This window comes from Nicrophorus vespilloides, unplaced genomic scaffold, assembly GCF_001412225.1.
Source record: "Nicrophorus vespilloides isolate i.1.1-1 unplaced genomic scaffold, Nicve_v1.0, whole genome shotgun sequence".
NCBI lineage: Eukaryota > Metazoa > Arthropoda > Insecta > Coleoptera > Silphidae > Nicrophorus > Nicrophorus vespilloides.
The window spans coordinates 45,152-116,542 of record NW_017098319.1 but is presented as its reverse complement, the minus strand read 5'-3'; the positions used below and the strand labels follow the sequence as shown (position 1 = coordinate 116,542).

At 31.1% G+C, this 71,391-nt stretch overlaps 8 protein-coding genes across 22 annotated transcripts; 6 read left to right on the top strand and 2 right to left on the bottom strand.

Annotated features, from left to right (window-relative positions):
• Nucleotides 1-14,020: 14,020 nt before the first annotated feature.
• On the top strand, nt 14,021-21,162 carry LOC108562164 (nucleoporin NSP1-like). 10 transcript variants are annotated; one of them, XM_017920392.1, is made up of 19 exons: nt 14,027-14,220; nt 16,419-16,540; nt 17,200-17,505; nt 17,676-17,768; nt 17,879-17,983; nt 18,043-18,135; nt 18,190-18,294; nt 18,359-18,463; nt 18,709-18,813; nt 18,870-18,974; nt 19,032-19,136; nt 19,219-19,323; nt 19,387-19,491; nt 19,547-19,651; nt 19,717-19,821; nt 19,881-19,985; nt 20,134-20,226; nt 20,338-20,582; nt 20,847-21,162. In XM_017920392.1, exons 2-19 carry the CDS (start codon nt 16,426-16,428, stop codon nt 20,913-20,915), a joined length of 2,169 nt encoding a protein of 722 aa, XP_017775881.1. In that variant the 5' UTR covers nt 14,027-14,220; nt 16,419-16,425; the 3' UTR covers nt 20,916-21,162. The 10 variants fall into 10 exon arrangements, with proteins under 10 accessions (XP_017775889.1, XP_017775881.1, XP_017775882.1 ...); XM_017920393.1 differs by lacking the exon at nt 17,676-17,768; XM_017920395.1 differs by lacking the exon at nt 18,359-18,463.
• Nucleotides 21,163-22,990: 1,828 nt separating this feature from the next.
• On the bottom strand, nt 22,991-29,951 carry LOC108562174. 2 transcript variants are annotated; one of them, XM_017920427.1, is made up of 4 exons: nt 29,021-29,949; nt 24,198-24,577; nt 24,029-24,149; nt 22,991-23,974 (listed from the first exon to the last, which is right to left on the bottom strand). In XM_017920427.1, the coding sequence occupies exons 1-4, from the start codon at nt 29,062-29,064 to the stop codon at nt 23,350-23,352; spliced, it is 1,170 nt and encodes a 389-aa protein (XP_017775916.1). In that variant the 5' UTR covers nt 29,065-29,949; the 3' UTR covers nt 22,991-23,349. The 2 variants fall into 2 exon arrangements, with proteins under 2 accessions (XP_017775916.1, XP_017775915.1); XM_017920426.1 differs by having other exon boundaries at nt 24,029-24,577; nt 29,021-29,951.
• A 1,058-nt stretch (nt 29,952-31,009) lies between these two features.
• Nucleotides 31,010-35,972, top strand: LOC108562173 (gamma-tubulin complex component 2-like). 2 transcript variants are annotated; one of them, XM_017920423.1, is made up of 13 exons: nt 31,010-31,871; nt 31,935-32,099; nt 32,150-32,291; nt 32,350-32,832; nt 32,888-33,016; nt 33,067-33,243; nt 33,316-33,490; nt 33,546-33,947; nt 34,001-34,347; nt 34,410-34,553; nt 34,633-34,704; nt 35,396-35,568; nt 35,806-35,972. In XM_017920423.1, the coding sequence occupies exons 1-13, from the start codon at nt 31,819-31,821 to the stop codon at nt 35,882-35,884; spliced, it is 2,541 nt and encodes an 846-aa protein (XP_017775912.1). In that variant the 5' UTR covers nt 31,010-31,818; the 3' UTR covers nt 35,885-35,972. The 2 variants fall into 2 exon arrangements, with proteins under 2 accessions (XP_017775912.1, XP_017775913.1); XM_017920424.1 differs by lacking the exon at nt 34,633-34,704.
• Nucleotides 35,973-36,295: 323 nt separating this feature from the next.
• Nucleotides 36,296-39,224, top strand: LOC108562157 (probable tyrosyl-DNA phosphodiesterase). Its single transcript, XM_017920382.1, has 10 exons — nt 36,296-36,422; nt 36,477-36,521; nt 36,595-36,708; nt 36,767-37,069; nt 37,122-37,224; nt 37,276-37,401; nt 37,456-37,551; nt 37,609-37,779; nt 37,842-38,020; nt 38,080-39,224. The coding sequence occupies exons 2-10, from the start codon at nt 36,494-36,496 to the stop codon at nt 38,628-38,630; spliced, it is 1,671 nt and encodes a 556-aa protein (XP_017775871.1). The 5' UTR covers nt 36,296-36,422; nt 36,477-36,493; the 3' UTR covers nt 38,631-39,224.
• Nucleotides 39,225-42,496: 3,272 nt separating this feature from the next.
• LOC108562158 (protein THEM6-like) lies at nt 42,497-43,976 on the top strand. The gene is made up of 3 exons (XM_017920383.1): nt 42,497-42,904; nt 42,965-43,179; nt 43,281-43,976. Exons 1-3 carry the CDS (start codon nt 42,748-42,750, stop codon nt 43,533-43,535), a joined length of 627 nt encoding a protein of 208 aa, XP_017775872.1. The 5' UTR covers nt 42,497-42,747; the 3' UTR covers nt 43,536-43,976.
• Nucleotides 43,977-44,520: 544 nt separating this feature from the next.
• Nucleotides 44,521-45,614, top strand: LOC108562161 (protein THEM6-like). The gene is made up of 3 exons (XM_017920387.1): nt 44,521-44,788; nt 44,853-45,067; nt 45,150-45,614. Exons 1-3 carry the CDS (start codon nt 44,608-44,610, stop codon nt 45,381-45,383), a joined length of 630 nt encoding a protein of 209 aa, XP_017775876.1. The 5' UTR covers nt 44,521-44,607; the 3' UTR covers nt 45,384-45,614.
• Nucleotides 45,615-48,682: 3,068 nt separating this feature from the next.
• LOC108562177 (tetraspanin-9) lies at nt 48,683-57,241 on the top strand. The gene is made up of 6 exons (XM_017920433.1): nt 48,683-48,914; nt 55,067-55,174; nt 56,083-56,274; nt 56,331-56,516; nt 56,573-56,821; nt 56,889-57,241. The coding sequence occupies exons 2-6, from the start codon at nt 55,112-55,114 to the stop codon at nt 56,976-56,978; spliced, it is 780 nt and encodes a 259-aa protein (XP_017775922.1). The 5' UTR covers nt 48,683-48,914; nt 55,067-55,111; the 3' UTR covers nt 56,979-57,241.
• A 305-nt stretch (nt 57,242-57,546) lies between these two features.
• On the bottom strand, nt 57,547-67,572 carry LOC108562175. Of its 4 annotated transcripts, XM_017920431.1 has the most exons (5): nt 67,393-67,433; nt 66,969-67,104; nt 59,657-59,828; nt 59,336-59,587; nt 57,547-57,728 (listed from the first exon to the last, which is right to left on the bottom strand). In XM_017920431.1, the coding sequence occupies exons 3-5, from the start codon at nt 59,816-59,818 to the stop codon at nt 57,645-57,647; spliced, it is 498 nt and encodes a 165-aa protein (XP_017775920.1). In that variant the 5' UTR covers nt 59,819-59,828; nt 66,969-67,104; nt 67,393-67,433; the 3' UTR covers nt 57,547-57,644. The 4 variants fall into 4 exon arrangements, with proteins under 4 accessions (XP_017775920.1, XP_017775917.1, XP_017775918.1 ...); XM_017920428.1 differs by lacking the exon at nt 66,969-67,104 and having other exon boundaries at nt 67,393-67,572; XM_017920429.1 differs by lacking the exons at nt 66,969-67,104; nt 67,393-67,433 and adding an exon at nt 63,830-64,149.
• Nucleotides 67,573-71,391: the final 3,819 nt, after the last annotated feature.

Sequence of the window (71,391 nt, the reverse complement as noted above, 5' to 3'; positions counted from 1 at the left end):
ATTAGAAAAGTAACATATTAAAAAAATTAAAATTAAAACGTATCATAAAAATGAAACAAAATAGATTAGTCCAGTTTCAAACATTCCGGGATATTAGATGAACCGATTACTTGCACTATGCGAGGTATTGCTGATTTGAAGTCTATACGAACTGAAATATAATCGATTTAATAAGACAATAATAACATTTATTGTAACAAATCATACTAAAACAAACAAATATAATATAAGAAGAAAATGGAAAACAAATTGATGTGCTATTATGCAATTATTTTATACTAATTAACAACTAATTTTATGTTTGAGCAATTTTCAGATTTGAAAATGAGATCATGGTAACTGTTATCTAATTTCATGTAATATTTACACTTGGGAAAGCGACCTTACCTAATAATAATATAATGACTATAGAAATAATATAGAAATTCGAAAGTATATATAAATCAATTTGTTAATTACTACAATGATTTACATCTAGACTCATTAAAATTCTGTAATTTTCTTTCAAATTTTCGTTTAAATTATTATACAATTATAATAGATTTTTTTATTGTCACCTGATTTACATCCTTCATTTAAAATAAAAATTGATTGGTTTATCTTTGTACTGATTGTGGATTGTCTCAAAATGGCGCTTGATAGGATGTCGTCTTGTAAGTTACCTTCAGTAGTGTGTTGATGCTCTGGGATTCCACTATTTCATTTGACTGTGAATCCTTTCCCTTTCCCAAGTAAAATATATTCTTATAAAGATATCTTGGACACATAATAAAATAATCAACAAATATGTTTTTTCAGTTCCATCAATTCATTTTTAATATTTATTAGAGTCTCCAAAAAATCGCTATTTTCCTTAGATTTATTCCTTCTAATTATAATCATTTTTCTTGCTGATCTCACTATGGAATTATCGATCAGCACGTCATTGCCTCTGCATCTACATCTCTCGTACCATCTGATTCGAAATTTTGTTGTACATGTACATATATATTTTTTTATTTGATTAGGGTAAACCTCTAACTGATTATCCTGCTGCATGCATTTACAACATTTACAACATTTACAGACATACCGTAGACAAATGCGGATTTTCACAAAATATTTATTCATCCATGCTATTGCATACAATATATCTTCAGCATATGCTAAGTACTCTGTGCGGGCGATCAATTTAAATAATTTAGCCTCGTTTCTAATTTCTTGGGTGTCGCTTACAGCTAAACCGTTCACCAAATTAAACAAAATAATAACAATGCAAAACACAAAAGCAGTAAATACCACATTAATTATGATATTTCGTTCATTTAATTTTAAATTACCAGAGTCCAGTTCTCCTGAAAACATTGAAGTTTTGAATAATGCTGCCCAGAAACTTTTAAACTCGGAATTTTCATCTGTACTAAAAACAATATAGAAGCAAAATGCGAATGATGAAGTAGAAAGAAAATATTTTGAAAAAACTGCAAGAAACTCTGCGTAGCATAACAATATTTGTAGACAGTAACCTGAAATTTCCCAGTAGGAATAGTAGATCGAAAGTGGCTAATATTGTAATTATACCAATCAATTGTTTCTTTGTTTCTTCAGTGGATTCATTGGTAACAAGTAAAAAAATGACAGCGCCAATTAATAGCATTTCAATGTAATTTTCAAAATTTTTGTAATATTTTTTGAAGGCCACAATCAATTGGAAAACTTCTCTCCCGAAGAGTAATGTAGTCATTATTGCAAGAAAAAACTGCGTGCCATTGTATACATACAGAATAAAAGATAAGCAAAAGAGCAAGTAGAAAAACAGGTTTATAAAAAAGATGTACCTTATTCGTTGCCATTTCATGTGCAGAAAACTCGCAATCAACGGATGAAGAAGCAAGTTTCTTAAATCAGATGATTGGCTCATATAAAAAGTCACGTCTGTCTCCTTGGAAAAAATATGCGGAGAAACTTTGGAGGGTTGGCTAATGTTCAAATTCACATTTGTCTCGTTGTAATTTCTATGGGTACCACTATTGTTTCCATTATCTGAGTCAATTGCAGGGTTTTGGATATTCTCTAAATCTACGTGTGCCTCTTCGGAAATGCAATGAGAACCACTATTATTTTCCGTTTCTTCAATATGTGGATTTAAGTGTGTCTTATCGGAATTTTCGCTCTTTCCCGTTGTTGGCAATAGACAGCTGTAGTCAAACACTATTATAACATTTGTATTCACGCTTGTAACGTCTGATTTCGTGGTGATGCAAGAATCGAAGTGGTCCTTCAAAGTCTCAAAGTCTATCTCCTTAACTACAAGATCATTGTACTTGTCACGGTTCGCCAACGAAGCACCTTTTTGAAGGAGCAGCTTTGTAACTTCCGAAGATCCGTATCGAGAACTGTAATGCAATGGGTAACACCCATTGGTGTCCTTAATGTTAACGTTGAATTCCTTTGCATTTTCCATGTAATATTTCAAACAAATATTGCGATCAATTCCTTCTGTCGGAATCGGATCCAAGTCTATATACTTTAAAATTTCAGAAAGAATGTTGTCTGGGATTATTATTTCCGATTTCTGAATTAGTAATTTGAATATTTTGTGGTATCCCCTACTTCCAGCTATTGTAATAATTGGTTTTTCTTGTATCTCGATATTCGGATCACATTGTTTTCCTAGGAGATATTCAACAACTTTCGGCAAATTTTTGTCTACTGCCAAATCCAGAAAATTTGTTTGGCTGTTGTTTAATTTGTTGTACTCTGTTATAAAAGTATCTTCATCTCTGTCTATTATCAATTGTTTCAATCGTTGTACGTTTAAATTCCTCATGTTAAAGCTTAATGTTCCAGATGCTGGCCTAAATTGATTGAACAATTAAACTGTTATTAAAAATAATTGATTGACAGATAAACAAATACAAACTTAAATTTCCGTAATTGACTGCTGCATGGATTATCAATGTCAGCTAAATCTAAGGAAGCAATTTGCAATATTTGTATTTGTATTTTGAAAGTTTGTATATTGATGTGTGTGTATATGTTAATAAACTGTTGTACTTCACTGTTTCGAAAAATTCCCTGTGAGAACCTAACTTGATCTAAAACAAAATACAATTTTATAATTATGTTGAACTTTTTATATAATATTTTAAACATATTCAATATTCATCTAATCGACCTGATGAAGCGACTGCAAAGAAGAAACTATTTTGTAATAAATCTTAATATATATATGTTATTTTCGATAAATTATTCATAGTTTTAATTTGATAAAGCGCAGATTACGTGTACTTCAAAATGTTTAGCATATGGACCTCCAGCCAATACCATTGACATTAACGGCGTTAAGGATATCAGCAGAAACACATACAAAGGAATTGTGGAATTGCAGAGCATCCATATGAAGTTAACCTACAAAACCACAGCTAACCAATAAAATAAGAAGAAAAAATGATGGCAAAACTTTCATAAGGGAAGATAACACAAAAAACAAAAATAGATTGTAAAAATAAATACTATATGACATAATAAAAAAATAGTGAATTTAAATAAGGATGTTTCTTTATACTTAAGGCTTATTTAAAAAAAAATCCCAAGTATAAAAATTACAATTTTTGAGTTATTTATTTTTTACAACAACAACTAGATTTTTTTTGTAGTAATTCAAATGAAAATATTCCATATTTAAAATTTGGTATACTGTTGCTCTGGTCTGGTCAATAATATATTTGTAAATACTTTTGGAGAGATATAGACCCGTGGTGGCATATCTATGACACACGTGTCAGTTATGACACGGCGAAACATTTTCAGTGAAACGCCAAAAAAATATTATTTCATGATCTTTGAATCCAAGCAATACGTCATCAAGTTAAACAACATGATCCCAAAAGGTTTGTCATGACTGATATAAATTGAACTCTGCACAGACCATCTTAATTTACAAATTTTGGATACAAGTTCTTCTAAGAATAGCTGCGTCTATTTTATATTTGGATCAACAGAATTCCGATAAACTTCCAATACTTTATTGACACCTCTCAATGGTATTTTTTGGGTTTGGTTAAATTAATTGCAAAATTAAAACCAGTTTTAAATGATCATGTATATCAGCGGTCGGGGAACTTTTTTAACCATTACCCCAAAATATTATTGCGTAAGTCGATATTACCCTCCCCCCCATTCTGAATAGAAAACAATCAATGTAAATTTTAAATAAACATTGTTTATTGAATTAATTTACATTTACATATTTATAAAAAAGAGTTACATGAAAATAGTAACAAATAGTAATAGACAAACAAAATAAAATTCTTAAATTGGAACAAACAAAAATTAATTGAAAACTTTCCCCCTTCAGGTTTTGGAAAAATGATGTTGCTTCATGTTTGATATAATTACTTTAAAATTGGGACTTTTTGATGTAAGAGCAATTTGAATACAGTCTTCGGCGTTTAATCGATTTCTGTTTTTCGTTTTTATGTTCATTAGAGTGGAAAAGCCTTGTTCACAAAGGTAGGTTGTTGCAAATGGCAGCAATTTTTTTACAGCCTCCTGATGTGCAATTTTGAAAGCCTTTGACAACCAAAAAGACGACAGATTTGCTTTGGTCTCAAATTGAATACAGTATTTGATGGAAGTTCAAGAATTGCTCTGCCAAACCTGAGGTTCTTCTGGTATGTTAGTAATTTCACATTTAAAAGGATCTACAACCCAATTCACAGTTTGTACATCAAGATCTGAAAAGTAGTCAGAGAACTGCTTTCTCAGTTTGGTAAGATGAAATTAGAAAAATTTCCCTATTACCCAAAACATTTTCATTTTTACCCCATTTTGGGTAATTTACCCCGGTTCCCCGACCGCTGATGTATATAGAGGAGACAATTATTTATCCCGCTCAATTCAAATATACTTAATAAGTGCATTGTCAATATTGTCAGCATAGTTTTACTTTGTCAAATATCTGGGAATATATGTCGAATGTCAGAAGACTTTTATGAAAAAGGTTGGAATTATCTGTGGATAGAAAATTACTTATATACAAAGTAATACTGAAACAATAGCAACACTTAGTAGTCAACTACAAATGTTCTGGATATTAGCCTACTCGACAACAGTGAAACAATAAATAGGCTGAAGCGTTGCAAACCACTAGACTTAGTATATAAATGTTCAAAATCATCATAATGGCAACTATCCAATGGGATACATGGAACAAATTGTAAATAAAATTAATAGAACATTAAAAAAAATACAGTAAATAAAATCAATAGCCTTTTGTATGTGGCATAAATGCATTAAAATATATTTATTATTATTTCTTTAGCTATAAAAGATAAAATATTTGCGTGTGATTAACAACTGTCCTACAAATCTTTGAAATGTGTTTTATCCAAAGAAAGATATCATTCGCGAGCAAACCTATAATAATATATTATTAAAATTCTTACAATTAGACCATATTTTATTATCAAAATATGAATAATTGCTATAAAACGCTCACCTTATATACGAATTTGTAAAGATGTTCATTTATTTCACAACTGCTTATCTTTACTTACTAAGTACTAATCATGAAATTATTATCGTAATTTTATATGTTTGCATAATCTGATCTGCGCATGTGTTAAACTCATATTTCAGAATTAAAGGGAAAGCGAAATTGTTTAAAATTGTTCTTGAAAAAAACTACAAATGTTTGCTTTATAAATCATACATTTAGATATTAGAATATTTGAGCAGCGGGAACTTGTTTTTTTTAATTAGCTCTTGCATATCAAAATGTTGTGGTTCTTAAATAATAATTAAATTGTTTTAAAAGGTTTGGCTCTTCAACCTCTGAACGAGCTAACCTAATTGATGAAGTGAAGTTATATACAATTTTGTTCTATTAATTAATTCAAGTAACGTGCAGACATTCCTCTTACGTAATTTTTTTCACCTAAAGCAACTTCTCCGAAAACAGTTGTTTATTATCAACGAACAAAAAGACGAAATTTGATGAGTAATTCCAAAATGTCAGTGATAAACATAGAAATTTCGAAGAAACAGACATAAAATATGGATGAGTCAATCCTCTGAATTAAAAAAAAAACATGCTTCTGACTTTCTACATGAAATGGCAATTAGTTTCATCTTTTGGACCGTTTTCTAACTTGCTTGCTACTCTTTCATTTTGCATGAGTACAATGCCACAAAGTTTTTTTTTTGCGAGTATTACTTACCTTTAAAAAAAATTGCAAATAATCAAAGCATATTCGTACATATATGTATAATAGCAATAATATTTTGCTCCTTTGCTGCAGTCATCCGGTATTCCTAGGCGTGGTATTGCGAGTGAGATTTGTTATTATTTTTTAAAGCCACTGCTTCTTAAGGTGTATCCCAGTTCAGTCGTTGATAATTATGTCAAGGTATTTGGTCTTGTTAATTGATATATTAAAACTTATGTCTTTCTTGTTTTTTTTTGTGAATAATCATATAGTTTTTTTTAATCACGGATCACTAAACTCCAAATATTGAATCTCGCGGACCACTAAACTAAAAAAATTAATCCCGCGGACCACTACAAGGACGTTTTTTTAAAATAAGATTCTAAATATGTGTTGAACCTTTTTTAAAAATGCAACTTTATTTTTTTATATTTTTTTTTTGACTTTTAATCATTCACAATCTGCCACAATTTTGGCAACGAGTTGAACAGTTTTTGGACAAGCGTTGCAGGATCTCGATGTTGGAATTGCTGGCTGTTCCCCAAAGCTGGATGTCGTACGTCCACTCCGGCTTCAGCACTGTCTTGTAAATTAATAGTTTATTATCGAGGGATAGTGGAAATCTTTTGCCCATTAGAAAGTACAATTTCGCGAACTTGATGCCCAGTTGCTTCCTCTTGGTTGTGATTTGCTTCTTCCATGTGAGTCGGCGATCCAAGAACAAGCCCAAGTATTTGGCATCGTCGGCCTGCGGGATGATTTTGTTGTTCAGTGTGACCGGGGGACAGGTTCCCTTTTTTAGGTTGAAAGTGACATGGCTGGATTTGGTTTCGTTGACTTTGATCCGCCACTTCCTGAGCCACCCCTGGTACGCGTCGAGATGGCTCTGGAGTCCACGCACAGCAATAACTGGATCCCCGTTGGACGACAAGATCGCGACGGGTAGCTATAGTGGTTTCCTGGGATGTCGGCAGGTCGTATGTAAATAAGTTATACAACACCGGTCCCAAGATGCTTCCCTGCGGCACGCCCGATTCGATTGGATTTAGCTGTGTTACCTCAACCTCCATCTTCACTTGGAAGAATCTATCACATAAAAAGGACTTTAAAATGTTGTAATAGGTATGAGGCAGCGTGCTCTTGATTTTGTAGAGCAAACCCGCATGCCACACTTTGTCGAAGGCCTGTGTGATGTCGAGGAACACAGCCGAGCAGTACTGTTTTTCCTCCATGGATCGTCTTATGTCGTTCGTCACTCGATGGATCTGCTCGATGGTGGAGTGATGTCGGAATCCGAACTGGTGGTCCGGAATCACACCCTCCTCGGACAAGAATCGACGGAGCAATAACCTCTCGAAAACCTTGGAAATCCCTGGCAGCAGGCTGATGGGTCGGTAGGACGTGACCTCCTCTGGATCTGGAGGGAAAATAACCCGTTCTCAGCAGGGAATTGAAGATGGTCGTCAGCAGCACTATGGCCTTTCTGTGTAGCTCCTTCATTACCCTTCCCGTTATCAGATAGTTCCTCGAGATGCCCTTGGTCACGCAGATGTCGCGTGCCCTGAGTCTCTAGCATCCTCTTGATGGCCATGTAGTTCGCGGAGGTCCTCGGGAGAATTTAAATAACCTCTCGTCCATGGAAAGTCAATTTGATCCGCGGACCGGTACCATTTGATCTGCGGACCGGTACATATTTATGCTCGGGGCCTCAAAATCCAAAAGACGGCACTGATCTTTACTATATAATTTTTGAAAATAAGTCCGCTAAATTACGATTAAAGCTATATAAAACCATTTATATAACACTGAATCTCCACATTAAACAATAGCAGACAACATTCTACAATGTTTTTATTTTCCGTCCATTGAATACCACATGTTTTTTCAAAAGTGATCACGATCGATTTTTCCACTTAAAAAATGATTGCCTTCGATTTTTCGCTATCGACTACTATGATTGCAATTGACTACTATTATAGATTTACATTTAGACTCACTAGGATTATGATTTTTTTTATAAAACTTCCTTAATATATAATTAAAACACTATATCATGATTTTAGGAATATTAATTGTAGTTACTCTCATGTATAGACTACATAACTAACATCCCTTATATCAAAGGATCTGAATCCAATACCCGCGGTATTTTTTTTTTAATTTGTATTAATTAATGAGAATTAGAGAAATTTGAATTCATTTGAAAATAGTATTTTTTTATAGATTCTATCAATGGATAAACAAACGGACTGTTCATGTTTCCTTCTATTCGATCAACTTCATTAAGTCACGCGTGTTTTTATGTTACAACGTTTTCCACTTACTTTTACATTTATTTTATCAGGCGATCAAGAATTACGGCAATAAAAAAATGTTATTCCTTGATACAACGCCGCAACTGGTATACAAGAAATATAAACAGTGCTTACGATCAGTTAATTATCATAAGAAGTTATTTACTTTTGTTTAGATATCATATCAATTATTATAGATAATATATATACGAGGGGTCTAATAAATGTTTGATAAGTAGACGTAAATTCATTTCTTTCTGAAAAAAAAAACAAAAGTTGTTTACAAATTTGTTAAAGTCTTACAATATTTCATGTCAAATTTCAACAGTATCGGTAAGAATGGATACGAGGAAACACAATACTAATGATTTAAGGTCGGTGAAAAATCCACCACCAACACAGCAATAAATTTGTTTTGACGTTCTCTGCGGATTTCGACGTCAACTTAAGCAAATTATACACGTATTCCAAAATGCATATATTGCCCAAAATATTCGACCGACGATATAAATGTATCTCTGGTGAAGACAAAAATTGATAAATATTCAAGAATGACCTGTGATGAACTGGGCTTGAATGCCATGGCTGTGTCGCGAATATTAAGTCATCACTTGAGCAACACGATGAAATCCGTTCGATGGGCATAACTTTGTTTTACCCAATATTTCTTGGAAAAAAATTGAAAATGGCTAGTCTAGCACCTTTAGAAAAATCGTAACGGGTGATGAATCTTGGTTCTGTGAGTACAACCAGGAAACCAAGCTGCAGTCAACGGTATGGAGCGCAGAAGGTGCAAAGGTTAAATATATACAACAAAAGTGATGAAGTCGATTTACTTTACCAGGACAAATGTCGTAGCTGCTATCTACATAACATAACTACCAAATTATTGTTGTTGATTGCATTGTCATGCGGTGAATCGATTATAAGTAAAATTTGTTTTGTAATTAATTATATAAATAAAAGTGTCTACAGATGAGTGGTATGACTGTAATAATTATTGTTTGCGTAATGGACACGATGGAAATTTGTTTGTTCATTGTGCGAAAGCGGATTATTTGGCGATTTGTCCTTCCCATCACCGTATATAGATAACAAATGAGGACTGCAGCAGGTCAATAGAATGACTCAGATATGGCCCCACGCAGAACCACTCTGCCCACTTCATATAGGTGACACACAAAGCAGAAACGGTACCTTAGTATCTTTTTGTATTTGTTTCCAAACATAATTATTATTACATTTCTAACACAAAATAAAAATCATTAGTTGTTCATTAGCTATTTAAATCAAATCAATTTTCCTCTCCACGCAATTCTTAGGAACTTTTATTAAACGATACTTTTTTTATCCTCTTATGCCAAGCTCATGTTAAGATAAATTAAATATCTATTGTATTTCTATTTATTAGATATAAATAATAACAAATTTTAATTTTATGTGACTAATTTCAATAAAGTTGTCGTAGGTTCTAGGCACAAGAATATTGTTAGCAAGAAAAAACGAAATCAAAATTACATCTATAATCAAGTAAAACTGTAAACTTAAATATAAAATACAAACCCTGAAAAATAACTCAAAATAAGTATAATATAATGGATTATTGTTGACTATACATTTTGAAATACCATATTAGACAAAATACTGAAGTTCTCAAACTTTTTGTACACTAGAGCGCAGTCTAATTTATAGTAATAAACTAATATTCTTCTAAAGTAATTGCCGATTTTAAATTTAGATTGTAGTAGTGTTTCTTCATGACTTCTATCAATATTACAATTATGTAGTTCAGGCATTTGTCAGCTGTGAACTTTAGCTTTCTTACAAACCAAATTGAGTGTATTTTTTGTGTTGAAAGCGTTCATTTTCGTCATTTTTTGCTTTATTATTTCTGAAAAGGAAAGAACAAAACACAAGCTGCTAAAAAGTGATGGTGATGAAGCTCTAAAAGAAAGATAGTGCCGGAATTAGTGCCGATAAATTTCGTTCTGGTGATTTTTAACTCAAAGATGAACTGCGATCTGGTAGGTCAAATGAACTTGATGATGGTCAAATCAAATTCAGATCGTCATATTCCTGTCCGAGAGATTACAGACAGAATGCCAATTGGACAGATTAAACTTTGCAATTCAAGAAAAATGGCCAGAGTTGGTGAATCGTAAAGGTGTTGTATTCCACAATGACAACTTATTTATTGGGCCGCATAAGCATAGCACATACAATAAAATAATTAAAATATAAAATATAAAAGTCTAAAAAATAGATAAAAAATATAACAGAACATAATAAGATAAAATAGAGTAGAAAAAAATAAAATACCACATAATAATTACATCCCTTGTGATGTAATGCTGGCGGTTCATTGGCACCTGTATTCCACGTCGTGATCGAGTTACTCAAGGCGTTTGGATTCCCGACCAAACGCATACCACTATTCGGCGCCTTCCTCTGCAATTTCGATGATATTTTCAACTCTCTGCGGCCATGGTAAACCTTGTAGAGTCATTCGCCTCTCTGTGCTGCTTCTTCAGGTGGTGTGCAAAAGGCAACAGAACCAGCAATGGTCCTGTGTCCTCTTCTTCGCCACAGGCACAATCCGATGTCTCTGTTTGTCTGAATCACTTTCGGTATTGTCCACAATGACAACGCTAGGCTACACTTCGCCGTATAGCTCTGACATAGCGCCATCGGATTCCATTTGTGCAGAGCCTTACAAAACCTTCAATGATAACGCTGTAAAATTACATCTAGTTCAGTTTTTTGGTGATAAAGACCAGAAGTTCCATGAGCGTGGAATAATGAAGTTGAAATTTAAAATCGCGGTTGACAATAAATGGATAATCTGGATAGTTAAAATTATGATGATTTGATTTTTTAATTTGTTGGCTGTAGTCTTGTATATTAACTTCAATAGTATATTGATGCTCTGCGATTTCACTATTTCCTTTGACTGTGAATTTGGTGCTATCCATAACACTGTCATTATCCATCGACTTGGCTCAAGGTCCATATGCTGAACCTCATTCATTTGACTGTCCATCTGTGATGAACGATGGCCCTATTGCTGCAAGCACCGAGAGGGATCACAACGGGCCTGGCTTGACCAGGATTCGAACCGGCGCCCACGAAATCGTGGGTAGGGCGACTTAACCATTTGGGTATTAGTCGCCTTATTTGATCAAAATGGAAAATATTTTACTGAATTAAGTTTAAAAATTATATAAAAAAAATATGTTCCATTTGCCCATCATTAAATATACAAATAAGGAATATAATTGTAACATAAAAAGGTGTTAAGGTATTATAATTTAACTAAGTTTTCCTGATTTTTGATCCATGTATGTACATATTAATATTTAATCATATTCTTATACTATCCATTCTAACTCAAGGTAAGTAAACGCGATTTTAACGTCCCCGGATGAATCACGATTTTGAGGGTCAAAATAGGTAAACATTAATAAAATTTATATTAAAAACCAAACGGTCATTATCATACGTGGTTATTTTTGTACATTCCTATGATGTTTTGCGATGACTTCAACTATAACATTACTTGATATGAGTATGTATAATAATTATTAAAAATTCATACACAAAACGAATATAATAATAAGTAAATAATGTGATAGTAAAATTAAATTTAAAATAATTGTAGAGCAAGAAGTATACATCAAGTCACTGACATTTAAGTTAGATGAGTATGCAACTAATTTTAACTTATTTATATAATATAAATGAAAACGTAAATATTTACTAAAAATAATGCATAAAATAGTATAAAAAAATTGTAAACTGTGTTTCCAGGTTGGTATTTCAAATAAGAAAACACAGAACCAAATATTTGCATATTCATTTATGAATACTTGGAATTTTAACAAGAAAATTGTCATACGAGTTTTCTAATATTTGTGTGAAAGTTTGCCAAATCAATAGATTGTAAAAGTTCTTTTTGCACTATATTTTACCGATAGATAAAAAAAAGATTCAATTATAATATTAATTAATTAATATCGCTTTTACAGTATGTTGATCTAAGTAAGCCCAGACTTTTCTCTTCATATAGTTATGAACAAAAAAAAACTTGTTTTTAATACGTACATCGAAATCTTTAATATAAAAATAAGTGGAAAATTGCAGTGAACTAATGCTTGGAGTAAATGTTTTAGGTTTAACATTAAATAAAAGTACTTAAATAAAAATTGATGGAAAATAAATTAAAATTAAAAATTACACAAACATAAAATTCCTTTAAATTTATTGCTATATTATCAGTGACAAGAATCATAACTTCATATTCAATTTTATTGGAAGAATAATATTATATTAATTTTAGTTAACAAAAACTGAGTTTTCTTTTATTGCCTAAAATTTTACTAGTAGAAAATAATTTAAAAAAGATTTCGTTAAAATATTACTAAAGTAATGAATGTAATCAATCAATTTAATAATAATAATACTAATTTTATTGAATCCAATTTTGACCAAAAGGCATTGAAGTAAAGTCTTGCTAAGGTTTTATTATTAAAATTGTAGATTGCAGTAAGCAAGTGTAAAATAAATTATTTTCATCAACTTATTGTTAACACTATATGCATTACAATATGCATTGGACGTGACTGGACAATATTGTTTATAAACATTCGTAGAATATTTGCAATTCATATCAATGACTATTGATAAGGAAAATAACATATTTACATACATTGGAACCTCGCTTAACGAGCATAATTCGTTCCAGAATTTTCGGATTTTTACTGGTATAATGAAATAATCGTATAGTGAAACAAATTTCACCATATAAACTAATGTAAAATACGATAATGCGTTCCCTGATGGAAAAAAAAAGTATAACTTGGTCTTGCTTATTAATATCTCTGGTTATTTTTATTCTTTCGCTTTTTATTCGGATTTTATTACATTTTTCATACAAAAAAAGACAAATAACATATAAAAATACAAGTAATATGTGAACACAAGTTTTGAAAATGATGTAGGAGACGCACAATCCTAGACTTCTCATTTTCTCGTCACTCATGCGAAACGTCGCTCATTAAGAGAGTCAGTTTTACAATTTATTTTGTTCGTTAAATAAGGTTCCACTGTATATTTATTAAATAATATAATTAAAATAACTGGGCAGAAAAACCTATGGTATTTGTAAAAGTTCTCTTTTTTATGATTATTATTAAGAACAATTTTATCTGATAGATAATTTTTACATTTGTTTAAATAAATTTTTGTCATTAAATAAATTTAAATATTTAAATCACTGTTAATTATAATGCTATATTTAAAAGAAGAAAAGTGTTAGTTTACCTGTATGGAGTGTATAATGTTATATAAAACCATCTGTTCGAGATAAAAGCATAATGTGTTTGGAACGGTAACTGAAATTACAAAAGTAGGTGTCTTGTGGTGGGTAAATACCTCCAAAGATGGTCATCGAAATATGCGCTCGTTGTCCCCAACTCCTGGACCAAAGACAGATCAGAGATGGCGAGAGAGAGGGGCCTCTGGTAATTTTTCGAATAGCATTAAAACAGAAATCCGACGATCAATTTTATTCGCGACACGGAAGGTTACTAAGCAGTCTCTCTCACAATATACCGAATCGGATAATTAAAACTCACCTCGACACTAAACTCCAACATATAATAAGTGAAACAAATAGTTTAGGATTAGTATAAAGTTGTTATTTTCTCTGCTCTCGACTACTCAAAATATATCTGAAGGTAAGAAAATTAACTTATAACCAAAACAGTAAATAATTGATATAACAGCTAAAAATAGAATCGGCGACAAGAGAATGAAAACAAACCAAGTCACACAGGCGTCTATGAATATTTATCTAAACCGATCACATTCTTTTATAAACTGGATTTCTGTTCTTTTTAATGCAAATATTTTCTACGATCAAAATCAAATAGAATCAGTTGGGTTTCTGTGATTACATCTGCTGTATTTGTTGCATGTAGTTTAAGCACTTTAAAATGTAAATCATCCCGGGTTACAGTTCAATGTCGTAGTGGAATAATGTAAACAATAAATCCATAATAACATATGAACTAAAAAAAACTATTATATAATACAGCAATAGTTCGGCTTTCATTAGTGCGAATTCCCTATAGTACGGTTTCAAAATTTCAAAACAAACTAATATATAAATTCTAAAAAAATAGTATACAAAATTATTTTTTATACATAAATGATCCATTTTTTTTTTCATTTATACAATCTGGATTCTTTTTGTGATGTTTATTTAAATTTTTCAATTAGTCCGGTTTAAAGTGCGAAATATTGGCTGGAATACGAGGAATTGCTTTACAATTAAATTTCACATACAATAAAATATATATTAGGCAGAAAAATCACTAAATAATTATAATAAATCTCACAGTTAGTCAATAGGTAAAGTTAATATGAACCACGATAATCTTAGGTATAATAATAATATGAAATAATTATTAATTTATATGAATATGAATATTTAAAGCTTGAAGACATATTTGAACTAATTAATTTAAATCTTATAATTAGTTATGTTTAAGTAATTTAAAATGTATTTAAGACTAATATACAAAATATTTTTCTTAATTAGTATAACTTATCATTAAAAGACGTTGTGATATAATTTAATTATTACATTTTTGTAATCTAACCTAACATTTATTGAAACATTTAAAAGTAAATAAAAAATAGTAATTTCAAACACCAATCTAAAGTAACAAAAATGATATAATTCTCATAGATGCAATATATTATGTTGATTTTTATATTTTGTCCACATGTTCAATATAAATCAATAATTATAACTGTCTTTTTTTTATAATTTATCGAAAACAGTTATACAATTTTCAAATTATTTAGTATCAACAAATTTATTTGATTTCAAATGATGTTTACATAAACAGTGGAACCTCGCATAACGTACAAAATAAATTGTAAGAAAAATGACTACAAAATGGAACGCATCATCGTGTATTTCATTAGTTTATATGGGGAAATTTTTTTGACTATACGGGGTTCCACTGTGCTTAATAAATTATTTCAATTATAACAAAAACAAGTTTGTTGGTATTGTTTTTAAAAATCTTTATAAATCCACTTCTTGCTAATAGGAATTGTTTATATGGTGAAAGAGAAAGAATAAATAATGATGACCAAATGATGGAAGTATTTTGTTTCGCTAATTATAGCATTGCGAAATCTCCCGTTTTTTTTTGTTACTCATATATTTATCTCTTTTTTATTTTTCGTTGGCTGCTTTCGAACAAATTGCTCACCTTGTATGCAAATTGAAACCAAAAGGTCGTGATATCCGTAGTAAATCCAGACACACACGCATTATTCTCCATGTCCTTGTGATGCCATAACAGATGTTCCACAAAATCGAGCGCTAACGAAATTTTCAAAACGAAAACCGTATGTTCATTTTCCACTAGAAACCATCCAATTGCATAGTTTTTCTTTAAAAAATTTACCAAGATACGGACTCGTCTGCATGAAAAGAAAACACATGTGGCTTTCGATTTCTGCAAAAAAAAAACATGCATCATTGATCGCCTTATTTGGAAAACCGTTTCATTATGGATTCGAAGCATTTCCAACGAACAAAATACAAAAAAAAACGAAGCAAAGTGAACGCCTTTCTAATAAGCCGTTTCGCTTATTACCATTGCAAAATTATATGGAACTAAACATTTTCATGATATACATATTATAATGAAGACAATTTGGTCGATGATGTAACAGTCTCTCTCAATGAAATTAGTTTCGACTATAAATTTCGATTTTCCCCCCGGGGATTGCGAAACTTCCCGTGCCTGGCATTTCCTAGCCCCAACGATCCACTTGCTCCCCTTCGTGCTATAAATATATCAGTTGAATTCCTCTGCTTTGAAAGTCACGACTTATTCTGAACGTGTTACAGTGAAAAAATGGGAGGATTTCAAGTGCAACAAAGACCATGGACACCTACGAAGAGACGAGGTCCAATTGCTGCTGAATTCAAAGGACCAGGACCAGCATCCGTTTCTCTACCATCGTACATTGGTAATTCTGAACAAAACGTTTAAGCACGTTTAAGCCCACGCTCGCAATTAACACAATTGGTTAATTACATTAAATTGTGCACCATTGTTACATCAACATTATATTTAGAGCTCGTAAGAAATGATATAATTTTCAATAAAAATCTTAATATTTTATTGATGTACGTCTATATATAAAATTATTGATCATATTCTCATATATTGTACGATTTCTCTTTAATTTTTTTTTTCCTATAAGAAAACGCTTTCACAAATCTGTCAGTGATTAATAAAATTGCATCTACTACTTGCATTTTTTTCAATTACTTAATCAATTAAAATAAGTAATATAAACTTTTAGTAATTTTTAAAACTGTAATGGTAATTACTTTATATATTGTAATATTCTTATATATATTCTTGAATACAATGCAAACCCATAGCATTATACATGGTTGATGTAACTTGAAAGTATCGATTAAAATAAAATATGTACTTAAATTTTTCAAGATTTTATTTGGAATTGCATAAAATTGTCAATAAAACTTAAACAGTTAATAAAATTTACGTTCGTAAATGTTGAATATCATTAAGACGTAAAACTTCTTTTTTTTAATGTGAGATAAATATTGAAAATGATGAAATGAGTGCAAACAAGCGATAACACTTGAGATTTTATAGGTAAGAGGTCAACTGAATCAAAAAGTGGAAGAGCTCCTGCGTTCAGTTTTGGTGGAAGACACAATGGAAAGATTGATAGTATTGGTCCGGGTCCAGGACAATACAATGTAACAGGACTAAGTTCTAAAGGAAAGGACACACCTCCGGCCCTTAGTCTTCATGGAAGGCCAAAAGATGCTAAAGTCGATAATCTGCCAGCTCCAGGTGATTACGATCCTGACAAGGCTGTGAAAGTGATCCACGACAACGCGCCGAAGTTCACATTCGGCTTGAAGACGAATACGGATAAACCAATGGACACGCCAGGTTCGATGCGAAATTAACTCATGTTTTCTGGGCACTACAAATAATTGATTTGATTTTTTTTATTCGCTTACGATATTTAGTCTTAGATGCTAATAGGTTTAAAACATATTAATGTATTGACGTAGACTGTAATTTATTAATCTTGTTTAACTTTTGTTTGATGAACACAGCACCTAACAAATATAACATCCGCGCGAAAAGCCGTATGCCTCGATACACGTTTGGGCTTCGAACTAAAATAGGAACAGATTCACAAACGCCCGGTTAGTAAACACAAAATAAAAGCGCCGTAAAGATATTAAAAAAAATAAGTCCTTAGTATAATATTCATTTAAAAAAAGTTTCTAATGTGGAAACGCTGAACTGTTTTCAGCCCCAAACGTTTACCGCGTGGAGAAGGCTGATAAAGTGTTCGAAAGCTCCCCTAAACATAGCTTCGGCGCTAAATTAAACTCGGAGAAACCATCCGACACACCCGGTACGCTTATATAACATAAATCGTATGCATCGTCATCTAATAAAGTTCGAAATTTATAGCACCGAATTGTTATGCCATCGAGAAGGCCGACAGCTCACCGAAGCACTCGTTCGGAGCCAAATTCAATTTGGAGAAACCCTCCGATACCCCCGGTATTTAAAACATTAGCATTCACATAAGAAATTTACTAATTTACCCCATTCCAGCGCCCAATTACTATGCAATTGAAAAGGCCGATAAAGTCTTCGAAAACTCACCGAAGCACTCGTTCGGTGCCAAATTGAATATGGAAAAACCATCAGACACACCTGGTATGATCCAAACATATTAACGATTAATTAATATTTACAATTAACATTTAATTATTACCTGCAGCTCCTAACGTTTACGAAGTAATTAAAGCTTCTAAAAACCTAGCTAACTCTCCAAAACATAGTTTTGGTATCAAACTAAATAGGATTAAACCATTTGATACACCTGGTAACATACAATTAATTTAATATACAGCTGATTACTGATTAAGTATTTTTCGGACCATAAGACGCACTTTTGAATGTAATAAAACCGATTCAGAACTTATATAATAAAATATTTTTTAATCTCAAAAATATGTTGTCTTATATTCCGAAATCTATGGTAATTTTTATTAATTTTATTAAACAAATATATTAACAAATAACAAATTTGATTTCTGTATTAAATTAATAAGTTTAATTTTTGTGTAGCTCCAAATGTATACTCTATTGAAAAAGCTGACAAGGTATTCGATAACTCGCCTAAACATAGTTTTGGTGCTAAATTGAATACAGAAAAGCCATCAGAGACTCCTGGTAAATTAAAACTATAATTTAATTAAATTAACCAATTTAACTACTTTGTGTTATAGCACCTAACGTGTATGCCATTGAGAAGGCTGACAAAGTATTTGATAATTCACCTAAGCACAGTTTCGGGGCTAAATTCAATTTAGAGAAGCCATTCAATACTCCTGGTAATTAACATTGCAAATTAACTAAAAAGAAAACGTAATAGATTTAATTTCCTATAGGCCCTAACGTCTACGCTATCGAGAAAGCTGACAAAGTCTTCGATAACTCTCCAAAACATAGCTTTGGTGCCAAGACCAACGTGGATAAACCGTCTGATACTCCTGGTAAACAAATAATTTTCTAATACATTTGGTGCTCGGGTTTCGCTTCATAACTAAACAAATAAAACTAATCGACGTTTTGCAGCGCCGAATTGTTACCACATTGAAAGGGCGGAAAACATATTTGACAGTTCACCTAAATACTCGCTTCGACCAAAATTGAACACTGAAAAACCCTCAGACACACCAGGTTTGTTAACTAAAACTATTGCCTCGATTTTCTCATATTTTGTCGTTTCAATCTGAATCATAGCTCCGAACTGCTATCACATAGAGAACTCCGATATCATTTTCGAAAACTCGCCAAAATATACAATAAGACCTAAGATTAACACTGAAAAACCGTCCGATACACCAGGTAAATTGACATTATCATGATCGTAATTCAAAAGTAAGTTGAATATCTGTTGTAGCTCCGAATGTGTATCACGTGGAGAAAGCTGAAAACATTTTCGACAGCTCTCCTAAGTACACTTTAAGAGCGAAGTTGAACGCTGAAAAACCGTTCGAAACACCCGGTTAGTTTCAATTATTATTAACTAATTGGCTCCAATAAATAGACAATAAATTATTAAAATTTTAGCACCGAACGTTTATCATATCGAAAGAGCCGAGAATATCTTTGATAGTTCACCGAAATACACATTAAGGTCAAAACTAAATATCGAGAGACCATCAGAAACGCCTGGTTTGTGAACACATTCTAGTTAACATGATCGCAATATGTGAATTATACTATTATTTTAGCTCCGAATGTGTATCACATCGAACGGGCCGAAAACATTTTTGATAGCTCTCCAAAATACACAATCCGAACGAAAGTCAATTTGGAAAAACCATCAGACACGCCCGGTTGGTCTCTAAACTAAACCAAACTAATCAGGTTTCTGGGACTCAACTACTAATTATATTAAACATTTATATATGGTTTAATTAATTTAACTTTAATCTATTATTCCACGTTGTTTATTTTTTATTGATTATTATTTTCTAATCTCAGCACCAAACACCTACTCACTTTCCTGTGCCGACACAGCACCGCATTACAGCTTTGGCCAAAAGGGCCAAACCGAAAAACCATTGGACACTCCCGGTTGGTACTTCACCCACGAGATTTTTCTTAATTTGAATTTAAAGCATGAGCTATTTTTTTTCTACAAGATGAAATTGTCTTAAATTAACTAATATTAATCGATGTTTTTAGCACCCAATGTTTATAACATTCCTCAAGTTGTTGGCGATTTGAAATCTGCCCCATCGTACACAATTTCTGGAAGGAACAAGGAAGCTGTAGATGAAAGAATCAAAAATCCAGGTCCTGGTACGTATACCAATGTTCTCCCGGCGACGATGAAGTCGCAATCTCCGGCGTACACCATCAGCGCCAGATACAATTTGCCTTCTGATGCTACAAAGATCCCTGGACCTGGAAATTATTCCCCTGAAAAGGTAAAAGAAACAGACAAAATTAACAAGAGCAATTGTGACGGTTACTAACATAATATTTAGGTAACGATGCATTTGAGGGTAGCTCCGAATTACTCATTTGGTATCAGACATTCACAATACTTGAGTTCTCAACAGTTGTTAATGGGTAACGAGAGAACTTCGCAACTTTTTTAAAACTGAACTAACATTTCCTGTAAGCTATTTATTATATAATATATATATGTGTGATATATACTGAATCGCTCCGTATATTTTTTTCTTTAGATCTGCTTGGATTATCAACCAGCTCACTCGTTCGGTATCAGACATTCCCCGTGGGCCGATCATTATTGAGGAGTGAAAGAGACAGAGAGAGGAGACAGAATGTATAACCTTCCCGACATAAATAATTCGATCGAAATGCAACACAGACACTAATAATGAAATAACGAATATTCTTGCCCTTATTGTTCGCTTCGAAACAATAAATTAATACCTGTTAATCCACTCCTCCAATTTTGCCGAATTAAATTATTTAACACTCGCCAGATTATTGCAAACAGCTTTACGTCTTTATTTCAGCTACAATATAACATTATTATTTTTGTATCATTTTATTTTGCAATAAATAATTATTTGTTTTATAACTATTCAAGTTTTCATTTACCAACCTTGTGTACATTATACATTATTAATTATCATTATTTTTTTTTAATCTTACCTTATTCATAGTTTTGATTGATTACTGAAATAAAATAATTTATAGTTCATTTGCTTAACAAATATATAATATTAAATTATTACCTCATTTTCAAGAATCACATTTATTTCCTGTCAATAGTAAAAATATATATAAATAAAGCTATTATTCAGTAAGTATCAAATTAAATAGTAAACAAATACATAATTATATAATAACAAAATAGTGTTACGAAAAAGTAGATAAAATTTCAACAAGTATTTATTTTCTTGTTAAATGTTTTAAAAATTAATTTACTGAAAATCATTTTAATAAAATAGGCAGACCACACTAATTTTCATCAAATTTAAACTGTTGTTAAATGTTTTAGAAATGAATACACTAGGAATACATTGATTTAAAAAACTCGTTTAAACTTCACTTAGTAATAACAATAATTATTACATTTATTCTGACAACAATTGTTTACATTGTGCAACATAATGACTGTTAACTATTTTCCACTTCCAGTTCGAATATGCTTCTTCTTCTTTTTTTAATTCAATAACATTTAGCGGTACAAAAAACAAAATTAGACAGAATAATAACAGCGCGAAAACCTTTGCGATTCACTCACTTAACAACAACTGCCATTAATATGTATATATATATATATATATATCTCCATATATCCTCTTGTATATTTATATTTACGACTAACAAACAATATTAATGAATTTGATAGGCTTATTTCAAATATAGACATAAAAAAACAGAGTTTGGTAAATGGGAATAAATATAAAATATGTTAAATTAAAAGTATTTCAACGCAATAGCAAATTTTTGTTTGTTTGATTATAGCTATTTAAATGGAAACAAAACTATGTTTGGCAATTTTAATACTTATTAATCTTTAATGCTCCCATCAGGACTAGTAACGCGTTGGTCTAATACTTATTTCCAACATCCAAGAATATTTTGTTTTGTAAATGATCGGAAAGTAGTTCACATTGAATGAAGACATATTTTTTTTTATAATAGACAATTCTTATAGCCACTGAGTTCTGTTTCCTAGTTTCCATTTTTTTAATACCTAACATCTTTTAGTTCAAACATCGAGTATGTAATCTCACATTTAATCTTTGACACATTCAGTTTAATCTAGTGGAAATTTATATAATATTAATATATATAAAACACGTTTTAACGAATTCGTTTTCAGAAAGCTCACAATTAAAAATTAAGTTTCTCTGCATTTTGTGTACACATAATTTTATTAACTTTATTATTTTTTTACTTTGTTCATCATCTCATCGTTTCCACTCTTCTTCTTTTTTAAATTGTTTTGTTTCATATTAAAAATACAACCCTGATAGAAATGTAAAGGATTCATAGACCCTTTTCTAAATTTAACATCCTCTACACAGTTAATCTAAGGGGAAGGAATATTTAATTAGTGACGCACATAACATCTTCATATTTCTCTTTTAAATTCTATACACTTTGTTGTTTGATTCAGTCTATGTTGTATATATGTATATAGATAGATATGTTACACACAACTAATATAATAAATATACTTTTTTGGTTAGTTCTAAATGAATGTTCCTTTTATATTATATAAATAAATAAAAATTTGAAATGTAGTGTCTAGAAAAATAGTTTTTTTTGTATTTATTTATACCTGTTGTGTTCAAAAAATTTGTAGAAAATTTTCTTTTACTCCTTTTTCTTTCTATTATAGTTAACTGATTCATGTTATGAATTAAAAAACGCTTGCTCTCCAGTAATTAATTGCAGGGTACATATTCTTTTTTTAGAAATTTAATGAACACATCATGTTTATTTTTATTTTTTGATTAGGGCGTATGCGCGGGAAAAGAATGTAATTTAAAGAAGATTTATTTCGAAAGTGCTAAATGCGGCGATGAGAAGATTATGATGATTTCTTTAAAACTTGCATTATTTTCTGAGTTCCCTGTAAAATTTGCACTTAGAACCTTCGAAATATCCGCTCTCCGGACAATGTTTCTCCTTAGTATGAATGGAACAAGGCGGTTTGTCCCTCAAAACAAAATGATTGGTCCGAATTGATTGATTTATAAACTGCTAGAACAGAGTTTCCTGTGACCATACTGGTTCGCTTTGGCTGTGAAGATTCGTAGAGGCACTGTCAGCCAACGGTATCTTATTCTCAATTAGCGTACTCGTTGACTCGTCAGAGATGGTGGGCAAGGGCCTCTCCAGTTCCGCTCTCCTCCTGCATTCCCTGCTGCAGCATGGCCTTGCATCCTCCTCGCTGTCCGTCGAGAATGGATCCACTTCGTCATCCGTGTCCTCGCAGTATTCGAGGTCGTGGAACACCGAATCCGAGGCATAAGATTGGACCTCCAAATCTGGATAATCGTTAGCGAATGAAGTGTTGCAACTGCTGATCGAAGCCAGAGGGGCGAGTCGTGGAGCAAGATTCTTCGTTTGGACTTCGTCGTAAAGGGCTCTTTCGCTTCCGCAGGGCGAGCCACCCGGAGTCGGTTGGATTACTCTAATATCTATTGGATAGTAAAAGTCGTATTGTTCAGGAAGCGGCGACGATTGTCTTCGTCGTGTTTTATTCTTGTGCGCTGGAACAGCTGGAAGACCCAGGATTACAGAGGAACCACGCCTCTCCAGGTATGAACTTCCCGAAGATGAACATGTTATATTACTTGGCCGTCTCCCTGGCACGTCCAAATGTCTGCAACAGATAGCATTAACTTGGACTATATAAAAAGTTAGTATTCTCGAATACCTATTGTAGCAAGCATACAGATCGTCGTAAAGTTTATCGTCGATAGGCGAATCTTCGTCTATGGAATAATGTAATCTGGTTATTCTCGTCGGCGGTTCCATCAAACTCGAATAACCTCCAACTGAAGAAAACCGTGTTGTATTTCTTATCCACCTCGGACTTACACTACCTGTATCCAAGCTGCGTCTTGTTCGTCTCGTAGGTGGATTCAATTGCTCGTAAACCGTGGCCTCGTATGCAGCAGCCATCTGCCTCTCCTCCTCCTCCGCCTCAGCGACCGCTGCTGCCGCGAGTTTCGGGTCCTCCAAAGCCTTCTCCGTCTTCGATTTCGACTTGTAAACCACAAGAATTACCATCAGTCCGAAGAAACCACCTAGAGTCACCGCTATACGAATTCCGGTCATAACATCGTAGGAATTGTACAATTCGATTCGGTCCATCTCGATCTGGCTCATGGTCGGCTCCGGCGATTTCGGAGTTGGCACGCTGCTCGACAGCAAATCCGGTGTAACATTCTGCTGACTCGAATCCATCATATATTCAATATACCTAAAAAAAACCATTAAAGAAAAAAGTTTTTTTACATAAGGCTAAAAAGATTCGGCTATAACAGACATCCATAAAATAAGACGTAAAATTCCTTCAACAATATTACAAGACACAAAAAATATATTTATCTCATACAGCAAGTAAATCTTTTTTTTCTATTTTTATAGTTTATACATCTATAAATCTGTTTATTATGAATTATCGTCAATGAAATGTAATCTATAAATTTAATGAATAAAAAACAATGTTAACATTTTTAAAGACTAATTATTAATAATAAAACTTATAGTTCCAAAATTTTCAAGAATAAAACAAAACTTGGAATCATTCTGGACAAAAAACTAGATTGTTTTCAGATAAAACTTACATATTTCAATTCTAAGAAAATGAGTCTGTTCCTTGGGATGCAACAGTTGTTAATTGGGTTCAAGAATTTGAACGAGTATAAAAACACGTAAAATAGTTGAAAATTAATTAGTAAAGCCTGATAACTGAATTGATTTATTTGTTATTCAAATAAAAAGAATAACAGATTTCTTTCTTTTCTTAAAGAACTAAAGTTATTGTCATGTAATATCAAAGTCAAAGCCTCAAATCTTGTAATTTCTGGATACTAATTTTGAGTTAAAATCAAAAGTATTTCCATTTTACTCTTGACTCCTTCAAATCAATAAGTTCTACTTTACTCCAATTGAGCTAAAACTTTTTATATATTTCGAAACTGGTATGAGTACTGATTTAGTTATCTCGCTAAAGGTTTCTAAATGTATCTTAAGATTGCCAGAATGAAGAGATGTACATGAGAGATAAATGGCTTTGAAAAAATATCGCTCCCCTCGTTCTCAAATTGATCCCTTTCCCCCAATGTCGCGAATTATTTTGTGGCGGATCCGGACGGTTGCCATAGAAACTGCTATATACCAGGTGTACCCGTTAGGTTCATTTGAATAAAACAATCGTTTTACAGATTATTATGGGTTATTTGTCTTTTTCAAATGTGCTAAAAGGAAGATAATTTAGTTAAAAAGTTCAGAGTATTGGTAATTGAGTGACATAAATCTTTGGTTCATTCTTTTTTTTTTAAATATATATATATATTAAAAAAAAATCTAAGGAATGGAGGGATAGGTTGTAGGTAGGTGTGTTTGTTAAGGGGAAAAGTTTTGCGCTGTTGCGGATCCTCGAGGGAGCCGTTCGCTAGGCCTCCTGAATTATATGGGGCGCTCTCTTCTCGCTTCGGCCCACATTTTCATATTTAACTAGGTTACAAACGGCAGAAGGCAAACAAAGAGGCCCCCTGTTACACACAAAACCGACCGCGAAAAGGCCTTTTTGGCTCGTCCGATATTCAAATTTTCAAAATAAAAAAAAAACTAAAGAGGAAAAACATGAAAAAAAAAACGGATGAAATGAAAATGCGGAAAGTTTTTCGAGGAATCGATACTGTTTCAGAGGGAGCAGAGCCAGTTATTGGTGTAGGTGCAGGATGTGAAGATGTGAAGAATGAAAGAAACGAAGGAAATATAATGATCGATGACGCCGGAAGATTTGAGACTATGGTACTTGAGGAAGAACAGAACAAACCAAACTGTGCAACAGAATAATACTCTCTCTTTTTCCCATCCCAGCGGTTCCGCTCCTCAGGGACTTACATCTGTATGTGCATCCAGATAATTGGGTCAACGATTATTGCGGCCCAGCATTTATTATCGGACTTTAAAGAACTATAGTATTCATGGCATTCCGACAAATAACGGAGCCAACAAACTGGATGGACATCATCATGTTCCATATACCAACACACTATTATTATCTGAAATTTTCAATTAAAATATGCTGTCCGACCTAAATAATCTATGTGTATAGTAGTCAAATTTAATTTCACGTACACATTTAATTCCGAATTTACTTCCCTAATTAAAATCAAATTAAATTTATTTCTAATTAATTAAATGCCAATGCAAAACTAATTACTAATCGATATTCCTTATAGCATTGAATATATTATACTCAACTTATATCATCGTTTTTTAAATCAGGTTATAATCAAATTATACGAGTTACTATTATTCATGTAATTAATGTTTGTAACCAAACTGCTGTTTCCACTTTTAATTAGTAAAGTTTCTGAGTTATGCTCCATAAAATCTGTGCATGATTTCGTTTAACAAGTCTGAAATACACTGCCTTTTTTTCTCAATTTGATTTACATAATGAATTTTCTGCAGGTTTATTATTATTTTAAATAATCACAAATTTGTTATTTTCTAATGTAAATATTTATAAATATTTCTTGAGTATTCAAAATATCCAATTAAAAGTTAGTATTAACATTCACAAATGGAATTCTATCAAAAAAATAACTATTTATTTTGTTATATTTTAATTTGAAGGAAGGAAGAAAAGTTTATATATCAATTCATAAATGTAGTTGTAATCAATTTCTTTCAGTTCCCATCAATTCATTTAATACATTTATTTCAATATATTACCACATTTATCATACTTATCTATTCATAGACGTCATCCAATTCATATTTAAACATACGATACAACTATTTTCGGCAGTTTATTATTCGTACGTATATTGATTTTGAAGTAATAGAAAAACATCGTTCGTAAACGTTGTTCTTAACTTATCTTGAACGGAATAAAGTTTTGCTGAACAAACAGAAGTATAAAATAAACTTCTTGCAAAACTAAACCGACACAAACTTTGTATTATTAAAATTGAATCGATTCGTTCCGTCATCTATATTCTTTTTAAGTCTGTTTTAATACATTTATTCGTGGAAATCAATATATTTTTTATAAGCCGAATCTTTCCAACATATCTGACCTAATATGAAACATGCTGTACAAATATATTGAAGATAATTATGAATACATAATAGAAGGAATTAACTTTGATTATATCATCTATTTAATATATATAATAAATACAACGTCCAACTGTTTTTCTTAAAACTATATGTTTTTCATTAAATAATAAAAAAACGTGATGAAAACCAAATAAATTGACAGTCTTTAAAAGAGTTTACGGTTACTTTGTAAATCCCAGTTTATCCTGTAAATATATAATGAGCTGTGAGAACTTGCAGTACTGAAATACAGTACAACCTCGCTTAACGAGTTTAATCCGTTCCAAAATTTCCGGATTTTTACTCTTATAGTGAAATATATTCAAAAATACACATAATATGTGTACACGTTATGCGAAACGTCGATCGTTAAGCGAGTTATTTTTCTTAAAACTCATTTAGCTTGTAAAGCGAAATGCTCGATATGCGAGGTACTCATTAAGCAAGGTTCCACTCTATACATAATGTCATCTACATTTCAATTACAGGAAGAGGTACTTTCTCTTCTTTCTGTTTTGTACTATTTTTATTATTAAATTATCTATCTAATAGTTTAAGATTCTCATAAATAAGCAAAATGAATTGTAATAAAAATGACGAGCGACGTTTTGCATAACGATTGACGATGAGAAGAGAAGTCCCGGATTGCGCGCCTTCTACATCAATTTTAAAACTTGTGTATACATATTACGTGTATTTTTGAATATGTTTCACAATACAAGTAAAAATCCGGAAATTTTGGAAAAGATTAAACTCGTTAAGCGAGGTTCCACTGTACATATTATCTTGAAAAAAATTAAATATTACCTTTTAATATATTATTTTACTCTGATTTGATTTATTTATGAAATTTTATTAAATATATTATTAGGTATACATTATTAAACATAAAAAAATATATAAAATGGAAATAATAGAAGAATATAAAATAGTTTTGAAAAGTAATGTTAAATCATTCTCTATGTATAAATAGATTTTATGAATTCCAGATGAAATAGCAAATTTTTGTGTTTTCAGTTCCTTAAAATACTAAAATAGCATTGCCTAAATATACAAATTAATCATAGTTAAAAAGTGAACCAAGTAAAATTCGATATTATTATATTTCGATAAGACGGAAATCGTTTACTTGATTATTCTTTTATATGATTTATTCGTATATCTAATAAGGTATTAAAAATACAAGTAGAATAAATAATTTCTTAGGGCAGAAAGAGCTATGGCTCTTTGTAGCAGATCTATTTGTTTTTTTTTTTTAATTTTTATATTATATAATGTTTTTGAGTATGTGTTATGATTATTTACAATAAATGTTATTATTATTAATTTCTTAATATTCATTGTAATATTAACGGAATTTATTTATTAATACTTAATTAAATTATAATGAATTTGATTAATTAATTGAATGTGGGTCGATATATTTGTATCCCACGTAATTAACTAATTAATTGATATAGTAATATACTGAAACGTATGTAGAAAATATAATAATAAATTCTAATTCTTAGCTGTACTCAAAATAGGATAAAGATGGTATAGTTATACAAAAGAAGAAGAATTATGAGTTGAATAAAATTACCTTTCATTATTAATGAAGTATTGGACGAACGTAACACTCTTCATGAACCATTAAGCACAAGGGGAGACGAAACGGCAGAAGCCTTAACCCGTTCCTACTACTACCAAAACAACGCACAACACATTCAAGACTTCATAAAACGTGATCTATTTATAGTTTCCAATTCTCTTTCTTATTTTTCCACGTTTCTTCCATCCCGAGCACACGTAAACATACCCAGTTTAATAGCATTATGCCAATCAGACAATTGCTACGCAAGGAACATGCATGCCGTTCTCAGCGGTAGGAGAAGTAGTTACAATAACAAAACAAACAGACAGAATCAATAGGATTTGCAAAAATAATTTATTTAAAATATGCTCGCTGCGTCACGTGTTTTAATTGGGGGCGGGCGTCGTTCGGGGTAAGTGAGATGTCGATGTTCTTTCCGTTGCACTCTTCGTCTAATAAATGTTGTTTCATCTTAGGTGGTTACTTGATATATATGTGAAGATTCTTTTATTTTGTATATTATTGAATTGGCATGTATGTATTTTAGGTTGTGGGGTGCATATCAGTGTTTAAGGTCCGACATGTTGGGGTGCACTACTGGCGAAGCCGGGGCGTCGCGGCGCAGGCGTCGCCGCCTCCGGATCGACGTCGAACACGCGCCGACGTTTATTATATTCCACTCAAGTTTTATTTATTATTTCTTGTTCTCTCGTCCTCTCTCTATCTTTCCAATACTTCTCTCCTCTTCCTCTGGCTTCAGCCCACACCGGCTTTTTCTGTATATCTCTCCAGTTACAATTAACTATTCAAAAATAAACGTGCGCACCCCAAAAGCATAAAGCAACGGATGGTTTTATAGACTTTGATAGCAGAAATAATCGATATGCGAGGAAATTTTGATCGGTCCTGCAGCACGGATGCTGCGAGGCCGTGTTTATTGAAATCTAAAAATACGGTTGGTCTCAAAATTCTTCGCAGAAAATACATTTCGATGTTTATGTAAGCCAGTGGCGTTCGCAGGTCGAATCACAAAATATCTGATTGCTTTAAATTTTATAAGTATCAACATTATTATATTTCTTTAATAGTCGAAACACAGTTGACTATCTACCATTTTTAATATAGAACCTACGATGAAAAAAAAACTTTTAATCTTAGTACTGATTACAATACAAAAACACTAAAGGTTTCAAAATTTTAATAAAATAAATAGTAATATTTTTATTGTCCAAATATATATTGAAAATTTAAAAAAAATGCGTCATTACATTACATGCGTCATTAGTTTCCCAAGATGGACTATTATAGCATTTTGTTTATTGCAATCACATTTCACAGTATTTTTTTCCGTACTTTTTCACATAAAATACAAAAGTCAACTCGTTGAAAGAAGAAAATAACAATAATACATAATTGAATTTCTATTGTAATATAGACTCACTAATATAGATTGTTCAATGATTCAAAAATTGATGACAGACGGGACGGGATGTTTTACAACACATACCTTACATTCTTTCAAATTTTAGTCCTTTCAAATTTTTAAGTGCAAAAGGGGTCTTGGACCAAAAAGTTTGAGAAACATTGGATTGTAGGATATGGAGATACTAAAGACCTAACACTGATATTATTTTCATTAAGTAATTCTGTACTTCTACAGTGCTTCAATTTGATATTCGCAGAAAACGTTCTATATTTTATTAATGTTAAATATGTATAAAATCCGTGATTTATGTCAATGCTTTGATATTTATTAAGAAAATAAATGTATTACATTTTCAAATATGAATATGATATATTAAGTACAATTTCCTGTTTTAGGAAATAAATTACAATTACAGTTTTAACAAACAATAAAAGTTCTGATTGTCTTTGAGGTCATATTTTGTATTAATGCACGTATCAAATAAGTCTCTGAATCTTACATATTTAGTTACTATAATGAATTAGTTTCTGAACTGATAAATAATTATCATTACATTGAGAAAATATACCTCTTTCAGTGCGGATTACACAGGGTTTGTTCCGTGCTGGATTTGTTCTGGTTATGGATTTTCATGTATTTGTTAAAAAAAAATGTAATATTTCACTTAATGGTGTATAGTTTAGAATGAAAGCAAGATGTTTTCTTTAAATTCAAGTAATTATTGAATCTGCATAATGATTATATATTACTACGTCTCAAGACGGTATTAGATGTTGTAGTTGTTAACCTTTGGTTGTTCTTTTACTTCGTCTTTATAGTAGTAACATTGCTTTTGATAATTGGTTCATTTCCAATAGAATAAGGGCTTAGTAGGGCCGATAAACCCGAAAAGGGGTAGACATAGGGCCAAAAAGATTTACATCAATAATAAATTGATATAAATCTCTTTGTTTAAAAAAGGGCTTAGTCTACGAAAATCAAAATCTTTGGTCCATTCCTTCAAATGTGGAGGTAAGGTAAAATACTCCAGAATATTCGATTAGATATTACAAGAAATTCTTCTTCTTCTTCCTTCCCCATCTTCATTTGGCTTCCGCATTACGCGCCAATAAGCCAGCCCCTGTCTGTATTCTTCGGATTCTTCGGATTTCTTCTTCCGTCCAAATAGTTAAGGCAACCAGCTTCTTCCAATTACACCCAAAATACAAGAAATTATATAACCCTGTATAAGACACTGCCCTCTGTTAAAGAAACTATGAAATGATTTATATTAACGACTTTGACAGAACAAACCGTAAATAAAGATTTTTTTGAATTACTCAACCTGAAAATTTTTAGCTAGTTGTATATATTTTATAATAATTAATATTTGTTTGTCGCGATGAGTGAGTTCAAGTTGCATCAGCTGGTCACGAATTTACTGCAGAGTTTACCGTTAGTATTCATTAAGACGATAATAAGTCGTTGTTACTATTTATGAATCATTCAATTTTGCAGCAACAAAAACACACCAGAGGAATTGGTTGAATTCCTCCAAAACCATGTTGATGTTAATAATCAGACCTCATTCATGGCTGTCCAAAGCAATATTAATTATTTGGCACAGCAATCGAGTAACCCACAGTCTTTTGCAATGAAATATGATGATTTAAAAAGGAAAAAGTGAGGATTCTATTATGTTCTTACATACAATATATTTTATGCCTTTGCAGTGTTGATTCTTTGGGATTATTTGTGCAACTGATTCATTTAATATCTGAGGATAGGGGAATTAAGGATTTTTTGGAAAGAAATGTTAAACGTAGTTCACCTTCATGTTCAAATACCAAAATGACTAAAGATGATTTACCACAAGTAAACAAATTTTGGATATAAGCAAGAATTGAATTTTATTAACAATTTTGAAATGCAGGTCAAGCATCGTTTGAAGTCAGCCAAAGCTAGGATGAGTACAAAACATGATATCAGCAGCTTGTTAAATCGGAGTGGACCTCCAATACCAAGCACTCCTTCAGTTGCATCTTGGGTACAAAGAAGACCCAGCATGTCATGGGATTTTTCTTCAAGAACTTCAATAACTACATCACATCCAATAAACAATATTCCAGCCACTTCACAGGAAAATATCCTTATTAATGATCTGCTCAACATTCTAATTGGATTGCCTGCCAATTACATTGAAGCACAAGAATTGAAGGATCCTTATGAGTCTAGGGAATTCATTATCAATGAACATGTAGATCCATCCCTCAGGCAATTAGTCAAACAAATTCTACCTTTAGCTTCACATTATTCAATAGTTCAAAGATTTACTGAAGAGAAAATGCGATTTGAATTTGGTCAAGTTAATAATGCCCTTGCAGAATGTATGTCTGCTATCATAGTGGATTACACTGTAAGAGAAGTTTGTAAAACATTTACTATAATCAATTAAATTTTTGTTTTTTTAGCTTTTCATAACTCAATTAGAATCTGAATTTCAAAGTGGAAATTTAACTTTGCATAAAATGTGGTATTATATACAAAAGAATTTTCATTCATTAGGTATTGTAAGCGATATCGCTACTACAATAAATAAGGTAATTAAGTTTTTTTAATGTTATATTTTGTACTACATTTAATATTTTAGTCTGAATCATGTGGAGGAAAGGTTCTGAGTTTATTGCACGAGAATATTGCTGGCTATATCGGCGATTCGAGAGCCCAAGATCTCTGTGTTACTCTGATGCAAGCTGCATGTGTGCCTTACATGAAAATGCTAGGAATGTGGATCTACAAAGGAATTATCTCTGATCCAATTCACGAGGTAATATTATTATTGTTATTGTATTTTAGTGTTCGTAAAACATTTTTTTTTCTATAATCTGTTTCAATTTAGTTTTTGGTTGAAGACAATGAGGTCGTTCAAAAGGAAGATATGCCTGTTGATTACTCTGCCGATTATTGGGATAAGAAATATACTATTAGGAGAGAAAGAATTCCAAAATTTTTGGAACCTGTTTTTGGAATAATATTGAAAGCTGGCAAATATCTTAATGTTATCAGACAATGCGGTAAGATTTACGTTAAATGATTTAATATTTATGTTTTTATTGATTTCTGTTGTAGGCAAGTCCCTTAGCAACAAAGTCCAAGTAATTGAATATAAGAAAGAAGAGAAACATTACATCGAGGCAATCAAAAAAGCTTATAAATATGCTAGCGAAACTTTACTGGATTTAGTAATGAAAGAACAAGACTTATTGGGCCGTTTGCGCTCTGTGAAACATTACTTTTTGTTAGATCAGGGTGACTTCATCGTAACCTTCTTAACACTTTGCGAGAAGGTTTTAAGTAAAGATGTGGCCGATGTGGTCCAAGCCCGATTGGATTCTTTGCTGGATTTAGCACTGCGCTTATCTAGTGCAGTCAATGATCCTTACAAAGATGATCTACGAACTGAATTATTACAAATTGATTTATTAACTCAAATGAAGAAGATTTTGAGTATTGAAACTTACGAAGAACAAAGTAAGTCTTTACTTTATTTCCGAAAATCAAAGTAATTCTTTATTTTTTTTTAGATTATCGATCTGTTAAGAAGTCAAATACGCTATTAGCTATAGAATCGTTTTCGTTTAGCTATGAAGTTAGATGGCCGCTGTCCTTGATTTTCAACAAAAACTCATTGGCTTGTTACCAGATGATCTTTCGACATTTATTTTACTGCAAGTACGTCGAAAGAATGGTATGCCAGGTGTGGAGATCGAATAAGGTGGCCAAATCCTTCCCATTGTCCGCCGCGAGGCAGTATAGAAGCGCGTTCGCTCTTCGCCAAAGAATGCTTCATTGTGTGCAAAACTTGGAATATCACATGATGGTTGAAGTTATCGAGCCGCATTGGTGTGTCTTCCTACAGAAAATTTCCAAAGTACATATTTTTAAAGTTAACAAGTAGTATTCTTATTCTCATAATAAATAAAACTTTTACAGGTCAGCAACGTGGATGAAATCCTGGACTGCCATAACCATTTCCTCAATATGTGCCTCAAGGATTGCATGTTGACAATCACGAATCTACTTGTTATCATTACAAAACTGCTCTCGATCTGTGTGTCCTTCTGTAAATTTATGCAGGTAAATTGTGTAGTATTTAGTGAAGCACTATATATTTAATAATGAATTAACAATAACGATTTTATTTTGCTGCGTTCAGCGAACACAAAGATACTTTGTGGAAGCCGAATTGGGATCATTGCCCAATTCATTCTGCGAGTCATTCAATCAGGTAGATTTTCATGAAGAAAAAAAAACTCAACTAAGAAAAACTAAAATTTCATTTAAGGAAAAAATGTTTTGCATGCGGAATGTTTATGTTAGTGATTTCCAAACATAGAATATATATATACGAATTGCTATAAACCAACCGATTGTTCATAAATCGGACGGTGTATTCATATGTACATGTTTAGCACGGAGGTCGGAAAAACGCAACTTTTCTCGTTTTTAAACTGCGCACAGCTCTCTAGAATGCGTTCGTACTGATTCGGTTAAGATGGATATGAACAATCGTCGACTGTATATATAAAAGTTGTTTGGTAATAACTAACTTATGTTTGATATTCAATTATGCCTTTTAATTTACGCAATTTATTTTTTATTTGATTTATTTATGGAATTTATTGAATTGAATTAATGTATATTTTGGTAAGGTTGCAAAAGTATTAAGAATAGATTGTGTAAATTCTTCTCTTCAATTACACGCCTAGAACAATAGTAATACACATTAAAATATACTAATTATTTCTGTTTCGTTTTAAATTGTATCATGCTGAAGATAACTCACAAGCGTTATGCATATACAAACTGTTTGGTTTGTTTTCATCCATTCTTAAATAATTGGCATTTTATTTATTTAAATTTCTTAACTTATGTTAAATCAAATGTTGTTTATATTTCTGACACTTTTCATAATTTAGGGTGAAGCTGTACAACAAGATGGACCAAACGACGCAGATACCGGTAGCTTCGAGGACAGCATCGCCAAGTACGATTTGGAATTCACAGCAACTTTAATGCAACTATTAGACCTGATTAACAACATAGACAGGAAGGACAGTGATCACGATCGCTTGTTCAATCTTCTATACAGGTGCGTTGAACAGACTACATGCGTTTTCTTTAAAGTTAACACGTTTTCAGAATGGCTTCTTTGTTCTCATTGGAGAGTTTGAAACAATTTGGATACATACTTCAGTTGCTTTAATGTATACGCTCTTTTAAGTTTCGCTTATATTCATGTTTATAATGTGCACTGTTTTTGTGTTATTATTTGGTGAGAAAATATGAGTGGGAATCGTTGAGAAAATGATTTCTTTTCTGTTTGCAGATTGGATTTTAATTCATATTATACTGGAAAGTTTCACAGGATGGGACTGGATCATTTGAAACAAGACGCTTCTGGCTAAGTGATCAATATTTTTAATTGATATAGTATACTGTTTTTATATTTTGTATTTATTATATTGCTAATAAATAGTTCCCCTTTTAAAACTTGTTCTTTATTCTAATTTATTTAAATATTATTATTAATATTCCGTTATATTAAATTTAAATCCAAGAGTGCAATGGGCTGGTAATATTGAATTATATAGCTATTACTTTTTATGATCTACATATTTTAGTTCATTTTGAATTAGTGCAATTAGTACTACGGTTACCGAGTTCAACATGCGTGGAAGTTGAAAATTGAACACCTGTCGGATATATCTTGTATACTTTTATCATGAGTACATATATACACATAATCTTCTCACACAGCTTATGACGATTATGCAACTCTATTTACATAGTAGCTTACTGGTTATATACTTGTGTTGTCAAAAGCTGTATCTGTATCTTTTTGTGATATACATATGAGCACATATGATATATTTTATTACATGTTATACATATAGTTCCTACTGATCACACGGGGAATCTGGCGAAATTGCTGCACAGGCCCAGGTTAAGTGAGGAAAGTAGAAGATATATTTTAGTCATTTAAAAGACTTATTGTAGTAAACTTGGTAAACTCGATGGATTCTCCTAAACGAAAAATTGAAGGTATGTCATGTTTTATATAAATATTTATAAAACAAAATTGTATTGTATTGTTATATTAATGTTTTGTGGATAGACATCAAGGGAAATGATCAAGTTGTTAAGCGGACTAAAAAAGAAGAATGTCCTCATGGAGTGAAATGCTACAGAAGGAATCCAATTCATTTCAGGGAATATGGACATGAACATTGTAAGAACTTTCTGGTAATATCTCTGCATATTGTCTTACACTGTCAATTTGTTTACAGTAATGCAATTCATTAACAAAGATCCAACAAAATTTCCGGACAATTTCACTCAAGATCCAAAAGTGTATAAAGATCAGTTGGAAGTAATGAGGGTCTTACTGAAACCTATTATTGCATCAGGCAGTGCAAATAAGAAAATGTCTGTTGTGTCATCGGTATCAACATCACAGAACAAGCTTGTATTGAAACCTATCAAAACCATGAAGGACAAATTGGAACTAGCAGAACCATACAATATATTTTACACTAAAGTCCCAAAAGCAGTACAAACATTGAATGCTCAAAATGCTATTTCGTTTCCTGGTAATAATGTTAGTAACTACATTATTTTGTATTAAATATATTTTATTTGTAGATCTTCTTTGTCCAAGTCTTGGAGTGCTAAATTGTTCCATGCAAATTAATTTCATGATTGATATTCAGTGGTTGTTACAACAGTATAAAGTGCATTCTTTGGAGTAAATTGCATTATTCAATATTATGACCATGTATTAAGAGATGTATTTTAGAAAGAAACCACTTACAGTTATTTATGGATATGAATTCCCTCAGATGGAGGATTTTATGAAATTATATTGCAAGAATGTTAAATATCACAGAGTCCAAATGAAAGATCCATTTGGAACACATCACTCGTAATATTATATAATTGAAAGATGAAATGACTTATTATGCTAATGCTGTTTCAGAAAAATTGGATTATACCTTTTTGAACATGGTTCTTTAAGAGTAGTAGTTTCAACAGCAAATTTGTATTATGAGGATTGGAATCATTATAACCAAGGGTATTAATAACAGCTTTTCTTTTTATTGAATTGAAATTATTAGTTTTTATTTTATAGTTTATGGGTTAGTCCACCCTGTCCAAAACTGAGAGACGATCAACCAGATTATGCATGCTGTGGTCCAACAAATTTTAAAACGAGTCTTTTAAATTATTTGAAGAGCTACAAATTACCAATAATGGAGGAGTGGATAGCCATTGTAAAACGCGCCGATTTTAGTAAAGTGAAGTAAGTATAAAAATAAATAAATTATGAGTGTTTAAATTATGAAATATTATAATGCGTTACAGAGTATTTTTAACAACTTCAGTTCCCGGAAAGCATTATCCAAAAGACATGGGTTGTCATTTGCATTATGTTGGAGCTTTGCTAAGCAAGCATTCCGAATTTCCAAAAAACCCGACGAATGATAATGAAAAAGCTATAAATTGGAAAGTAATTGCTCAAGCTTCGAGTATAGGTTCCTTAGGTAATTATTTTATATTGTTTGATATTAGATTTGATAAATTTCAAATTATTTGATTGCAGGAAAAAATGCTGGAGAATGGCTCAGAAGTTCTTTACTGCGAAGTTTAGCTAGCCACAAAGATGTACCTTTGGTATCAAATTCGCAAGCCAAGTTGAAACTTATTTTTCCTTCTGCAAATAACGTTGTGAATAGTCATTTTGGTCTTGAGGGAGGCGGGTGTTTGCCGTACGCGCAGAAAGTACATGACAAACAGAAATGGTTAAATGAGTACCTTCACACCTGGAAATCAGATCAGCTGGGAAGATCTGGAGCAATGCCTCACATCAAAAGTTATTGTCGCATCAACGAGGATAACTCGCTTATGACGTACTTCTTATTAACAAGCGCTAACATTTCCAAATCTGCTTGGGGAGGGAACATACAAAAAGATTCATCTTCGTATGTAAGATCTTACGAAGCTGGTGTCCTCTTTTTGCCAAAAATGTTCGACAAACAATACTTTAAAATAGGAGGAAATAGAGTGTGTGACAATCCTGATCACATATTTCCACTTATCTTCGACTTGCCTCTGCAGCATTATTCAACTAAAGATGAACCCTGGGCAAATTAATTTATTATTTATACATTTTCCCAATAAAATTAATTTTACAACTTTTTCGTAAGGAATATGTGAAGTACAAAATTTTTAAGAGTTTTGTTTACTTTTTTAATAAAAATATTATTTTATTTTCAAGTTACAAAAATGTAGCGTAGTCACCGCTCCGGAATAATTACTTTATATCACATTAAAATGAATTGGTCAACGTTTACTTTGATAACGATGATTAGATTAACGAAATCTGCAAGCCACATTCTAATTTAAGGCCATCGCGAACTGACTCCCCCTACCGGCGTCATCATTAGATTGTTGAAATATTTGAAGTTCTGCTACTGGTAGTAAGACTTACCGGATGGCTCAATCAATAGGCTTCGAAAATGTTGAGAGGATGTTCGCTAAGTGAGGAAAATGGTGGCTGGGAAAACAGATGTTTGAACTTTATTGAATGCAGAAGATAATGATTTTTCAGTGTAAGATTTATAAAGTATTGTTAGCAACGAAGACAAAGAAACTGAAGTCGAAATTGATGAAAAATGTTATCAATCAAAGATTAAAAGGTTACAGAACAAAAGGTTTTCCATTTTTATGCGATTATTGTTAAATGCAATAATTCAACTTTTTACTCATTTTCAAAAGTGAATTAATTTTCTATGTAAATTGACTGTATATTTAATAAAACTTTTGTTAGAAAAAAAAAAATATTTGTAAAGGAACATTAGGCCCTCATTATGGCCATAGCATTTTTTCTTCTGAACCAAGTTTTGCTCGTTATTAGAGATATAACTGTATATATATATATAGCAGGGCTGTAATACCTTTGGATGCCATATTTTAGGAAAGAATATGTGAAAGTATTCAGTGGTGGATATTTTTGCCGACGTTACTCCTTTGATTTGAAAGCAATATATTCAGAAAATCCGGATATCTACCGCAAATGTAGTGGGGCTCTCTCATATTGGGGGAGCTTATTGCAAAGAAGAATATATTCAGAAAGTCCTAGACAAAAGTAAAAAAGGTGACAAGGTAAAATATAACACAAAAATAAAAGAAATAAAAATTATAAAATTTATTCGAAACAGCCTTTATATAAAAAACACACCAGTCCAATCAACAAAACCAAATATTCTTAAAGAAATTTGAAATGAAGTTATCCAGATGGTTCAATCAATAGATTTTTGGTCAACACATTATGTAAATACATAATAATAATTTATTAACAAAAAAATATAACATACAAACCAAATTAAAATATATTTAAATTGATAATTTATTATTATTTAGTATTAATAACAATAAATAATTATAATTATTTTTTTTTGATGATTTATTTATTTATTTTAAGGTTTATTATGAATAATCCAACAAAATCAAATAAATTTATAATAATTTATTATTATTAATAATAAATAATAATCTAATTGTATTTTAAATTATTTTTTAATTTTAAGATTTATTATGGATAAGTCAACGAAAACAAATACATTAATAATAGACCTACGTCTTTATATATACTGCTCGAGCAAGTAATAATTCAACTCAAGGAAGAAATTGACAGATGCGGAGGTCTATCTGAAAGACAATACGGCTTCAGACAGGGCAGGTCTACTATCGACGCGATACAAGCGGTGATCAACATAGCAAAGGAAGCAAGAGCTGGTACTAGAAGCACTAGAAAGCTTTGCGCCTTACTGACGATGGACGTAAAAATGCATTCAACACGGTCAAATTGAAAACCATATTAGAGGCAGCAAGAAAAAGAGGAATTGCTATGTACCTGATAAAAATAATTAAAAGTTACCTCCATAAGGATCGCGAGCGATCAAGGTAAAAGCGGAGTGCCGCTGGGATCAGTGCTAGGCCCTCACCTTTGGAACTTATTATACGATGGAGTGTTAAGAATAAAGCAACCTACAGGCATAACAGTGATAGGTTACGCGGATGACCTGGTCGTTGTGGACGTAGTCGTTGTGGAAAGACGGAGGAAGAGTTGGCAAGAAGGGCAAATGTAGCTGCACTCAACATACAAAAGTGGATGGCGGAGAGAGGCCTGAGGTCTTGCGCCCGAAAAAACAGAAGCGGTTTTGTTGACTGGAAGAAGGAAACTGAGACCAAGTTATCTGGGATAGCTATCCAGCAAAAAATTCCATCAATTACTTGGGGGTGTCCATCGATAGCAGACTATACTTGGGCCAGCACACCAGAACAGTGGCAATAAGAGCAACAGAGGCAACTACTGCGCTAAGCAGACTGATGCTAAACAACGGTGGCCCTAAGCCAAGCAAGAAAAGATTGCTCGGAGTAGTGGCGCTCTCTATAATGATGTACGCTGCTCCAGTATGGGAAGAAGCTATGAAGGTGCTGAGCTATAGAAGACCTCTGGAAACAGTCCAGCGCAGGGGAGCAATAAGGGTCTGCAGCGCTAACAGAACAGTCTCCCGAGATGCAGTTCAAATAATTTCTGGCATGCCGCCGATCGAACTCCTAGCCAGAGAGAGATATGACCTCTCATATCTTTCTCTGGAGGAGTGAGTAAGGAAACTGCCAGGGCCAGACTGCTGGAAAAGTGGCAGGAAAAATGGGATAGCTCAGAGAAGAGATCCTGGACTAGACCCTTAATCCCAGAAAAAGGATCCTGGATTTCCAGAAAACACGGCGAGGGAACATTCCATCTGAGCCAAGCGCTTTCCGGGCACGGGTACTTCAGCAAGTACCTGCACTTTATAGCAAGGAAGAAGGACGAAAAGTGCTGGCACTGCGAAGAAGACGATAGCCCAGAACACACGTTTTTTGATTGCTGCTGATGGGCGACGATGAAGCACGAGGCGGAATCAAATCTCGGAAAAGTGCTAGAACCAGAGATGTTCGTCGGTGAGATGGTAAAGAGCCAAGAGAAGTAGGACATCGTCACAAGCTACGTATTAGGGGTGCTCTCCGTTAAGGAAAATGACGAGCGGAGGATGGGGAGAGAAAGGGAAGAAATTGATAGTGAACATATATAGAAGCGCAGAGCTTGGCTCAGACAATCTACATTGCATAAACATGTGAAAACACCGGACCTAGATGCTGATGAAGAAGGGAAGAGGTTTTAGTACTACGACTCCACTCGTAGTCCCTGTGTAAGGTTTCTTCTCTTCTATAAAAAAGGTCTTTATATATATTTTAATTTAATTTTTATATTATATTTTTTACCCAATAACTTGTTATTATTAATATAATTATAAGTGAGTTGGAAGGTGCGCAGTTGACCGTCGCCCACTTTTCCGTCGCTGAACTGTCGCGAACTATCTTAATGCGTTTATGTATTATAAATTCGAATTATAATTTGATTATTAAATTTAATTGGTTTCTTATAGGTGTTTCGATTAAATTTATTTATACATTTAAAGATATAAATGTCAACATTATAATAATGATAACTAGTTTTGCGTAGACCTTTCCATTTACCCATTATTAATTAATATTATTTATGTATTAATACTATTAATTTGCAAGATGTTATTGGCTTAAAGAGCAAGAGTTCGCAAACAGACACAAAACATTGTACCAAAACTAAACATAATAAAGAAAATTTAAAACGACGGAAAAATCCACATAGGGTGCTCGCTGCTTGTACGAATTTAAAAAAAAGGTGTTATGAACTTACATTATATTTTTATGTTATATTTTTTTGTATAAAATTTTTGTTTCCATTTTTATTTCACTTTTTTAATATAAAAACAATAATTACAATTTTTTTATTTCAATAGAATTATTGCACCATTACGAAAAACTAAAATATATCATCAAACGATTTATTGAATGATGTTTAAATCAATTTGAATTCTCTGTGATGTTGGATTACTTCATGGGAGGAAAGTAAACCAAGAAGAAACTTAAAATAAATATCGATTCCTTGAGGTGCTTGATGGGCGCATGAGCACGCTTAAATATCGAGCGAGCACAAGCCGATCTTTACGAATTTCGCGTGTGCCTCGTGTTGTAATTACAAGTGCGACATTTTATTAATATCGTACAATTGCATATCGTTTGCAAGTAGTGCCAAAGTGCTGCACAAGCAATGTGAGAGCCGGAACCTAAAGGAAAATAAAAATTGTGCGAGTCGACATAAAACGGAAACTGCGTTTGTGCGATGGGTGTGTGCTATGCAGTCGCCGTTATTTTTATTTTGATTGTGGTCCTGTATGCAAGCCTCGAGTTGCATTATTTTCTTCGGATGACGCTAAGCGTTATCCTTGCCAGATTCTGCAAGAAACGCGCCCATATTCTACAAGAGACCTCCGTAAATGGTAAACAATAAAATAAAGAAACAATTTCGGATCAGTTCACTAAAGTTCTTCAAATTTCAGGCATCTGTTTGACTACTGATATTGATACACTTCTATATCATATGAACAACGCTAGATTTATCCGGGAATTGGACTTTGCTAGAGTCGACTTCTACGAACGGACCGGATTGTACAGGTGCATCCGCGCCAAAGGGGGCAGCATTGCTATGGGTGCCACCTCCATCAGATATAGGAGATTTATAAGGCTTTTCCACAGATACTCAATTAGTACTAAGGTTTGTTTACTTTGATTCAAATATGTATCTAACAATATATATATATATCAAACTAAAATATTGGTATTATTCTGATTAGCGTCTGATTTGATAATTTGTAGATAATATATTGGGATGATCAAAGTATATTTATGGAGCATCGATTCACGACACCTCGAGACAACTTCGTCAATGCCATAGTCTGGTCGAGGACACGGCTGATGGACTGCAGCGCGGATGAAGTAATGGCATCCCTTCTTTCGCCTGGAGACGCCGAAAACGGCACCACCAAACTGAAACCGGAAATGCCTACGGATGTAGCCACCTGGATGGAAAGCAATGCCATTTCCAGTGCTAAATTGCGCGGAAATTGCTGACAGCAGGTGGAGGCCGCCATCTCCAATGGCGGCGGTCAATAAGTTCCAATCTGAAGACAAACATAATAACCAAAAGCAAAAATTATACAGTCTATGGGAATTGATATTATATTCCATGCTAAATTATTAGTGATTTCTTTGAACCAATACATATTAAATATTCCGAAGAGCTTCAAACTGTAGTAAGCCCAGCATTTATTATGCCTAGCTAGTAACCAAGTATTGGAGGTATCCTATTTCTATATCAATAAGTGATTAATTGGTGTGATCTTCTCCAAGCCTGAAATTCATTGGGCACAAGTTATATGAATTAGATATAATTTAACAAAAAAAAGTGAATTATATTTTTTTCTTGAAATATAGACGTTATTTTTGATGATGGACGATGAAATGTCGATATACTAAAGCAAGAAGTCTTATTTGAACAGGGTGCAATTCATTTCTATAATAATCTATGTTTCTCAATTGTTATAAATTCTATTGAAAGTTTAATAATAAAAAAAAAACTTATACGTAATATGTATATATATGTACTGTTTATTTATTGCTCGGAGATGCAGATTCTCACTTACCGTGAGCAGAAGAAAGCAATTTCACAATGTGCACTGAAAGGTAAGTACAAATGAACTGGTTTTCTAGGTTCAAGGCTTCGCTCTGCAACTTGTTGCGACGTTGCAAGTGATTGCAGGTTTATTATTAATTTCAAAAAGAAAAGTCTTAGTTTCGTTGTTTAAAATAATATTTTACAAGGGCAACCAGTTTAAAAATAAGTTTAAGAAAGCAAAGAGTTGCTTCAACGAAATCAAGTTAATATCTATAAAAAATGTTTTCGTGCAAGTAAAGTAATGGAAATTATTATTTTTTTTGTAAATTGTTTTGTATACGATCATTATTATGATATTACAGGGTTTGAGGTAGAGTAGTTATGGACATGAGTGGCAACGCGGCGCGCTTTCGTCGCTTCCGCAAGTTAAGTGCACTTCGTCCAGGTATTCATTCAATCGCTCCTGAATTGCCGACTTTGCCGGTTGTCCTAACTAATTAAAACAAAACATCATAAAGAAAACACAAAATGTTTAAATTGTCTATCGATTTAAATCTAATATGCGTATCGTTGTTTGTGCTCGTTTGTGCAATCTTGCTTCTTTTCGTACTTCTGGATGTTAATTACTTCCTAAGAGTCGGGTTCACCATCCTCAAAGGCAGATATTTCGAGAAGCCCGTAAAAATTGATGGAACATCCGAAATATTTGGTAATGAAAATTTAGTTATTTATATTTAAATGTCTAAACTAATAAAAATAAATAAATATTTTAGACATCTGTACGACAAACGATTTGGACTTGTTCTTAAATTATATGAGCAATTCGCGTTACGTAAGAGCAGCTGATTTCGGTAGGTTTCACTTCCTGGACCGTACGGGCCTGTTGAAGGTGATCACCAAAGCCAAAGCTCACATTATGCAGGGAGCTTGCAACGTCAGATTCCGAAGACCTATCCCATTAACATCCACGTACAAACTCACGACAAAGGTATAAAATTAAAAGCAAATACACGCTCCGTGCGTACTCTCTGCGGTGTGATTATCAACCATGGAATTTAATATTTTTTCAGATTGTTTACTGGGACGAGAAAAGTATTTTCTTTGAGCAACAGTTCATCACATCTGACGGTTTTATAAGGGCTGTTATTATCAGCCAGAACAAATTGATAAATTTGAGTGTACCGGAGACGATGGCTAAATTAATGGACAAGGATGAAAGCTACAGACCGGATATTCCCGAAGAGGTCAAGCTGTGGGTGTCTAGCATCACTGCGTCTAGCAACAGATTACGGAAAACGGACTAGGGGACGTACTCATTACACTCTTCGCTCTTTGTTTCTTCAATCTGCGGGTTTGCTGCTCTCGCTTTTTGCTATTTTTTTAATTTATTTATTGTAAGATCATTAATTTCAATGAGGCATTAGAATGCATAACGTTCCAATAATAGACGTTTAATGCTGACTCTTTAGGAATTAGTTATTTTATTCAGTTTGGTAAATAATGGGACGTTCGTTAATTAATTATTATAGCTATGTGGATACAAATATATTTTACAAATAAAGTGGCATTCAAATTATTCTTATATACATGTTATTTAAAACAATAAGTAAGTAATAACTTTATTAATTGCTTTGCATTTGCTATCAATAAAAAATAATTGTTATATTATGTTTTAAACCAAGTCGACTTTTGCAAACCGGATGCGAACTCAGCTATATTTAAATTGGTGACCCCGGTATAAGTCAATTATGCGACGAACAGGATTTATGTCTGGAACAAAAGCCAGTCTTTACAATTTCAGCCAATACATTTAATAAAACACAAATACATACAATAATTTATGAACTTGTATGAGTTAGTAAATTAACGTAGATACAAATAATGTTTGTATGTATATTTGGAAACAATAGAATGAAAGTTAAAATTAAGAATCCGTTAAGCAATGGGTTCATGAACTTGATGAGAAGATAATTTTTATGGCTCACACTAAAAAAATCTGATCTCCTTTCAACGAAACGTTTTCGAGAGCGTCTTTGCTTTTCGCTTCCTATTATTTTGCCATCACTAGTCACAGGCGATGAGTCATCAATATATAAAATAACAATTTTGTTTTCACTTGAACTTATTCAAAGCAGTGAATCTATTATGTAAATACCGGAAGTTGGTAATTGATTCCTTTTACGAATAAGGAAGATATTCAAATACTAATCACGCTAAATTAAGTTTTTCTTTGACTGATTTTCAGCGAGTACAGTAATAACTCGGATAGTCCGATATCTTGAATTGTTAATTTGTATTTATGTCGTTGTGGAGCCCTAGTAGAGTTTTTAAGGAATGCTTGATGCGAAGTTGGAGCTTTTACGATGATACACACTTTATTATTCACTATAAAATTATTGATAACTTCTTTGTTTAGAGTTTAGTTGATAAGAAGTATAGATTCTAGGTTTGTTACTAGGGTTTTAATGAATCTAACTAGTATTAGAAATAGGACTAACATTGTATACAATATTTGTTGAGGGAGCAAAATGTATTTGGATGATTGTACTTATCTTTCACTAATCATTATGTGTTTTGTAGACATAATCGAATGGACTTCCGCATTTGTGAATGAAGTCCTTACATGGTGATTAACAATATTTCTATATTGAATTTGTACTAAGTCATTGAGAAGTACATGAATAAAATAATAAGGATTAATATAATATAAACAATAACAGTAAAATTTATTTGTTCGATACATTTACAAAGTTTGTAAAACAATTACTAATTCGAATAGTGACTTATAAAAATACGCATATTCATTATATACAAACCACAAAAGAACTTGCTATATTATTAATAGACTGAAGTTGTCACATTTAAATAATTTTTTTTTGTAAAATGTTGAAAAATTACAAAATTTTTAGGTTGTATTTACATTTTGATAAAAGAAGTGTTTTAGTCTATTGACAATGACACTGAAAGCCATGCTTTGTCTTTAATAGAGCCGTAGCTTGCCGATCACTTGTGTAATCGAATATTCAATTCAGATATTCAATCAGTCCGGATTCACTATAGTCCGGTTTAAAAAATTTAAAACAAACTATTTTTTATTGAAAATACAAATCAATTAAAAAAAACAGAAGTATACGAAATCACATTTGACCTTTTATTTAATCAAGACTTGATTGCATATTTTTATCATATTTTAAATGTATTTTATTCTTTTATAGTATAGTTTCAAAAATATCGGTGAAACCGATTAACCTGTAAAATACTATTAATATGTAAAAATACGAATTTTCATTTATGCATAGATTTAACTGAATGTTGATAAATTTCAGTACAATCAGCCTCTAATAGTTATCTATATAAAATTATAATTATAATGTCTACGTGCGTATACATTATAATTTAAATAAACACTCTACACAAAATCTTGCAAAACATTTTTTTTTAATAAAATTCAAAATAAATATACGATTTGTCCACATGTTTCAGTAGTATTCTTGGGTAACTTCAATTACAAAATATAGTGATTCTGTGACACATGTTGCCAGTACTTTCAAATTTTTGTATTACGTTTACTATAATTATTTTCTTCATTAATCAAATTTATTCATTAATAATTTAAATATCTTATCAATTATTATTATATATGATTTTCTCTACTGACAATGATGGTGTACTTCTGATAGTTTACAATTATTATTATTTTTTCAGATTATTGGTAATACAAATTTGCAAAAAAAAACAGTTCTCCCGATCCATAATAAAATAAAAACTAATAGGTCGATAGATATTTGGTCCACAAAATATAAATAAAGAAAATAACTAAATTAGTTACTAACAAATATTTTAATAAATCAATAAAAAAAGAATCTTAAAATAAATATTTGTTTGACTTTGAAATTGTTCCGTTCCAAAGGGTTGTCGTATTTCAAAATATACTTTTCAAAATTCCGTATTAGTGACTACATACATTTGAAAAAATAGATTAAAATAAACAAAATACTTATTTACAAATACTTTTCAATGTAGACATCACAATTTTTTAATAAAACAGATATTTTAATTATAATATTTATTACAAAATAAAAATAAAAGCAAACGGCTATTGACCATAGGTCTTTCTGCCATAAAAAATATAATTATTATTAAATAATTTTGTAATCCTGATGATAGTTGGTTTACTTTTGATAGTTTACATTCATTGGTTTATTGCTGTAAGGTCAATCGAGTTCAGTGAAATTGGAAAGCTTTCCGGTATAAAAAAAAATGTGATTCGAACGAATTTCATATATAATTCATGTGGGTGCTTTAATGGAAAACCATGGAGCATCCCATTTAGACGCAGATCATTGACAATACCCATGTCCAATGCAATCATAGTTATTATATATTCATTCGGAGTTTCTTGTGTGCCCGAAGCAATTGGAAAGATCATCGCCGCAAACGACGGTGATGACTTCAGTCTTTTGACCATTGCCACTACCATCATCATCAACATCATCATCATCGAATTGGTCCGATAGCGACCGACATTCGCGGCTTCCGTGGGTGGGATGTTGTCGAACAAACATAGCATTAAAACGTAATAGGAACATCGGCAGCAGGTCGTGTTGCCGCACGCTACAGTGCGAACGCGACCTTTGCAAACGACAAACCGATATAAAATAAACACTCTTCGCGCGGAATATACTATATAGTTTTATAGTATAGCGCGCGCGAACGTCGAAAACTGTGCGTACACGAATAATAAAATAAACGCAACGAAAACTTTGTAAGCGGAAGCAGTGCTATGACGTAAATCCGAAATTTAATTTTGGTTTTTAAGCAGGAATATTTTATAGGTAGGAACAAATCATACAATATACATACAATATGTGCGCATTTTGTAAACCAACGATAAATCAAAGGTCAGACATAAACGCGAATAGCGTAGGAAGCAGCAACACAAAAAAAAAACAATATTTTCAATTGATTACCATTCGTATTTTCGTATACCAAACTATGTATATTTAAACTATCGAGAATTTTAAATAACATTAAAAGTACTTTAATAATTTTACTTTTCTACAAATCAAATATATTCTATTCGTTAACCAAACCAAATATATCTCCAAATATAAATACGTTTTCCATTTGAAAAGAAACGATATTTTCTGTTGAATAAAAATTGTATAATTTAGAAAACTAAACTATTTATATTTTTGCGAAATCGCGTGTCTTATAAATAATATTGAAGGTATTTGCAATATATTTTTAAATAAAAATTATGTTTTCTATTTTTAGAAGGTATGCCTTGCGTAGTTCTTTGCCAACTATTTATATGTTCGATCGTAATCATTAATTATCGCTTTAAAATTGATGTGCCCATTAAACAGTTTTTGTATTTTTACATTTAATAAGTAAACTAAGTACACATTTATTACAGGAAGTTTATACCACTTATTAATGGTTCAAATTCAAATTTATTTTATTAATTTAAACATTCACATGTTAACAAAATTAGATTGTTACAATATGTCAATTAAATCATCCATTCAATAGTTATGCTAGAAATATCTTGTTTAACTTTTGTAAACTATCAGGCAACGAATGGACTTTTGTTAAAAAAAAGTAGAACATTTTAACTGTCCTAAACATATCTTTATTTTATATGCTTTGTGTAGATCAAATATTGAGTACAAATTTATAAATTTTCTGTTTTAAATAAAATATTGAATATTGTTCTGTAATAGATTAATTATAGTACAATCCGAAATGTTCAAGTACATTAAAATGAACAATGTACAATGAAATTTTGCAATGGAAATAATGCTATTGTATATATACATTTCTTTTTTTGAATTGTGTTTTGTGTAGGTCAGATCCTGAGTTCAAGTTGAATGCCGAGAAGAATCTAGGTCTGACGATAAACGATTCTTGTCTGCGAATATAAAATTCGAACAGGAACTCTTAACAAATTCTTATACGCTGTTCTCCTTATTCGAATGTAAATAAAGATAAAGCATTGATATATCGCATCAATTAGTATACTAAACTACGTCAAAGCATCGCTGATTACCAAAATAAACAACGCTATTTACAAATCGTAGAAGAGATATGTGAGCATCATCACCAGTCTCGTCGTAATATTTCTGTTTTGCCTCCGACGCGATGATTTTAACAAACCTTGCACAATTTGCCATCGATTTGAAACAGCTTTAGCATTTTACTGAAAATGTTATGGTTCAATGCTTTGTAAAGAGCACCAGATTGCTCTTTAAACATAATTAGTAAACTGTAATATACCCGGACGGAATACCGAAAATTAGGCTAACATCTTATTAAACAATTTTGTGCATTATATAAAGTTATATCAGTTGAAATTAAAATATATAAACATTCAATACTTGTTTATATTTTAACATGCAACTATTTGTCATACATAAAAGAGACTAGGCGTGTAACGTTATATTATGTTCAATGTCATAAATTAATTCATAGCATGTACATATATTAATATTAAATTAAATAAATACAGTAATACCTCGCAATCGTTTCCGCCAATATCCCGGGCAATTTGAACCCGGACTAATCTAAAACTGCATAAAAATAAACTGTACAAAAAGAGATACTATAATATCCATAAAAAAATACTGAATTTACAGAGGATTGAAGTTTATCTTCAAATTGATATTAAAATATAATACATTTTGTAAATCTATATATTTGAAAAATATATAATTATATAGTTATGCATTCGAAACATGGTTATAAAAAATGTTATATTTAGTGAACTAATTGTATTATTAAGATTAATGAAAGTTAAACAACGGATATTACTTGGATGAAAGGCGATAATAAGGTATAATAAGTATATACAAGTATTAAAATAATATCACACCGTTGCTGTACGTATGAGTATCGTTTTTTAATGGGTCGCGAAATGGCAGCTATCAATTTTTTTTATTAATCGCTGTAAAATTACAAAAATACGTCTTCTGGCAGAAAGGTTGAGAAACGATGAATATTTAAAGTACTGTGATTATTAAGTAAATAATATTTGAATAAAGCGCATTAATTGTGTCGTTTTTATGTTTCTATACAATATATTTTGTTTATTATTAAACTAATTATGTGTAATGAAAAGATTCGATTTAAACTAATAATTAAGAATGGATAAGGCTTTGTATGTAGGAAACTAATTTACTTCTATGTGCGTTGTATTTCTATTTGGATACAGCATTTGTAATAAAGATGATTTGTGCTACTATTATAGTAACTCTAATAATCCAATAGTCAATGCATCAGACGAAGGTAATGAATGAAGCTGATAATATTCAGAAGGTAAAAGTAGGTCTCTCGTTTCTAACTGTTCATCGTTGCCGCGTTACAACTAGTTTTTTATTTCTTTTTCTTCAGACTCTTGTGAGTGTGAATGCAATATACACATTACCATTATTCCCAGCAAACCGAAATGAATTCTGGTCCCTCGGTATTATGGATCACGGAAATGCGAACGGTTTTCACGCGCAAATGGCCTTATTAAAATAGGACGCTGCTCGTTCGTTTCGTTGCCCCCTTTTTCCCATGTATGCAAATTTCATCTCCGTCAATTAATATCAATGATGGTGGATGGAAAAAGGGGGACAACAATTGGACGTCGCCCGTTCCCATTCGGGTGGCCGAGCAGAAACAATTGTTTTAGCATTTCGACACGTAATTATCGTTCCGTCTGCCAAGTATGCATCATACGTTCAAACATCTACAGTTACACGAAATACCCAAAACAGAAAGGAGAAGAAAACAAAAGTAACACATGCAAAGAACAACCAAACAAACACGATACATAGTATATAACATACTGTACGTGATCGAAATTAAAGTTCCGTTCCTTCAATTTCGGCTCTACAAACAAATCGACTGAAGGCAATGTGTTTGCATATTGTTACTTATGTCTGTTCTTTTTTTTTCGTGTATTTTTTTAGTCTTTTCTCCTTATTTTAATGGGGCCAGGCAACAGGCGCGAACGCTTTAAAACAACACTCGAAACATTTTACGATTAGATAAAACTGAACATGCTTCCCCTGTTTGTGTTCATTCTGTGTATTTGTTTCGCAATTCATTTAAATGGATCCTTAATTGTGCATTGGATTTGCTTTTAATGCAAGGATGATGTGGAAATCCATTTTATATTTACTCGCTAGAACAAAGATAATCTTTGTTCTTAAATTAAATGCGGTCTCGCTATTTGCCATAATCTACGTATGTATCTATAACAATTATGACATAAGCAATGTCAATTTGCATTCAGTTTTAAACAACGAATTACTATTTATTTAAAAGTGCACATGAAACGTTATTTGCACTAATAGAAAAACTTTAATATTATACTTTGTATTCTTGTATTTGCAACTAATAAAATGAATAATTTGAAAATTCATTTTCCTTGATAGCTACTGTTATTATATCACCAAAACTTATTCATTAAAAATGATAACCAAAACCTTAAAAATGAGATATCATTAGTATTTTATATGACATTAATTTGTTAAATAATTAAAAATAATAAAAGTTTATAATTTATCACAATAATAAATAACTGAAAAATTATGCTTCATATTATATAATGAAATAACGCTTTAAAACTTCACTGTTGTTTAACTGTATTACAAATATTTAAAAAAAATGAATTGTAAGTACATAACATTTCCATTTTATATTAACATACGAAACACAAAATTTACTCGAAATGTGTCAATAAATGTAAGTAATCTGAAGTAAATTCTAAATTATTGCAAGGATTTTTCGATACTTTTTTTTATTTGTAAATAATACCTCCTTATAAAACTTTACATATAAGATATGTAAATAATTTAGAAAGTTGTAAAATAATTATAGAAAAATGTGCACAAGTATTGAAGGTTGTTTTTCTGGTTTTGGTAATTACATTAAATTCCACTAAAATACATTGAAATAAATGTTGAAGATTTGAAACAAATTATTAATAGAACTATAATAATATTCATAATTATTTTGCTTTTCTATATTTGCTCGACTTTCACCTCAATCGATTTAAAGCAAAAAAAATCTGAGCTAAGAGAGAGAAATCTTTTAATTTTGGGATGAAAGCAAATTTTCTGAATCTACAACAGAAGATTCTGCTTTCAAATTTCTATAACATCATATAATTGTAACTATGTAGTCGATACAAGTGAATCACAATAATAGTATTAATAACAGCTGCAAATAAAAGAGAGAGAAATTTTTATAATAATAAGTTTATTGTATTGAATTTCGAATATATGTAACTTTTGTAAATACAATAAATAGTAATAACATTATTACAAGTACAGTGGAACCTCGCTTAACGAGCAAATTGAATTGTAAGAAAAATAACTCGCTTAACAAGCGACGTTTCGCATAACGAGTGGCGATGAGAAGTGAAGTGAATATTTCACTATACGAGTAAAAATCCTGAAATTTTGGAACGGATTAAACTCGTTAAGCGTGATTCCACTGTATTAATTATTTTGATAATGGATTTGTTTGTGATGATGCCAATTTAAAGAAACATATTTAAAATTAATAATAAAATACAAATAAATATTATAATAATATTCGATTAAAAACAAAGGTTCTTACCAACACATGAAAGATATAATTCATCCTTAGTTTTTAATTTTGTAAAATTTGATAAATAAGGAAACTAATATTATTTCAAATGTTTTTTTGAAAATTTTACTTTTATGTAATGTACAATATTTACTATAAAATATGAGACAATTCCTAGAGGGCTTTTAGTAAATTGAAAATTAGTTTCCATCCATAAAATCCATAAAAATAAATTTTATCTATAAATAAGTAAGTGCAAATTGCATTTATTGTATAATGCAATCCTCTTGGTAATTGCAATTCTATCAAGATACCACTGAGTACGTTATTTCCTCGATAGTAGCTGTATATTATAGATATTGCGGTTACTGTGGTTAGAGAAAACCTTATTCAAGCTTGACAATTACAATTTTTATTTGTCAATATTACTTCCTGTAAAATCAATCATCTCAGATAATACTAAGTTTTTTTAAAGCATTAAAATTTTCCCAATTATTATTATTATTATTATTACAAAAAATAATGAGTTTATAACTAGTTTTGAAATATGTAAGTGAGAATTGTCTACTTTTCAATTTTTGGTTTATGATACATAAATAGTTTATATTAAATGTATTTGTCAATTATTTACTGTCATAAAGTTTTTTCTAATTACAATTTTCACGTTGTGCTAGGAAAAATTCTTCTGTTGCCGCATTTTTTAAAGTGGGTGAGAATATTTGAAATGATGGATAATTTCATAATAATGTAGGACAAAATTATAAATATGACTGACACACATTCAAATTACCGAGAAGAAAATGCGAATGGTATGTGGAATGAAGCATGTGAATATTATTACATCGTTGCAATGGAACAAAAAACAAAATAAAACAAAATAAAAAGAGTCGTCATTGTCTCAGTGATTTGCATACGGCATGAATATTAAACAATACTTTGTTGGTAATGCGATAACATCCCCAGAAGAGGTGGTCTACCTGACCAGAATTCGCGAAAGTCGTATAAATTGAACGGACACTTATATAATAATTGAAGAGAAGCGTACGTGAAACGATGATAATTCCCAAACGGGCACTAATTTGTCTCCGTACTTGTAGAGATAATTCCAGCAAATTATTTAGTTACGGCTTAAATATTATCTCGTTTGACCTTAAGGTCTCTCTCTCTATTAAATAACATTTTTTCTTATGCGATATAAACCGCAATAACTGTCCAATGTCAACGGGTTTGTCTCCTCTATTCTGTACGTTTCAAGTTTCGCTTAAAAACATAAATACAAGTTAGAAAACAACGCTAAGAAATGGAAAAAAAGAAAGACGATAGAATGAGCAGAAATACCAAAAACCATCGACTCTCTTCAACCTATTTGCATTGTTTCACAGTTTGTTTTGGTTGTTTGCAGGTGGATGTGACTTCAAGAAAGTAAGAGCTCCAGCGTATTCTCGAAATGACCAAAAGCGGATACACTTGTGTCAGGCACATCTTCTGCTGGCTGAACGTCATACTATGGGTAAGGTTCATCGAAATAATTAACTCGTTTTGTTTTTAATTTTTACGATAGGAACGTGTGCATAATTCTGTCTGCGTTGAATGTTAATTAAATAAATTTGAAAAAAAAAATCGTCAATTTAATGTCGCGGCACATCGGAAGAGCGAAAATTAAAGTCATGCATAAAACATGCAGGAAGTTGCAACGGATGTTAATTAAGGGCAGTGCACTTTTTCACACCATAGATTTTAGTTTAATTACCATATCGTGTACATTACAGTTGAGTACCCGAAAAAAAAAAAAGTATCAAAGTAAATTCACGCCTGTTTCTACTCCGCAATTAAATCTGTACAGCGTGAGATGCAATTGAGTTAGCGGCAGACTGTGAGAATAATCCCATAAGTGATTTTTGCGATATTTTACGATGTGCCAAAAGCAGTTTCTTCATTAGCGGAAACAACCACCGCCCATTTCGAGTTTCTTTTTTGATAAATTTGTAACATTCCAATCTTAGTTATTTGTTTAATTTATAATACTTGAACTTAAATAGCTTTAAGAATAGACATATTGTACGAAATATAAGAAATAATAGAACAAATAATTTAGATTAGTATTTGGAGCATTGATAAACTTAAAACAGGGATTTCCATCTATTTCTAGTAATTTTGTATCTAAGGGTAGATACATTGGTAGATATTCTTTTCGTCAACTTTGAAAATTGTAATTTAATCTAGAATGAAAACAATATTAATCGTTTAGTAGACAAATTGCTTAAGAAAATTATCAAATGAAAAAAATAGATAAATTGTACTAATTGCAATTTTTTATTTTATTTATTTTTGTTATATTTCTTTACTATTTTAAACAACTATACATATTTTATAATGATTTTTTTTATTATAATATTTAAAGATTTATTTATATTTCAGATAACAGGATGTGGCATTTTAGGTGTCGGCATTTGGCTGAGGATCTCATACGAAGGATACACAAATTTACTACCTCAATACGCTTTACTTAGTGCGGATTCCTTAGCAATAGTCGTAGGGGCTATTGGCGTCGTCCTAGCTTTCTTCGGCTGTTGCGGGTCCTGGTTCCAAAGCAGATGCATGCTCATCACGGTATTACCTTTTATTAGTTAATCTTGAATAATTGTAACTAATAACTCAAATTCCAGTATTTTGCTTTAGTCGTGTTCATTTTCATGTCGGAATTCCTTATGGGATCCGTAGCGTTCGTTTTCCGCGAAGGAATCGGACACGTCCTTAAAGAAGAACTCACCAACGGCTTGAAACATCACTACAACATCACGGCGCACGGTCCGAATAGTTTGGTCACAATTTGGGATCATCTTCAATCAGAAGTAATTACATTGTTGTCTATTTAAAATTATTAAAGCTAATAGTTTTGTTGCTTTAGTTCCATTGCTGCGGCATTCGAGATTACGTTGATTGGTATCTGATCGATGCGTGGCCGGATCAGAAATGGGTACCAGATTCCTGTTGTCTTCCTGGTGCGGAACATTCCGTTTTTGCAGGCGATCATTGCGGACAATCGGGTAATCAGGATTTGTGGTACGCAAAAGGATGTTCGGATCAGATCCACATGTGGTTCATGCAGAGATTGCACATCATTGGCATCGTCGGTTTAGTTGTAGCCTTCATTCAGGTGAGCTATTGAATAAAAATAAGATGCTGTTTCAATATTATGCAACAAACTAATTTTAATTTTGCAGCTATTTGGCTTGATATGTTCGATGTTACTGTTCTGCACGGTGAAGCACAAAAGAACGTCCCACTCGTACAAATCATATGATACCAATTAATTCCATCGTACCAACGAATTAGTGGTTCTCCGCTTCAGTAGATTTAATTATGGAGTTTTCGATTCGCAAATGAACTTCCTTATAGCCGAAGTTCATTCGTTCAACAACCGAGGACTATATTAGTCTTCCCTCGCTCTTGGTCCAACTCGGTCAAAGGTCAATGAGATTATATTACTGTTAGAAATTCATTACCAATTAGGGATTTTATCGAATGCGATTTTTTAGTTTTTTTTTTTAATGTAATTCAATATTAAATTTATATCTCTAATTAATTTACATTTTTATCTAGATATATCGAAGAAAAAAATATTTTATCTTTGTAGCATTATTGATTTATATTATTTATTACGACCAAAGTGCCTAAAATTCATTACGTAAATGAAATGTCTTTGTTTTTAGTCTGTTCGAAACATGTGATAATATTGTATTTATCTTGTATTCCGAAATAAAATTAACGAAATAAATTATAAACCACCATCGATTTCATATTTTTTATTTATAATATCTACTTAACAAACAAAATAACCGGTGTTAGTAGTGAAAATATAAATTATAATTGTAAGATTATTTTAATGTTTGTTTTTTTTCACATGATCTAAGGTTATAATTTTCTTAAAATTAAAAAGTCAGTCTTTTCCAGTAAAATGCTTGATGCAAATACAAGTGTTACAATCCAACTAATTTTGCTCCAATACTATTCAATGCTGCAGTTGCTGTTCTGGAAAGATGTCTGGCCTTATCGTACGGCGCCTAAAACATAAAAAAAATGTATCAGTTGTAAGATTAGTTCATATGATATAAAAACTATGATTTATTATGATTGTATAATTTACACATTATACTGTTTACGTTTGTAACGCACATGTAACCTAAATTTAGAAATACACATGAATGGAGTTTTATATTTAGAATAAGCAGTGTCAATCTAATTTACTACACTCATTCAATGAATCATTGATTTTTCTTCACAAATATTTGTTACAAGTTTTTTTTTTGTATAAAATTGTTATTAAAATGATTCATGATGTGCTGATTATGTAGCAGTCATCGAATTTCTGTTACTTTCTTTAGCTAATAAAGGTAAAATACTTGCTGAACTTGGTTAAATATGTTCATATTAATGGATAGTAGTTAATACAGTAATAAAAATGTATTTGAACAGGGCCCCAATGTTGGCTACGGCATTGTAACCTCGGTTCTCGAACACGAACCAAAATAACTTAATATAATTTAGGTTCTAGAACATGCAAACTGTCAAGTACTTCCCTTCCTCCTTACCTCTAATTTTATCAAATCTTCTGTGTATACAGAAAATTAAATTACATTTATAATTATAGCTATACTTTATTTATTTACTGCGAGAAAGGCTAATTCATTTAATACTAATTGTTATGGGAAAGTAGTTTCGGTTCTCAAACAACCTATGAAAATTAACTATATCCTAGGTTCTACTATTGCTAAATTTTGCGCTTAATTTTTAACAAAATATGTTACAAATATAAATGAACAGTTTTGATATGACTTCAATATGCCCCACTGCATTCATTATCTATAAATACGTGTACAGATTTAGATTCAGTTCAGCCGGACAATAATCAATAGCTTCACATTTGTCACTATACTAGCGATTGTCTATTGTTTTTTTCTATGTTAATAGAATATCATTTGCATACAATTAAATAGATATGATTGTTTCTGACCTACAAAGTATTTATTTTGGTACAATAATTATTGTAGCTTGATGATTGTCGGTTATTCTCAGAATTAATGGGTGGATGCAACATTGCATTTTATGTCTGCGCATTAGATTTATCATGAAAAACACATTACTGTACAATTTTTCAAGTAAAATAGAAACATTGTGAGGAAATTGTATACATTTATATTATTCCTTATATTCGGTCTGTACATTTCCATGCAAGTGTTCCACTGTATATTATCATAATAAATAATGACAAAAAATTAATCTCTCACAATAATTTCTATTACATTTCAAATTCATAGATCTATACAAGATTAGTACAGTAAACTTTTCTATAATGAGTTAATGCAATTTCCATATTACGCGATACAAACATTACGACATATATTTTATATCGTTGTTTGTATATAATATAACTTAATTATCTTGAGAAATATTTCGGGAAAAGATCTAAATCTAAAATTTAGATATATGGAAATTTATGACTAATTAATAGAACTTCATCAAATGCATTGGTAGAAACTATAGATAAAGGATTGACAAATTGAATGAAAGTGAAGTGAAATAATTTGAATTAATAAGAATCAACTACAAATAAAATATAATTAGCTGAGTTGTAGGTAAATGTATTAAGTAAAATCTGTACAATACTTACATCGATCAGTGCATTTGCTACATTGGAAATACCATCAAAACCATTAATAATAGCAGTGGAAATTCTCCTTGGTCCTTCTGCATTGTTTCCATACTTCTCGTGTTCCTGAATAGTGTCTACCAATGGTCTAGCATTGTAAAGACCACCAACGAAATTCTGGGTGTAGGAGTACGCAGAGTCCAATTGACTCAATTTGGATTCCCTTTCAATGGCAGCCCTTTCACGTCCATTGGATTTGAATGATGGAACGAACTGCAATAGCAGCATTTTACACACTAAACATGCTGAGGATCTCAAGAAGAAAACAAATCATATAAATACTTTCTGATTGGCATCTCTGTATTGAACGACATCCTCTCCTAACTGTCTCAAAGCCTCTCCGCCTCCGATAATGGCACCTTGAAAATGTTCATCGAAAGGTCCGATCGGAGTGCAAGAAATTAAAGTGAATATCACGGATATTATAGCTGCTTTCCTAAACATCTTGATAAACCTGAAATTTTAAATATCAATCATGACGAAGAGGATATGTGGTTATTAGGAAATTTTGTCGCGTTGAAAATTACCAAATGGTTTCAATGTTATTTTAAATAAACATTTATTCTATTGACAAATTTTTATTAGACCAACGCATTGAAGGTGCGTTGTCCAAAACAAATTTCCATACGTATTTCGAAGTAGATTTGGTTTCCATATGTTGAACAGGTAATTTTGCAATATATAATTAAAACATTACACAATGTTTCCTCTGATCAAATACAAAAAAAAACAGAACATATTTTTCCATGGTCTACTCTTCGTTTAAAGATAAACTTGACATTTTGAGTTATCCGTGCATGCTTCAAATGAAATTACGAAAATTCAAATCTGCGTTGCATGTGTAAAACCACTGCATGAAGGTCAATTATTGCTCATTATTTATTAACCAAGCTTTTATTTTGATTAGTTCTAATTTCCCCTTGTATTTTTCATGAATTATTTATTATATAATTGTATTTTTCTTAAATGTGTATAATTTTTATATAAACACTAAAAATTATAAATAAATTTGATAATATTATTTATTTTGCTAGTTTAGAATTTAGTTTCTCTATTAGTCCGGTTTCAAATAGATCAGGATATTAGAAGAACCAATTATCTGCAGTATGCGAGTTATTGCTATACATACAAAATAATCCTAGATTAGTTTGTTTTGCAATTATCAATGTATATTATTATAGAATGTTAAAAGTCTTTATTTTTTAACTAACAAATATATCGTAAACATAACTATGTACTACCCACATACTGAATCATATATCGAATTCAATTAAGCATTCATTTCAAACCTTCTCTCACTTTACATTACATTCACTTCTTCAAAAACCATAAGTTTCTGATGATTTACAAATTGGAGTTGGACAGCTGTACATATCCAACATATTTTACCTCTCTCTTTAAAACCACACCGAATTCCAATGACCATGAAAATGGTTACTATTTGATATGTTCATACAATTATATATAAATATATAATATATATTTAGATTATCCGTGCAAGTACACTATTATTTACATAAGTAAAAATTTGAAAAACAAAATCATTCATTTTTTTTATTATATTAATTACATATAATCTAGGTCAGTGATTCTCAAAGTGCGGTAAAATATTTGGGGGTTGCAAAAAATTAATGACAGATCAATTCTTGTTGTTTTTCTACATATATCCATTTTTCGGGAAGTCGCAGATACTTTTTTTATACAAAAGGGGATCGCGGACCAAAAAGTTTTAGAATCACTGATCTAGGTCACATTTTAGCTATAGAATTAAGAACAGATTTTGTTCATTAAGAACAGAATTTGAATCAATCAACGAAAAATATAAACACAGTTTATTTACTATGATTATATTGAAAATTACTTTTATTGCTCAAAAAAAATCTATTTATTTGAACAATATTTTATATGAAATATTAAAGTACAATAATTCCTCGCATAGTGCGGATAATCGGAACTGCCAATATTTGAAACCTTACTAATAGATCGCATAAAAATAAACTACTGAAGAGAAAAAACGATCATTTATCTATATTTTTTTTAAAATTATATATTATGTTTATTACAATTAAGTTTGTCTTGAAGTTTTTAAACCGTAATTTAGTGAATCCTTACTATATCGAAAAAGCACTGTATTGGCATTGTTATAAATCCGGTGGCAATCGCAAGCCCGACAACCAAAATCCCGTCCATCGAAATTTCGAGTGTATCGAAATCCCGACGTTCGAAATCGCGGCTGGCTCAAAATCCCGACGTTCGAAATCCCGACTATACCAAAATCTCGACTATATCGAAATCCCGACTATGTCAAAATCAAAATCCCGACAATCAAAGTTCCGAGTTTCGGCATTATGGAAGTCGGGATTTTGACATAGTCGGGATTTCAAGCGTCGGGATTTTATACAGCCGGGATTTCGAACGTCGGGATTTCGATACACTCGTGATTTCGAACGTCGGGATTTCAATAGACGGTCTTTCGGTTGTCGGGCTTGCGATATAGACCCTATAAATCACATAGATCTTTTACTTCTGATTTTTATAAATATATTATTTAATTTGAAAATAAAATGGTTAAATTTAATAAAGTAACTAATTTTATGAAAAATATTAGATAAGACACTTTATATAAATATTATGTTTCCATGAATTACTTAAAGTTGAAACAATATATTATAAATATAATATATCAATTATCACTTGTATTAGCAAATCTTATCAATAAAATAAAAATTCAACTTTGAATATAAGTAAAGTATCGATATATAAATGTAATTTCTAATAAGTATGTTATTGCTATGCGAACGGGGAAACTAACAAAATAAGTAGTATATATGTAGGCAACTTAAACATCATTAAGTGTTTAAAAATTGAGGTAAAAATAACAAACAATGAACAAAATACAATAATATGCAATGGTCCATAAAATTACTGAATCGTGCATACGCTGATTATGTAATAACAAGAATAAAGACGAAGTAAAACAACATCAAATTTCGAAATGTATTTAAAGTTTGTATATCATAAAAATAACAAAATAAAAATATACATTATGGTATAATAAACTCCTATCGTCGAGTCGGCTAATTAAATTAATGATATTAAAATGATCAGTTTATTCAGTATTGCAAAATGCACGTATCAAGAATCTAAATGCCATTGCCTATTGGACAGAAATAAATTTGATGCCGCAACGTTCGTTAGTTATCAATTAAACGAATTAGAAGAAGCGCAAATCAGGTATAATTTGAAATAAATCGTCGGTTGCAAAAATGTTCAATTTCAGTTTCTCAATAATTGTAAGTGTGTTGTTTTCATAACGCAATAACGAGTTTCTCGCGACCCGAATACGCCGAATGCATTTACAACTGCCCTTAAGACAACTCTCAAACAATTGCAATTTTCTTGAAAAGTGAAGTTTAATTAATAATAGGACAACTGTCGAGAAAGTGCACTTGCAATGTACGACTTCCTTGCGCAATCTTCATAATAAAAAAAATTAAAAGAAACACGCAAAATTGAATATAAACACTTTTACGTTATTGGGCTACGGTAAAATTCGCTAATTAGGTGCTTTCAGGCTCAAGGAAAGTCAATAATGAAATTTAATGAAGATCCGAGGACGTTCGGATGTAAACCATGAGTTTGGACACGAAATGTTTGGATGATCGAAAGTTGAACGTTTAATGATTCTCAAAAGGCTTCTTTATGTTTGCACAACTTTTGCGAGACAACAATCGATGATTTCCTACCGTAACAAACTTGCACGTAACAAAATCGCGAACGGAATTACAATTACCGGCACACTGCTGCGTGTATTTAAATCCTTGAGAAATTCGATCACGCTGAAAGTGTAACTATTAGGAAATTAGAAAGAAATACAAAAAAACTTTACTGGATGAAACTACTTCTGCTTTTAATGTTTGAAGATTATCTTTTTTAATTAATAATATACAACGGTTAATTAACGAGACTTTATTATGTGAAATAATATTATTATTAGACATAAATTACTAGAATATATTGTGAAATTCATGTCCTAATTAACTTACTTAAATCATTAAAACTGATCTGATAAAGAAATCCTAATACCTCAATTTATTACAATGAAAAATTTCAAATACTTTTTTTTTATAATATTTAAACTAATGCAAAATGAATTGACTATCAATTAGTTATCAATATTTTTTTGTGATATTACACCTATCGTTAAAAATAAATTTGGAAAAAAATAAATCACTAATTATTATGAAAATGAATCTAAATATTCAATTAAATTAATTACTTTTAAAACATTTTGTTTTCATTCCATTATTCTTTACTATTGAAAAATAATATTAGCTTTTGTATTTTAAATTATTTTTGCACTTGTAATAAAAAAAATCCATTGAATATACTAAACATTAAATGGATAACACCGAAACCACTTAAACTAAATAAACGGATAAACTGGAAACACACTCGTTAAACTTCTTGCGGCGACGATTACAGTTGTAATTGTTGTGAAGATTTGCACTGCAATTGTTTGCACGTTAAGTGCGATTCAATGTAGTTTCAAAGAATATATCGGATATTCACGTAGCCGTTCTCTGCTAAGAAGAACACTTTTCGTTATTTACTTTCTATGGATAATAATTTTATGTCAAGGTATTTTCGATTCGGAACCGTTTCAAAACGCGCGCTAGTATTACACTGACTGGTCTGCACTCCGTTTGTGCACACCTTTTAAATACTGGATGTATACTTCTTCTACTCGAAATCAGCGTTCCTTAGTTCCTCGCCGCAAGGTCCTTCTGCTTTGCTCACACTTAATGAAACAACAATAATAATAACAACAATAACAACGCCAGCACAAGTACATAATAAGTACAATTGTGTGCTTAGATTTCACGCTTACTTTGTCAAAGTAATTGTATATAATTTTATACTAGATGTCCAGTCATTGGTTTTACTATGCAACACTATGATTATCTACATAAATTCATACATACACAATTAATTTTTTTTTTAAATGTAGTCACTGTGAAAAATTGATATTTATTTGTTATATTTTAAAATTAGATATAAATTATAATTATAATTATAATATTTTATATTAGATTTGAAATAATATAAACTAAAAAAGTTAAGCAATGCCAGTCACGGTTAATAATTTGATAGGAGCACTTCCTACTTGGGATGAGAACGGATACAAAATAGTACAATAAATTGAGATAAATATATTTTAAACTATATGAGAACATATAAATTCTGAACATCATTGTAATAAATTTTCAAATTACATAATATATAAACAGAAATTGAAGGAAGTTAGTTATTTGTTGAATTACATATGTTTTCGTAATTGATTAATAATAAATAGATTATTACAAAACTTTTATATAAACAAAATATTTATAAAAATTTTAATGTTCTTTTTTACAATTAAAATGTTTGAAATCTAATAAACTTTTAATAATTTATACCATCATTTTGATTATTAAATTTCCCTCAATTTTCTCGCAATTTCTCAAACTAACATATTGCATATTTGTTGTATAAAATTCATAATCATCACAATTGAGACAAATTTTAATTGGATGGTAAAACTTATTTGAGAAAATGAAGATTACTACATTAACTCTCAATGTTCGTACATTAATTACATTCACATGAACCTACTTATTCATGCAGTTTGTGTCTATCCACACAATGGATTGGAAATGCTATACAGACGAGTCGTGAGAACAAACGGATTTAATTTGATTTGGTCTATAGAATAAAATTGCTTTTTCGACTTGAAATATTTATAAGTTTAACTTGTTTTTTTGTTCATTTACTTATAGTTTGCCAAGAAATTGTATTTGAATTTTGCAAACTATTTTTTAAATTTCAAATCTTTTTGTATCTTATAATTATCAAAAATATTGATCTTCAGAAATATATCTGCACAACTGGTGCAAACACTGTTATTTCAATGTAAATATCATCTGACTTTATAATGGTAGTTATTACATTTAACTGACCTTTATGTTTCAAGTCAAGCGTAGTGTGTATTGAAAATACTAAATACTATTACTACTTATTGAAGTATATTATGTTTTTATGTGTATTTGGTCGGGACATTAGGGTGTCCCGACTAGTAAAAATTAAACGCCGACTTATCCACGTTTGGGATAATCGCGTGGATCAGCCCTACCCGTAGTGCTATGGCAGGGCCTTTCCTTGGGGGTACTGCCTTGTTGATCACAGAAACCCCTACGCCAAGTAAGTATGCTTTTCGCTTTAAAACTAACCCTATCCTTACTACAAGAACTAGCTAAAGCATACATAGAACTAAGTGCAGCGACATCTCAATTATTTAAATTGTTATATTGAGAATAGTACATTTTAAATTCTTTATTTACATTATTGATAAAATCTGACTGATCGGTTCTGCCAATATTCCGCACTGTTTATTTGGACTAATCAAAGACAGTATAAAAATAAACAGCACAAAAAAGACTTAATTGTATATAGGGAAAATTCGATATTTTTTTGCTTAATTAATATTTAGATTGTTTTCAAATTTTTTTACTATAGTAAATCCGCACTGATCGAGGATGCACTATGCGAGTTATTGCTGTACAATATAAAGTTATTGCATGTTTTTTTTTTTAAATATTGAGTGTGTAAGTGCAATAGAAAACTCACTGCAATAATAATTATGTTGCAATACCTTCTAATTAAATCGTATATTGGTTTAAGCGTAAATGACTACCGTTATTAAATATTACATAACTCCGTCAATAATTACGAATGCATGGGAAATTCCATAGAGGAAAATGTACACCAACGAAGAACATAAGTTAACACAACACCAAAATATTAATTCTTAATAAAAACCTACCAAAATTTGCAATTACGAAATGTTTAATGAATTATAATAGTTGATTGCATGAAATAAGCCAAACCTTGTAACTAAAGGCACAAATCCTATAAAATCCTGTGTTCCAATTGAAACAATAAAGATTACAAACTTTGCGCACTTAATAATTAAAATGGAACAACCTCGTTAAATGTGGTTTCGACAAATCTAATTCAAGATTTTAACTTTTACTTTTCATTGAAAACTTAATTAAAAGGTCTTACAATTACAAAATCAATACTAATTGTTGTCTGATTTAAGTATCTTGAAGAGTTATTAATCAATGGTAATAATAATTAGATTTAAATTAAAAAGGACAAATGTTATGACAAAAGGGCTATTGACTGAGGTATTTCCGCCTAAAAATGTTTTTTTTGTATAAATAATGAATTCTTAGATTTAAATCCAAGGATTTCCTTATTTTTTTTATTTATTAATAATAATTTAATAGTGACATTTTTTTCTAATATTTCCCATAAAATTTAACCTAGACATTTGGAGATCCATTAAGGAAGTACTACCGCAAGTAATAAATTATTTTGTCGAGGATACAGATGAATAATGTCCAATAATCCTTAAATAATATTTGCAAATAATCCGAATGAATACAAAAATATGTGCAAAGTAATTGGGCCTGACGTTTTGTAAAATTAATGAGTAAAATATAGAAACTTCCGTTACGAGCGCATTCGTCCCTTTACAAATTACGATTACCTTGAAGATTTCCGATACGAATCTGAAATTTCGTTGATTGCACTAATTTGAGTTGAAACTGACTGCTGCTGGTGGTCATCTTGAGCGCGGGAGGTGTCGGAAAACCACCGGCTTTCACTTCTCGTTCCTACATAAACTGTGGAAGGGAAAAATTGCACAAATGGATATATTTTTATTGCACTCGGCTCTGCAATACCAGACGACCTCGCATTTTGCGGACACTTAGTACAATTACATTGTGACACATTGCTTGGGTTCACCGATTGGACCAGAAGCCAGTTGAATTAGTAAATAGACCACAGAAGAGTTTGTCAACGTTGAATAAATGCAACCTAAGTTGATACAAATCAGATGCAAACTGTATATACAGGTGCACTCTGCGGAGCGTAAATACGAATTTAATAATCGAGTGAACTTGACTCACTTTCTTTCGTTGAAAGGTGAACAACACTTTAGTATCCTTCCGAGCCATGCGGTTTTATTATTAAGTAACGCATCGTTATTTTTCGGAGCTGCGCTAGGATTGGATTGTCCATCAAGGATGAAGAAGATCGTCAATGCTGTTGTCATCTTTTACACAAAACAAATGGAAATACCTTTACATTTTCACGGTCAACATTTTTACGAAACTCTCTGAAACAGAAATGACGCGAGTCACGTAGGACTCTTGTTTCAAGGTAACTACTCTTCTATTAATATATAAAAGTGAATATATAAAGTTTATTTCTATCCGAGGATATCCTACTTTTTTTGTGACTAGTAATTAACTCAATAGCTTTAACCTAATAAATAAAACATGAAAACGTCACCAATGACATTAAAATAACTTAATCAGTCTTCATCAAAGATTACCAAGTATTGTCTGATCTAGTTAACAAATATGTCAAGTAAATACGCCAATTTGAGGGTGTGGTTTTTAATCAGAAATGTAAATAGAACGATTTTCATTAACTAAACTATACTATGAATATGTTATATAATGAAGTTTATACAGATATCGTATTTATGTGTCATATATTTATAAGTCCGTTCGTATTTTGGTGCTCACACGTTGTTGTCTAGTGGGCGAGTAATAGTTAGGTAGGAAGGTATATTTTGATAACAGTTGTGGCTACAATTTAATGTAAAGATTATCTACTTGATAACCTTGTGCAACTCAGGCAGTCAAAAAGATTTGCTATGTCTTCATCAGCGATTTTCAATTTTTCATATTTCGCGCCCTCACTTTTTATTTGAATAATTTTATTTGCTACAATAGCTGAAGACTTGCTATTTTACAATAGATGAAAGAGCATTTGCTATCGAGTAGTTTTGAATTACTAATGATGATCCTGTCAGCTAAAACTTGTAGTAGAAAGATTGTGTTGGAATTTGAACCGATTGGGCTCAAGCCATGTCTGGTAGATATAATAGTTTACAAGCACTTATGACGAAGTAATCTCCAAGAGAAGTCTAGACATTAAGCATGGGAAAGCTTTAGCAACGAAATCCAGTAATTATTGATATGTTTAATTATAAATAAAATTTAAAAACGAATGGACTTATGTAACAACCAATATATATTTATTGCTTAACATAATTTATTTAGTACAATGATTTTCAAAACCTTTAATTCTTTAGTGGAGTAAATATTGTAACTTTAGTATTTAATTGAAAACTTATGTAGCAATTTTTTCAGGTTTGGAAACAGCAATTAGTTACAGCAAATCTATTATTTCTAAATCATCATTCATAGATTTGCCTATGGCGATAAATAATGAAACAGGTCTATGCAAAATGTGGAGTTCAAACATTATTATTTTTTACATTTCATATAAAAATAATAATATAAAGTATGAATGAGAATCTCAAAATAGCAATAATCTATTTTTTATAATTTCAAATTTGCGTTCTTTATAGTTTATTGCTTTCCATTAGTTTATTTCTTTCTTGTAAATTTTTATAGAAAAAAATATAAATTTTAACAAACAGTGAAATACAAATATAATTATTTAAATTACTATTGCACAAATTGTGTTCATTTTACATATAGAGTTTTACCTTGATTAACGAATAGGTTGTGTTCCACAAAATTCCTTCGTTAAGTAAAACTTTCCTTTCAGAAGTAAAAATACTATGGATAGTATGGGTATTACGGATCTTTCGTAAAAAAAATGATTTAAAATATAAGTTAAAAGTTGAACTATTGAATTTAATACTGATTGCATATTAATAACACTTCTTCTTGAATTAGGTTTTTTTATATCATATTACCTTTTAAAATCTGTAAATTTATTCAACAGGAACTTCTTTAATTTAGTCTTCATTTGTTTTTCTATTTGTTGTTAATATCGAAAAACTATCAACTTCTGCATTCAATAACTTTTTAACATCGACATTTTCAAAAGATATTGATTGAAGGTACACTTGGTTCTCTTTTTATGCGGTAGATACGTTCCACAGGAAAACGCATAAAAATAAATCGCACAAAAAAGGACTAGACACACGTATAAAAGTAAAGGATACATTCCATAATTTTTTAAAATAAAATTATCAATTAATTACAATATACTGAAAATCGCATAATAAGGGTTTATTCATAATTTTATAAAAACATTAACAATCATAGACAAATTTATTAAATTTCAGAAAAATCTTAACATATTCCTTCTAAATGAAGATAATGATTCTTCACAAGTAAAATTAGTCTCAACTTTGCATGTTGATTTTTTCTCTTTGACAATATAATCAGTGATTGAACTTTGCGATGGCTTTGCTATTTTATTGCAAAATTCCTGATATCAAGAAATGCAATTCTGAAGTATGTACATAGTATTTTTTACTACTAAGAAAATCTTAATGCCTAAACACAGCTTATTTAAAACTGTTTTAATATATTAAACTATGTTTAAACTATAAATATTTTTCATTCTGTACAACACTGCATTCTGTGCAACATTAAATTCTGTAAAGAAATTTCATATTTCAATGCAATTGATACAAAGCACATGTTCTTACGTTCATTTACAAAATAGAAATAGAGAATTGTCGCATTGAAAAACTTTCTCAAGGTAATTTTAATAAATAATATATTCTTTGAATTGTATGATGCTGCCAGTCGGATTTGAGTCATTGCAATATTATTCGTGCTATTTGATTCATATACTAAAATAAAATTTAGGATTTTCTGTATAACGATCAAGGTCGAGCCGACGTTTATAAATGAATTAGAAAATTAATTTCGACCAGATATTGCTTAATTGCGCGATATTGCCAAATAGTTTTTTTTGTTCTGTTGGCCCTGATATTATTAAACATTTAATGTAATTACAGCCAACATACTTTAATCAAATAATTGCGTGCTTGAAGATAAACAACAACATTTTTTTTTGAGATTAATAAGTTCATTAAATGCTTTTTTAATATATTTTCAAATTATTGGTGAATTATTATTAACTATTATTTATTTTATAATAGTTAATAACATATTAATTCATACATTATTTAGAAATATTATAAATGCAGTAATTTAAAATTATTAATTATTTCAAGGTATTACAAATTATGTACACAAATTCTTATTGGATGTGGTTAGACAACCAAACATACATATTTTAGTCAACCTCCCTATAAAGCAATTAATTGGTATCTCGTTATAAGAAACTTAGACCTGTTACATATCAGATTAATTCGTAGTTGTTATATAGAAACTGCATTACAACGCGTTATATGAGGGTTTAGTATATTATTTTATTGTGCACAATAGAACACAAATTGGTATTTTCTATTATAGAAGTTTTATTGGGTATTTGCGTGTTTGGAAATATCATCAATAACAAACTACGAAATTTATTCATTCAGATGATCGATTACCAATCCTTAAATTAATTATTTTATGTACCCTAAAACAGGAGAGTAATTTTGTAAACCTAAAATTTAAGTATCAATAAGTAACCTACGGTTAACGTTACCTCTGATAACAAAAATATCATATTTGACATAAAAAAAAATCATGTTGATAATAAAGTGAACGCTTCCATGGTAAAATTAAATTTTTGTCAAAAGAGAGTTGCCAATGGAGAAGTGGACTCGTTCATGATTTTATAACAACTTCAGTTGGTAAAATTCATCCTGATCCTCTAAAATGTACAACATAGCATTTAGATAATTTACAAGTGGGCATGAAAAACTGTTTTCCTGATTTAAACAAAAATATTGAATGGATAAAATATCCAATCAACATTTATACTAAATACATGTCAGAAGGTTTTTTTGCATGTGGAAGAAGTGCAATAGTTAGAATTAGCTTCAACAGATTCTTGAAAATTAAACTTAAGGAGTGTACTTTAACAGCATTTTGATTGCACTTGCAACATGTGCATCCAGTTTTAACAATGAAAGTGAAATGTCCTGAAATGCATTTTGCTTTTTCCAAATTTAGAAG

Coding starts and splice junctions, on each gene's coding strand:
- LOC108562164 (XM_017920392.1), top strand. CDS start 16,426: ATGGGAGGATTTCAAGTGCAACAAAGACCATGGACACCTACGAAGAGA. Junction 16,541..17,199: donor TTCTCTACCATCGTACATTG/GTAATTCTGAAC, acceptor GAGATTTTATAG/GTAAGAGGTCAACTGAATCA. Junction 18,136..18,189: donor GAAACCCTCCGATACCCCCG/GTATTTAAAACA, acceptor ACCCCATTCCAG/CGCCCAATTACTATGCAATT.
- LOC108562174 (XM_017920426.1), bottom strand. CDS start 29,064: ATGAAGAGTGTTACGTTCGTCCAATACTTCATTAATAATGAAAG. Junction 24,578..29,020: donor TACTTCATTAATAATGAAAG/GTAATTTTATTC, acceptor GGTTTTTTTTAG/GTATATTGAATATATGATGG. Junction 23,975..24,028: donor CTGTATGCTTGCTACAATAG/GTATTCGAGAAT, acceptor TATCTGTTGCAG/ACATTTGGACGTGCCAGGGA.
- LOC108562173 (XM_017920423.1), top strand. CDS start 31,819: ATGAGTGAGTTCAAGTTGCATCAGCTGGTCACGAATTTACTGCAGAGT. Junction 34,554..34,632: donor CCTTCTGTAAATTTATGCAG/GTAAATTGTGTA, acceptor TGCTGCGTTCAG/CGAACACAAAGATACTTTGT. Junction 35,569..35,805: donor TTGTTCAATCTTCTATACAG/GTGCGTTGAACA, acceptor TTCTGTTTGCAG/ATTGGATTTTAATTCATATT.
- LOC108562157 (XM_017920382.1), top strand. CDS start 36,494: ATGGATTCTCCTAAACGAAAAATTGAAG. Junction 37,070..37,121: donor AAATGCTATTTCGTTTCCTG/GTAATAATGTTA, acceptor TTTTATTTGTAG/ATCTTCTTTGTCCAAGTCTT. Junction 37,552..37,608: donor TGGAATCATTATAACCAAGG/GTATTAATAACA, acceptor TTTATTTTATAG/TTTATGGGTTAGTCCACCCT.
- LOC108562158 (XM_017920383.1), top strand. CDS start 42,748: ATGGGTGTGTGCTATGCAGTCGCCGTTATTTTTATTTTGATTGTGGTC. Junction 42,905..42,964: donor ACAAGAGACCTCCGTAAATG/GTAAACAATAAA, acceptor TTCAAATTTCAG/GCATCTGTTTGACTACTGAT. Junction 43,180..43,280: donor GATACTCAATTAGTACTAAG/GTTTGTTTACTT, acceptor GATAATTTGTAG/ATAATATATTGGGATGATCA.
- LOC108562161 (XM_017920387.1), top strand. CDS start 44,608: ATGTTTAAATTGTCTATCGATTTAAATCTAATATGCGTATCGTTGTTT. Junction 44,789..44,852: donor TGGAACATCCGAAATATTTG/GTAATGAAAATT, acceptor TAAATATTTTAG/ACATCTGTACGACAAACGAT. Junction 45,068..45,149: donor CGTACAAACTCACGACAAAG/GTATAAAATTAA, acceptor ATATTTTTTCAG/ATTGTTTACTGGGACGAGAA.
- LOC108562177 (XM_017920433.1), top strand. CDS start 55,112: ATGACCAAAAGCGGATACACTTGTGTCAGGCACATCTTCTGCTGGCTG. Junction 55,175..56,082: donor GGCTGAACGTCATACTATGG/GTAAGGTTCATC, acceptor TTTATATTTCAG/ATAACAGGATGTGGCATTTT. Junction 56,822..56,888: donor TAGTTGTAGCCTTCATTCAG/GTGAGCTATTGA, acceptor TTAATTTTGCAG/CTATTTGGCTTGATATGTTC.
- LOC108562175 (XM_017920428.1), bottom strand. CDS start 67,538: ATGACAACAGCATTGACGATCTTCTTCATCCTTGATGGACAATCCAAT. Junction 59,829..67,392: donor TCACCTTTCAACGAAAGAAA/GTGAGTCAAGTT, acceptor TTAAAATTTCAG/GTTTATCAAGATGTTTAGGA. Junction 57,729..59,335: donor TAGCAAATGCACTGATCGAT/GTAAGTATTGTA, acceptor TTTATGTTTTAG/GCGCCGTACGATAAGGCCAG.